The 60,948-nt window shown below is 37.5% G+C and overlaps 2 protein-coding genes across 6 annotated transcripts in view; one reads left to right on the plus strand and one right to left on the minus strand.

The window, feature by feature from the left end:
- The window catches only part of LOC110271033 (uncharacterized), a 25,699-nt gene extending 6,683 nt beyond the window's left edge, over positions 1 to 19,016 (plus strand). Inside the window, exons 1-6 of one of the 5 annotated variants that reach the window (XM_088485352.1) lie at positions 1 to 1,111; positions 15,331 to 15,402; positions 15,875 to 15,946; positions 17,287 to 17,381; positions 17,476 to 17,614; positions 18,032 to 19,011. The exon at positions 1 to 1,111 is cut by the window's left edge and continues 2,315 nt beyond it. In XM_088485352.1, the coding sequence (XP_088341478.1) occupies positions 964 to 1,111; positions 15,331 to 15,402; positions 15,875 to 15,946; positions 17,287 to 17,309 (315 nt within the window). In that variant the 5' untranslated portion in view covers positions 1 to 963 and the 3' untranslated portion in view covers positions 17,310 to 17,381; positions 17,476 to 17,614; positions 18,032 to 19,011. Of the gene's footprint in view, positions 1,112 to 2,300; positions 2,938 to 6,265; positions 12,007 to 15,330; positions 15,403 to 15,874; positions 15,947 to 17,286; positions 17,382 to 17,475; positions 17,615 to 18,031 lie in introns of those variants that run through there. The other 4 variants (XM_088485350.1, XM_088485351.1, XR_015881115.1 and 1 more) reach the window with 4 other exon arrangements.
- A 24,499-nt stretch (positions 19,017 to 43,515) lies between these two features.
- LOC110270615 (uncharacterized) lies at positions 43,516 to 53,970 on the minus strand. Its single transcript, XM_021120168.2, has 3 exons — positions 53,850 to 53,970; positions 44,323 to 44,387; positions 43,516 to 43,881 (listed from the first exon to the last, which is right to left on the minus strand). Exons 1-3 carry the CDS (start codon positions 53,968 to 53,970, stop codon positions 43,516 to 43,518), a joined length of 552 nt encoding a protein of 183 aa, XP_020975827.2.
- Positions 53,971 to 60,948: the final 6,978 nt, after the last annotated feature.

A 60,948-nucleotide genomic window follows, 5' to 3' on the forward strand; every position in this document is an offset into this window, starting at 1 on the left:
ATATAAAATCTTATCTTAAAATAAAATATTAATTTAAAATTGAGTTTACTAAAAGGAAAAATAGCATACACTAAAGATATTACTGTCATTTATAGGAAATACTATAGTATTGGAAACAAAATTTTAAGGTGGTACCGTCGATTTATAATTTTAGTGGAATATAAATTGTGAAAGGTGCTACGGTATGATGATAAATTCATAGGTATCGATACGTTTAAAGTATAGACAAATAACAATAAAACATGTGAAATTTATTTTTCACGTCAGTATTTAATTTTTTCTTTTTTAAATATATAGTATATCACCACTTTTACTAAACCACTCTTTTAATTAAATAAAAATAAAAAATATTTATTTATTTAATTTTATAAAAAGACTTAAACATCTTTCCTTTATTTGATTAGACAAAAATACCCTTTTAAATTAATCAAATTTTAAAATTTAATTAATCTTAATTTTATAGTTTCAAATAATTGAAACAACAAAACAAAAATATATTAAAAAAATAAAAAATCAAAATTATTCTTCATCTGTCTTAAACATATTAAAAAAACAAAAAACCAAAATTGTTCTTCATCTGGGTTCAGAAACCTTCAGTATCATCTTCTTCTCTCCTCTTCCTATCCTCTCTCTCTCTCTTAACCATTTCCAGAAATCTCCTTCTCTGGAATCCGTCCATCGGAAAGTTCTGAAACTTGCCGTCGTTGGAAGATCAAGGTTTCTCCGTCGTTACCTCGGGGTTCGACTCTAGGGTTCATACTTTGGGATCTGATTCGTGGAGAAGGATTCAGCACTTTCCCTCCCCTTTGAAGCACATCAAAACGGCAAAATCCTAGCAATAATTGACTGCATTGAGCTCGGTAGCTAGCCACCCACGGAATTTAAAGAACCTAAAGGAGAAGGAAGGCTAAACCACTCAACTGGGCAAACGCTGCATCTTTCTCCTCTATGAAAGTTCTTTGAATGCCCCTTCGCCCTCCATCGTCGAGCCCTGTCCAGCCGTCGTCGTCCAGCGCCTCTCCCTTTCTGGCAGCCACCGTGTCTTCCTCCACTTCTCCCTGCACTCTGCCACTCTCTGTCTACATCATCAAGAAGGGAGCCTCTGACTCAGGTTGGTTCTTGATTTGTTTTGGTCTGATTTTTCACTGCTTCTATTTGTTTTTCTGTTCTGTTCTTGAGTGAATTCTAGTTTGTTCCTAAGCATTGTAGTACTTGATTTTTGGTTTTTGCAATGTATTTGGATTATTTTAACTAACTGTATTTACAAGAATGTGTAGCACTTTGTTGGATAGGGGATGGTTGTCATTTTTTTAAGTGGTGGTTACTATTGAGATCTGAGAAGGTTGTGGCATTTGGTTGATGTCTTAGTGCCAATAGCTGTCTTGTTATGGTAATATGTTAATAATGGTAATGAATGGTTTTTTAAGAATTAATTTGTGAATAAGGAATGAGGATACGGCAAAGTGTTTGAACTTTGTTTCGGATATGCGGTATTAGCACTTAGTACTGATATTACATAAGATGCTATGCTAATATGTGTTGGAAATATTATCAATTGTTGGAGGTTGTGATTTTCATGAATGTCTTGATGATCACCTATTCACCTTTGGTGAAGAATTAGAGACTGAAATTTCATGTAGTAAACATGTGCATTTTATATAGCTTCATAAACAATTCTGACTTTTTTCGGCACCAAGTGAATTGGCTAAATCATTGGCTAATTTTGTTACCAGGTAATGTCCGAACTTGAAATTCCAATTCATGTACAATTTGGTAAAATCTTATATGGTAAAATCATATTTGTTATATGGTAAAATCGGGGATTAGTAATGGTTGTACGAAGAAACTGTTGGCCACTCCAGAATCTAAACTGAGGCAGCAGTTCAAGAGAAACTATAACTTTGTGCTTGGCCAAGTGAGTTATTGAGATTTCTACTACATGCTTCTTGGTATCTAATTATTGTTGACAGTATATGTATATAAGTAATTGGGGCAATGGGATTTTCATGTTCTTACTTTTTGCATGCTTGTGTCTATGCTTATTTGATCCTTGTAGTTAACTCTACTTATTTGTAAAATGGCTTTATTGTTTTACTTATTGAATGTGAACTTGATGAAATACGTGATGAGCAACCTTTATTTTGTTATTGATGAGCGGATAATTTATACGCTTTTTGGTACTGTTTTTAGTATGTTTTCAATGTAATTTAGTTAGTTTTTATTATATTTCTATTAGTTTTTAAATAAAAATTACAATTCTGGACTTTACTATGAGTTTGTATATTTTTCTATAATTTTAGGTATTTTCTGGATGAAATTGAGGGAGCTGAGCAAAAATCTTATTCAGACTGAAAAAAAACTGCTAATGCTGTTGGATTCTGACCTCCCTGCACTCGAAATGGATTTTCTAGAGCTACAGAACTTCAAATGGCACACTCTCAATTGCGTTGGAAAGTAGACATCCAGGGCTTTCCAGAAATATATAATAGTCCATACTTTGCTCAAGGATAGACGACGTAAACTGGCATTCAACACCAGTTCCATGTTGTAGTCTGGCGTCAAACGCCAGAAACAGGTTACAAATGGGAGTTGAACGCTAGAAACAGGTTACAACCTGGCGTTCAACTCCAGAAACAGCCTAAGCACGTGAGAAGCTTAAGTCTCAGCCCCAGCACACACCAAGTGGGCCCCAGAAGTGGATTTCTGCACCATCTATCATAGTTTAGTCATTTTCTGTAAACCTAGGTTACTAGTTTAGTATTTAAACAACTTTTAGAGGTCTATTTCGCACCTCATGACATTTTAGATCTGAACTTTATATTCTTTGACGGCATGAGTCTCTGAACTCCATTGTTGGGGGTGAGGAGCTCTGCTGTGTTTCGATGAATTAATGCAACTATTTCTGTTTTCTATTCAAACACGCTTGTTTCTATCTAAGATGTTTATTCGCACTTCACTATGATGGATGTGATGATCCATGACACTCGTCATCATCCTTAACCTATGAACGCGTGCTTGACCACCACCTCCGTTCTACCTTCGATTGAATGAATATCTCTTGGATTCCTTAATCAGAATCTTCGTGGTATAAGCTAGAATCCATTGGCAGCATTCTTGAGAATCCGGAAAGTCTAAACCTTGTCTGTGGTATTCCGAGTAGGATTCAGGGATTGAATGACTGTGACGAGCTTCAAACTCACAAGGGCTGTGCGTAGTGACAGACGCAAAAGGATCAATGGATCCTATTCCAGCATGAGTGGGAACTGACAGATGATTAGCCGTGCGGTGACAGCGCACCTGGACCTTTTTCACTGAGAGGACGGATGGTAGCCATTGACAATGGTGATCCACCAACACACAGCTTGCCATAGGAGGAACCTTGCGTGCGTGAAGAAGAAGACAGGGAGAAAGCAGAGATTCAGAAGACAAAGCATCTCCAAAACTGCAACATATTCTCCATTACTGTAGAACAAGTATTTAATCCATGCTCTTTTATTCTTCGCAATTCATACTGATAATTATAATTGATTTCCTGACTAAGATTTACAAGATAACCATAGATTGCTTCAAACCAACAATCTCCGTGGGATCGACCCTTACTCACGTAAGGTATTACTTGGACGACCCAGTGCACTTGCTGGTTAGTGGTACGAGTTGTGAAAAGTGTGATTCACAATTCGTGCACCAAGTTTTTGGCGCCGTTGCCGGGGATTGTTCGATTTTGAACAACTGACGGTTCATCCAGTTGCTTAGATTAGGAAGATTTTGTCTTTTGGGTCAGAGTCTTTTATTATTGTTCTTGTTAAAATTTTAGAATCCTTATTTTCTTTTTCAAAAATTTTTCGAAACTTTATTTTTTATTTTATTTTTATTTTTACTAATAATTGAGTTTTTCTGTTTGTGCTTAGTTTTATATTTTAAGTTTGGTGTCAATTGGATGTTTTTATTTTCTTTTAAATTTTTGAAACTGTGTTCATTGTTCTTTCTTAATCTTCAAGTTGTTCTTGTTTATTTTCCTTGTTTGATCTTTAGTTTTTCTTGTTTTGTGATTTTTCTTGTTTTTCTTGTGCATTTTCGAATTATTAGTATCTAAAAAAATTTTTTATTTATTAAATACCTTGTTAAATCACTTTAAATTTATAGCTCAATTGGCTAGAGCGTGATGCTTATGTTCTTGGTAATTGGCTATCTTCTTTTTTAAAACTTTTTCAAAATTAATTTTTCTTTGAATAAATCTTGTGTCAAACTTTAAGTTTGGTGTTTTCTTTTTGATTTTTCCTTAATTTTCAAAAATTTTGTTTTGGTTTTCTAAAAATTTTAAGTTTGGTGTTCTATCTTCATGTTCTTGTTGTTCTTGTGAGTCTTCAAAGTGTTCTTGAGTCTTCCTTGTATTTTGATCTTAAAATTTTTAAGTTTGGTATTCCTTGGTGTTTCCCTCCAAAATTTTCGAAAATAAGGAGCATTAGATCTAAAAATTTTAAGTTTTGTGTCTTTTTATTGTTTTTCTCTTTCCTCATTGAATTCAAAAATATCTTTTTCCTTTATTTTAATTGATTTTTCGAATTTTACTTTTAAAAATTCAGATTTTATTTTAAAATTTTTTATTTTATCTTATCTTAGTTTTAAAATTTCAAAATTCAAATCTTTATCAAAAATCATATCAAAAATTTTTCAAATGTTCTTAATTAAGTAATTATTTTAGTCTTAAATTTCTTGTTCCTAATTTGCGAATTCTATATTTAATTTCAAACTATTTTATTCTCTTTTCTTTTATTATTTATTCGTTCCCTTTTTACAAAAAAAATAAAAATAAAAATAAAAATATATTCTATTTGCTATTCATATCAATTTCCTTTTCTCCATCATGGATCTAAGTGGAATTGAACAGTCCAAAAGGACTCTGGGGTCATATGCCAACCCCATTACTGCTTCATATGGGAGTAGTATCTGTATACCCTCCATTGGAGTCAGTAGCTTTGAGTTGAATCCTCAACTCATTATCATGGTGCAGCAAAGTTGCCAGTATTTCGGTCTCCCTCAGGAAGAACCTACAGAATTTCTGGCACAGTTTTTACAAATTACTGACACAGTACATGATAAGGAAGTAGATCAGGATGTCTACAGATTATTACTGTTTCCATTTGCTGTAAAAGACCAAGCTAAGAGGTGGTTAAATAACTAACCTAAGGCTACCATAAGGACATGGAAACAGCTGTCAGAAAAATTCCTGAATCAATACTTTCCTCCAAAACGGATGACACAGCTAAGGCTGGACATCCAAGGCTTTAAACAAGGAGATAATGAATCTCTTTATGATGCCTGGGAGAGATACAGAGAGATGCTAAGAAAATGCCCCTTTGAAATATTTTCAGAATGGGTGCAGTTAGACATCTTCTATTATGGGCTTACAAAGAAAGCTCAAATTTCTCTAGATCACTCAGCTGGTGGATCTATACACATGAGAAAGACAATTGAAGAGGCTCAAGAGCTTATTGATACAGTTGCCAGAAATAAGCATTTGTACCTAAATAGTGAATCTTCCATGAAAGAAGAGGCTAAAACAGTAACTGCTGAACTCAGTCCTGCAGAACAAATTACTGAATTTAATCAGCAATTAGATTTTCTAACAAAACAGCTAGCCGAATTCAAGGAGATATTACAAGATACAAGAAGGGCTAATATAAACATGGAAGTACAGTTGAAGCAAACAAAACAGCAGTTATCAAAACAAATAACAAAAGAATGCCAAGCAGTTCAATTAAGAAGTGGAAAAACATTAAATACCTCACTTCAAGGCAGCAGGAAGCCAAAAAATAAACAAACTGCTATTTACGATCCCTCTGCGGACAGTAAGAGCCCAGAGAGGAATAACTCTGGCGTTCAAACGCCAGAAACAAGCAATGATTTGGCGTCAAACGCCCAATGGAAGCTCAGTTCTGGCGTTCAAACGCCAGGAACAAGTAAGGAGTTGGCACCCAACACCACTCCAGCTTCTGACTCTGGCAATCAAATGCTAGTGAGGGATCAGACACACACATGTGCTGATAACAACTCCTCTAAAAAGGCTTCTCCAACCACCTCTGTAGGAAGTAAACCTACAGGAACTAAGGTTGAGGAATACAAAGCCAAGATGCCTTATCCTCAAAAACTCCATAAGGAGGAGTAGGATAAGCAATTTGCTCGCTTTGCAGACTATCTTCGGACTCTTGAAATAAAGATTCCGTTTGCAGAGGCACTTGAGCAAATACCTTCTTATGCCAAGTTCATGAAAGAGATCTTGAGTCATAAGAAGGATTGGAGAGAAACTGAAAGAGTTCTCCTCACTGAAGAATGTAGTGCAGTCATTCTGAAAAGCTTCCCAGAAAAGCTTAAGGATTCCGGGAGCTTTCTGATACCATGCACACTAGAGGGTAATTGCACCAAGACATCTTTATGTGATCTTGGAGCAAGCATCAATCTAATACCTGCATCCACTATCAGAAAGCTTGGTTTAACTGAAGAAGTCAAACCAACCCGGATATGTCTCCAACTTGCTGATGGCTCCATTAAATACCCATTAGGTGTGATTGAAGACATGATTGTCAAGGTTGGGCCATTCGCCTTTCCCACTGACTTTGTGGTGTTGGAAATGGAAGAGCACAAGAGTGCTACTCTCATTTTAGGAAGACCTTTCCTAGCAACTGGAGAAACTCTCATTGATGTCCAAAAGGGGGAAGTAACCCTGAGGGTCAATGAGGATGAGTTCAAGTTAAATGCTGTCAAAGCCATGCAGCATCCAGACACACCCAAAGACTGCATGAAAGTTGATCTTATTGACTCTTTGGTAGAGGAGATCAACATGGCTGAGAGTCTCGAGTCAGAGCTGGAAGACATCTTTAAAGATGTTCAGCCTGATTTGGAGGATTCAGAGGAATCGAAAGAACCTCTGAAACTTCCTCAGGAAGAGGAGAAACCTCCTAAACCCGAGCTCAAACCATTACCACCATCCCTGAAATATGTATTTTTAGGAGAAGGTGACACTTTTCCAGTGATCATAAGCTCTGCTTTAAATCCACTGGAAGAGGAAGCACTACTTCAAGTGCTAAGGACACACAAGACAGCTCTTGGGTGGTCCATAAGTGACCTTAAGGGCATAAGCCCAGCTAGATGCATGCACAAAATCCTATTGGAGGATAATGCTAAGCCAGTGGTTCAACCACAGAGGTGGCTAAATCCAGCCATGAAGGAAGTGGTACAAAAAGAGGTCACCAAATTACTGGAGGCTGTGATTATTTATCCTATTTCTGATAGCCCCTGGGTGAGCCCTGTTCAAGTTGTCCCCAAAAAGGGAGGTATGACAGTGGTTCATAATGAAAAGAATGAACTGGTTCCTACAAGAACAGTTACAGGGTGGCGCATGTGTATTGACTACAGAAGGCTCAATACAGCCACCAGAAAGGATCATTTTCCTTTACCATTCATAGACCAGATGCTAGAGAGACTAGCAGGTCATGAATACTACTACTTTTTGGATGGCTATTCAGGTTATAACCAAATTGCAGTAGATCCTCAGGACAAAGAGAAAACAGCTTTTACATGTCGTTCTGGAGTGTTTGCTTATAGAAGGATGCCTTTTGGTCTGTGTAATGCACATGCAACCTTTCAGAGGTGCATGCTCTCTATCTTCTCTGATATGGTAGAGAAATTTCTGGAAGTCTTCATGGATGACTTTTCAGTATTTGGAGACTCATTCAGCTCCTGTCTTGATCACCTAACACTGGTTCTGAAAAGATGCCAAGAGACTAACCTGGTTTTAAACTGGGAAAAATGTCACTTTATGGTGACTGAAGGGATTGTCCTTGGGCACAAAATTTCGAACAAGGAGATAGAGGTGGATCAAGCTAAGGTGGAAGTAATTGAAAAATTACCACCACCTGCCAATGTTAAGGCAATCAGAAGCTTTCTGGGGCATGCAGGATTCTATAGGAGGTTTATAAAGGATTTTTCAAAAATTGCAAAACCTCTGAGCAATCTGCTAGCTGCTGACACACCATTTGTGTTTGACACAGAGTGTCTGCAGGCGTTTGAAACTCTGAAAGCTAAGCTAGTCACAGCACCAGTTATTTCTGCACCAGACTGGACATTACCATTTGAACTAATGTGTGATGCCAGTGACCATGCCATTGGTGCAGTACTGGGATAGAGGCATAACAAGCTTCTGCATGTCATTTATTATGCTAGCCGCGTTTTAAATGATGCCCAGAAAAATTACACAACCACAGAAAAAGAATTACTTGCAGTGGTTTATGCCATTGGCAAGTTTAGATCATACTTGGTAGGATCAAAAGTGATTGTGTACACTGACCATGCTGCTCTTAAATATCTACTCACAAAGCAAGATTCAAAACCCAGGCTTATAAGATGGGTGTTGCTTTTGCAAGAGTTTGATATAGAAATAAGAGACAGAAAAGGGACAGAGAACCAAGTGGCTGATCATCTGTCCCGGATAGAGCCAATAGAAGGGGCATCCCCCCTCTTTTGAGATCTCTGAAACCTTTCTTGATGAGCATTTATTCACCATTCAGGAAACACCATGGTTTGCAGACATTGAAAACTATAAAGCTGCAAGGTTCATACCCAAGGAGTACAGTAGGCAACAAAAGAAAAAATTAATTACTGATGCAAAGTACTACTTGTGGGATGAACCCTATCTCTTTAAGAGATGTGCAGACGGAATAATCCGTAGGTGTGTACCTAGAGAAGAAGCACAGAAGATCTTATGGCATTGCCATGGATCACAATATGGAGGTCATTTCGGAGGTGAGCGAACAGCCACCAAGGTCCTCCAATGTGGCTTCTACTGGCCTACCCTATATAGAGATTCCTGAGAGTTTGTACGTAACTGTGACAGCTACCAAAGAGCTGGTAATTTGCCTCATGGTTACGCCATGCCTCAACAAGGGATCTTGGAGATTGAGTTGTTTGATGTATGGGGAATTGACTTCATGGGACCTTTCCCACCATCATACTCAAACACTTATATTCTGGTGGCAGTCGATTATGTATCAAAATGGGTAGAGGCCATTGCCACACCCACTAATGATACTAAGACAGTGCTGAAGTTCCTTCAGAAATATATCTTCAGCAGGTTTGGTGTCCCTAGAGTACTAATCAGTGATGGGGGCACTCACTTCTGCAACAAACAACTTTACTCTGCCATGGTCCGGTATGGGATTAGCCACAAGGTGGCCACTCCATATCACCCACAGATAAATGGGCAAGCTGAAGTCTCTAATAGAGAACTAAAAAGAATCCTGGAATGGACTGTAAGTGCCCGTAGAAAGGATTGGGCAAGAAACTTGGATGATGCTCTGTGGGCTTACAGAACAGCATTCAAGACTCCTATAGGGACCTCTCCATACCAGCTTGTGTATGGTAAGACCTGTCATCTGCCCGTGGAAATGGAACATAAGGCCTACTGGGCAACCAGATTCCTGAACTTTGATGCCAAATTAGCCGGAGAAAAAAGATTACTCTAGCTAAATGAGCTAGAGAAATTTAGACTCACTGCTTTCGAAAATGCCAAGCTTTATAAGGAGAAATAAAAAAGGTGGTATGACAGAAAGCTGTCATCAAGAATCTTTGAACCAGGACAAAAGGTTCTGTTGTTTAACTCTAGGCTCAGGCTATTCCCTGGGAAACTGAAATCCCAGTGGAGGGAACCATATGTGATTACAAGTGTATCACCATATGGTTATGTGGAGCTTCAAGACATTGATTCTGATAAGAAGTTCATTATTAATGGACAGAGAATCAAACACTATCTTGAAGGCAATATTGAGCAAGAGTGCTCAAGGCTAAGGCTAGATTAAAAAACTTAGCAAGGTCCAGCTAAAGACAATAAAGAAGCGCTTGCTGGGAGGCAACCCAGCCATTGGGAAAACTTTTTCTGTTATTTTGCCCTATTCTTGATTTTATTTGTTTATATAAAGTTCACTGTTAATAAGGTAAAGAGTCAATTGTAGAGGTTCACAGGGTTACAGAAGGATTCAGCACACAAAACAGAGAAAAAGAGCTCACTGGCAAGAAAACGTCAGTAAGAGGCACAACTGGGCGTTAAACGCCCAAAAGGAGCATCTACTGGGCATTTAACGCCAGTAATGATAGCCATCTGGGCGTTAAACGCCAGAAAGAAGCAGCTTCTGGGTGTTTAACGCCAGATTGATAGCATCCTGGGCGTTCAGAAAAACGCCCAGTGACAAAGGGGTTTCTGGCGTTTAACGCCAGCTAGAAGCAATAGCTGGGCGTTAAACGCCCAGACCAAGCACTAACTGGGCGTTAAACGCCCAAAACATGCAGCAGTTAGGCGTTTAACGCCAGGAATGTGGGGAGTAGGCAATTTCGTTTTCAATTCAATTTTTTTTCCATTTTTTATGTTTCAATTCATAATTTCTTGCACAAACATGTCACAAAGCCTAATTTCTAAAAACCCTAATTTCAAAAAAATCAAATGTATCTTTATTCATAAGCCCTTTTTCAAATCCTTTTCAAAACAAAGCTATCTCTTTTCACTCTAAAATCTTTTCAAATCATCAATATCTTTTTCAAAATTCAGATTTATCTTTTTCAAATATCTTTCATATATTTTCAATTTTAAATCATATCTTTTTCCTATTATACTTATCTTTTACAAATCATATCTTCTATCATATCTCCTTCTAAATTTTTGAACCGACCCTCCCTTTTTCCCTTTAAATCCTCATTCGGCCTCCTCCTCTCCTCCATAAGTTTCGCTTGGCTCTCCCTCTTTCCCTCTCCTTTCTTTTCTTTTGCTTGGGGACAAGCAAACCTCTAAGTTTGGTGTGTTTATCCATGATCACTAAGCCAATACCCACTAAGATCATGGCTCCCAAGGGAAAATAGACCGACTCAAGAGGCAAGAAGGAGAATATTCCAAAACCACTTTGGAATCAAGGGAAGTTCATAACCAAAGAACATTCAGACCATTTTTACAAAATAATGAGTCTAAGATCGGTGATCCTAGAAGTTAAATTCGATCTGAAAGAAGATGAATATCCGGAGATCCAAGAGCAAATTCGAAACAGGAGCTGGGAAGTCCTAGCTAATCCTGAAACAAAGGTGGAAAGAAACATGGTTTAGGAATTCTATGATAATCTATGGCAGACGGACAGGCAGAAAATTGCTGGAACCGCATTCTATGACTATAGAACTCTGGTCAGAGGGAAGGTTGTTCACGCTCACCCTGACAAAATAAGGGAAATCTTCAAGCTGCCTCAACTGTAAGATGACCCAGATTCCTTCAATAGGAGAATGATGAGATCAAACCTGGGATTGGACAAAATCCTAGAGGACATATGCCTCCCTGGAGCCAAGTGGACAACCAACACAAAGGGTGCCCCGAACCAACTCAAGAGAGGAGATCTCAAACCAGTTGCCAGAGGCTGGCTGGACTTCATTGGGCGCTCTATACTGCCCACCAGCAACTGCTCTGAGGTCACCATCAGAAGAGCAGTGATGATTCATTGCATTATGCTAGAAAAAAAGTAGAAGTTCATCAGCTGATTGCTTGTGCGCTCTACAAAATTGCAAACAAGAACTCCAAAGATGCCAAATTGGCTTATCCAAGCTTAGTCTCTCTGCTATGTAAAGATGCTGGAATAAAAATAGGAGTAGATAAGTATATCTCAGTTGAACAACCAATCACCAAAAAGTCTATAGAAGGACTACAAGTGCAGGACGACCCCATCAAGAGAAAAGCAGAGGAGCTCCTCCCGGAAATCCCTTAAATTGAATACTGGGAGTGCCTAGAAGCATCTGTCACCAAGTTGCAAGAAGCTGTGGATCAACTGAAGGAAGAACAGCAAAATCAAAACAGCATGCTATGCAAACTGCTTAAAGAACAAGAAGAGCAGGGGCGTGACATAAAGGAACTGAAGCGCCAGAAGCTGTCTTTTGAAGGGCCAAGGACTCCACAGGCTAAAGAGGCATCTACCTCCCAAAATAAAGGTTGTTGAGTCCTAACTCTGAGATAACCTTTTATCTATGTTAAGAGTATATGAGTATTAGAGTTAGAGTCATTTATTTTTATGTCTTTAATTTCCTGTCTTTTATTATTAAGTGTCTTCTTTTATGCCTAATTTATATTATTTTTATTAAATAATAAATAAAAATTAGAGTCTATGCCTTAAAGTCATGAATATCCTATGAATCCATCACCGTTCTTAAATAAAAAAATGTTTTAATTACAAAAGAACAAGAAGTACATGGTTTCGAATTCATCCTTGAAACTAGTTTAATTATTTTGATGTGGTGACAATACTTTTTATTTTCTGAATGAATGCTTGAACAGTGCATATGTCTTTTGAAGTTGATGTTTATGAATGTTAAATATATTGGCTCTTGAAGAATAAGGAAAAAGGAGAAATGTTATTTGATAATCTGAAAAATCATAAAAATGATTCTTGAAGCAAGAAAAAGCAGTGAATACAAAAGCTTGCAGAAAAAAAAAGAGAAAAGAAAAATGGCAAAAAAAAAGAGAAAAAGAAAAAGAAAAAGCAAGCAGAAAAAGCCAAAAGCTCTTTAAACCAAAAGCCAAGAGCAAAAAGCCAATAGCCCTTAAAACCAAAAGGCAAGGGTAATAAAAAGGATCCAAGGCTTTGAACATCAGTGGATAGGAGGGCCTAAAGGAATAAAATCCTGGCCTAAGCGGCTAAACCAAGCTGTCCCTAACCATGTGCTTGTGGCGTGAAGGTGTCAAGTGAAAACTTGAGACTGAGCGGTTAAAGTCAAGGTCCAAAGCAAAAGAAGAGTGTGCTTAAGAACCCTGGACACCTCTAATTGGGGACTTTAGTTAAGCTGAGTCACAATCTGAAAGGGTTCACCCAGTTATGTGTCTGTGGCATTTATGTATCTGGTGGTAATACTGGAAAACAAAGTGCTTAGGGCCACGGCCAAGACTCATAAAGTAGCTGTGTTCAAGAATCAACATACTAAACTAGGAGAATCAATAACACTATCTAAATTCTGAGTTCCTATAGATGCCAATCATTCTGAACCTCAATGGATAAAGCGAGATGCCAAAACTATTCAAGAGGCAAAAAGTTACAAGTTCCGCTCATCTGATTGGAGCTAAGTTTCATTGATATTTTGGAATTTATAGTATATTCTCTTCTTTTTATCCTATTTGATTTTCAGTTGCTTGGGGACAAGCAACAATTTAAGTTTGGTGTTGTGATGAGCGGATAATTTATACGCTTTTTGGCACTATTTTTAGTATGTTTTCAATGTAATTTAGTTAGTTTTTATTATATTTCTATTAGTTTTTAAATAAAAATCACAATTCTGGACTTTACTATGAGTTTGTGTGTTTTTCTGTAATTTCAGGTATTTTCTGGCTGAAATTGAGGGAGTTGAGCAAAAATCTGATTCAGACTGAAAAAGGACTGCTGATGCTGTTGGATTTTGACCTCCCTGCACTCGAAATGGATTTTCTGGAGCTACAGAACTTCAAATGGCGTGTTCTCAATTGCGTTTGAAAGTAGACATCCAGGGCTTTTCAGAAATATATAATAGTTTATACTTTGCTCAAGGATAGACGACGTAAACTGGCGTTCAACGCCAGTTCCATGTTGCAGTCTAGCGTCAAACGCCAGAAACAGGTTACAAATGGGAGTTGAACGCCAGAAACAGGTTACAACCTGGCGTTCAACTCCAGAAACAGCCTAGGCATGTGAGAAGCTTAAGTCTCAGCCCCAACACATACCAAGTGGGCCCCAGAAGTGGATTTCTGCACCATCTATCATAGTTTAGTCATTTTCTGTAAACCTAGGTTACTAGTTTAGTATTTAAACAACTTTTGGAGGTCTATTTCGCACCTCATGACATTTTAGATCTGAACTTTATACTCTTTGACGGCATGAGTCTCTGAACTCCATTGTTGGGGGTGAGGAGCTCTGCTGTGTTTTGATGAATTAATGCAACTATTTCTGTTTTCTATTCAAACACGCTTGTTTCTATCTAAGATGTTTATTCGCACTTCAATATGATGGATGTGATGATCCGTGACACTCGTCATCATCCTCAACCTATGAACGCGTGCCTGACCACCACCTCCATTCTACCTTCGATTGAATGAATATCTCTTGGATTCCTTAATCAGAATCTTCGTGGTATAAGCTAGAATCCATTGGCAGCATTCTTGAGAATCCGGAAAGTCTAAACCTTGTCTGTGGTATTCCGAGTAGGATTCAGGGATTGAATGACTGTGACGAGCTTCAAACTCACAAGGGCTGGGCGTAGTGACAGACGCAAAAGGATCAATGGATCCTATTCCAGCATGAGTGGGAACCGACAGATAATTAGCCGTGCGGTGACAGTGCACCTGGACCTTTTTCACTGAGAGGACGGATGGTAGCCATTGACAACGGTGATCCACCAACACACAGCTTGCCATAGGAGGAACCTTGCGTGCGTGAAGAAGAAGACAGGGAGAAAGCAGAGATTTAGAAGACAAAGCATCTCCAAAACTGCAACATATTCTCCATTACTGTAGAACAAGTATTTAATCCATGCTCTTTTATTCTTCGCAATTCATACTGATAATTATAATTGATTTCCTGACTAAGATTTACAAGATAACCATAGATTGCTTCAAACCAACAATCTCCGTGGGATCGACCCTTACTCAGGTAAGGTATTACTTGGACGACCCAGTGCACTTGCTGGTTAGTGGTACGAGTTGTGAAAAGTGTGATTCACAATTTGTGCACCAGTTATCAAACAGAATCATTTGACTTCCAAAAATTTTGTATTCTGAAGGCTTCAATGGTCTAGTTTTGAAGTTACAGTAATATTTTGATTTTGATTTTAGCATTGGAGCGTTACTTGTTCCTTGATATTATTTTCGTGTTGACATTTTGTTTGCATTATCTAAATCCCAAGTAACTGTGTCCTACTTTTAAGATCCTATCCCAATTTATTTTTGGGAGAGTTTAGATGTACCCCTGAATTAACTGATTTGTCAGTTGTGTTATTTTCAATACTACTGCCATGAAATGTATTAAGGCCTTTGTTAATTTCTCTTTGGCTTAATTAAATATATCATCCCGTGCTTTTATATATTTCATTAAATTCATTGTATTGGCTAACTTTATATTCATTTTTTTCTTTTAATGGGTAGTTCTCTACGGAAAAATTATACAGTGGAATAGTTCATGGTGTTAAACATGTGCATTTTATATAGCTTCATATGGAAGTATAGTCATTGTTGTTTTAGTCAACACATGGTTCAATGATTAACAGAACAAGATATTTTATTCAATTTGCTTCCAGAGTTGGCGTGTTTGGAGAGTCTTGAGATTTCTTGCAGTAAAGTCACTAATTTTGGCATCAGCTTTCTAAAAGGTACTTTCTGTTTTCTTGTATTATTGTGGTATTTCAGAACAATCATGATTTTTTATTTTATAGGTTCAACCTAGAATTTTCATCTTTTTCCATGGATTTTTCTTTGTTTTCTATTTTTATGTGAATATATGGTTATAATTCTGAATGCAGTTATCAACCAATCAGTTTGTCTTTTCCGGGAAAAGATTTTAGTTATATATCCAATCTTCCTTGTGCTTCATTTCTTTGATGTAGACTTCAGTTGTATAAATCATTCATGGAAAAGTCTCTTTGTTTTTCCGTTTGTCCTTGTAATTTCTGAAGTTGAAATTATTTATGTTAGTCAGTAGGCATGTTGCAGTGTGAACTATAAACAGTACCGATATACAATACTAGCATCTCAGCTTGCCAGTTTGAACAGAATTCTTGAGTTTCATTATTTCATAATTATCTATGCTTCATTAATTTTCGATGATATCCTGGTTCATTTCAGGGTTGCAAAAGCTTTTCTTACTAAACTTGGAAGGATGCCTTGTAATAGCTGCATGCTTGGATTCTCTTGCAGGTTTAATTGCTTGATATACTTTTATGCTTATTATGTTGCTGATCTAGAAAATTGGTCGCTTTATTATATTCCCTAGAAACAATACAACTATACAACTACTAAACCTATAAACCAGCCAACATATTTAAGGATATCCTTCAGTGGTGCCATTGTGAGAATGGTTGAATTCTTGTCTTCTCTCTCTGGAAAACTTAATTTGTACAATTTGTAGAGTTGAAGTTCAACAAAAGCAAGAAAAATTTGCCATAAACAAGAATAAGAAGAGAAAAAGATGATACTTTTATTTGCAAAATAAATAACTTGAGTGGTTTATACACCCTGCTGTTTGTTATCCTCAATTATCAATACAACCTAAGATATTATCATAATGCAAGCTCAAAATTGCTTCACCAAAATTACTAATGAATGAAAGAATGATTAGAGAGAACTCAATAAAGGCAACCTCAAGCAGGAAGATCATTCTAATATTACAATGCACCCTTGAATTGTTCCAATTTGCCCTCGAACTGCAGGAAGATCAAAGAGTTCTAGCAGCAGTCCCACTGCTTCCCTCCTCTCTTCTGCATCTCTTGTTAGAGACTTCACCACTGCCTTTTGATATCTATCATTTGCTAACATAACTACATAAGTGCAAATGCTTTCAATATTGATACTTTGATTTAAAGATTTCTGCTTGCTTCAGCATTATTGCTCTTTGCCTACTTGAAGATTGTTGATCTCCTTGCTTTATTTATATATACATAATGTATTTTGATTAGTTTTCTCCCCAGTTTATTAATTTTGATCCCCTTGTCTGTTTTGATTTTGCATCTGGAATCAGGAGTACATATTTAAATTATTAGTCTCTAAAATTTGAACTATTAGTCTCTAAATTTTGAGTTAGGTAATTTAGTATTTTTAATGATGATGTTTAGGATAAAATAAATTTTTATGATACATATGTAAAATTTTAAAGTTAAAAAATAAAAGAGTTTATTTATTATATTTATGTTTATCACTCTCTCCATTATTTATTCATTTCATATGTTGAACTAAATCCTCCATACTCCATAGTATATTTAGGAGATGAAGGCAAATATATAGACCTTAATGAATAGGCTTAAAATCTCAACCAGGATTGGTATCTAGGAGATAGGTAATGGCAAAGATAGTTTCATGAGATAAATCAAAAGATAAATCATTTTGTCAAGATTACATTGCTTCAGTATATGAATTAATTTAGTACTATATTTTTTATAACTGTTGCATGTTATGTTCGAATAGGATAGAGGTTTCTTAGTGTTGCGGTTGCTGATTGTAGATTTACTTGCACTTTCTAATTATATGCTGTTTATGTGTAGGTTACGGTATTGTACTTTCATGATAAATTTACATGGGTGAAAGGACTCGGTCTCTGCACTATTCTGTTTGGTGTCAGTTTATTCAACTGGTACAAGTAAGTCATCAGTAAACTTGTCTTCCAAAATTCTTTTTCCTTTAATTCTATTATGCTTGTTTATATATTTTTTCGGTCTATTTTTCTATTTTAGATATCTGAAGCTTCAGAAGGGCCATTTTGGTGAAGGCGAGGTGGCAGTGCTTCACACAATAGATTCTGCTGGCAAATATGTTATTCTTGAGGAGATGGATGAGCAGGATATCTGAAACCTTCATAACAACATCTTCAAAGTAAGTCCCTCAGTTGGACTGTTGTTAAGTGATGCATGAAGCTATAATAACTTATTTATCTATAGATATATATAAATTGACTTCCCCTTTTTAATCATAAGATCATTAGTGCTTGTCTTGGTCATCTCAGGGCTTGAATGTTGATGTTATCAACTACTACTGCTATGTGGCAGTCATTAATACTTTGTCAATAGAGAAATGTACCACTTTTATTGTGCACCTTTCTTGTACACCTTTCGTTTTTGATATAAAAGAGGAATTTTTTTTATCTTCTCTCACTTTTTATCAATCACTTTTAATAGGTATATAAGAGAAGTGTATACTAACTACTAAGTAGTGCATATAAGATCTCTCAATTTCTATATTTGTGTAGCTCCTACGACTCGCCTGCTGACCGACTTCATGTCATGTTTTCAGCAGTTACCTCTTGATGCTTCCATTGGATTTGTGATGTGAAGATGCTTTCCAAGTTTATCAGACCGGAGGAAACAAATCGCCCGGTGATGATCAACATTTAAGCCCAATCATTCATCACTTCCATTTTAAAATTTTGTAATTGAATATCTTGTATTCTGTTAGTGTTTCATCGGTAGCACAAATTTTGGTATTCTTGACGTGAATTGTCAAGATATATTTTGTAGATTAAGGCAGCAGGGTGTAGTAGATCAAAGGTTCATTTTTGTTTTAATGTATCGAGTTACATGTTACTATTTTTTGTTCTTATGTAATAAATGTAACTCTCTGATTTTGTTCATCTAATTATGAGTCATGTTCAATCTTTGATGAGCGGATATTTTATACGCTTTTTGGGGTTAATTTCATATAGTTTTTAGTGTGTTTTAGTTAGTTTTTAGTTTATTTTCAGTAGTTTCTAGGCAAAATTCATATTTCTGGACTTTACTATGAGTTTGTGTATTTTTTTGTGATTTCAGGTATTTTCTGGCTGAAATTGAGGGAGCTGAGCAAAAATCTGATTCAGGCTGAAAAAGGACTGCTGATGTTGTTGAATTCTGACCTCCCTGAACTCAAAGTAGATTTTCTGGAGCTACAAAACTCCAAATGGCGCGCTATCAATTGCGTTGGAAAGTAGACATCCAGGGCTTTCCAGCAATATATAATAGTCCATACTTTGCTCAAGGATAAATGATGTAAACTGGCGTTCAATGCCAGTTCCATGTTGCAGTCTGGCGTCTAGCGCCAGAAACAAGTTACAAAGTGGAGTTCAACGCCAGAAACAGGTTACAACCTGGCGTTGAACGCCCAAAACAGCCCAGGCACGTGAGAAGCTTAAGCCTCAGCCCCAGCACACACCAAGTGGGCCCCAGAAGTGGATTTCTACGCTATCTATCATAGTTTACTCATTTTCTGTAAACCTAGGTCACTAGTTTAGTATTTAAACAACTTTTAGAGATTTAATTGGTATCTCATGACATTTTAGATTTGAACTTTGTACCTTTTGAAGGCATGAGTCTCTAAACTCCATTGTTGGGGGTGAGGAGCTCTGCTGTGTCTCGATGAATTAATGCAAGTATTTCTGTTTTCCATTCAAACATGCGTGTTCCTATCTAAGATATCCATTCGCACTTCAATATGAATGTGATGAACGTGACAATCATCATCATTCCTCTACGAACGCGTACCTGACAACCACTTACGTTCCACTATAGAATGAATGAATATCTCTTAGATCTCTTAATCGGAATCTTCGTGGTATAAGCTAGATTGATGGCAGCATTCAAGAGAATCCGGAAAGTCTAAACCTTGTTTGTGGTATTCCGAGTAGGATTCATGGATTGAATGACTGTGACGAGCTTCAAACTCGCGAGTGCTGGGCGTAGTGACAGACGCAAAAGGATAGTAAATCCTATTCCGGTACGATTGAGAACCTGCAGATGATTAGCCGTGCGGTGACAGCGCATCTGGACCCTTTTCACTGGAAGGATGGGTGGTAGCCATTGACAACGGTGATCCACCAACACACAGCTTGCCATAGGAGGACGTGCGTGCGTGAATCAGAAAACAGAGGAAAGTAGAATTTCAGAAGAGAAAGCATCTCCAAAACTCCAACATATTCTCCATCATTGCATACAAGTATAATTTGTGTTCTGCCCTTTTATTCCTTGCAATCAAATTTGATAAGTGAATTATTTTATTGTTCTCCTGACTAAGAGTTACAAGATAACCATAGATTGCTTCAAGCCAACAATCTCCGTGGGATCGACCCTTACTCACGTAAGGTATTACTTGGACGACCCAGTGCACTTGCTGGTTAGTGGTACGAGTTGTAAAAAGTGTGATTTACAATTCGTGCACCAAGTTTTTGGTACCGTTGTCGAGGATTGTTTGAGTTTGGACAACTGACGATTTATTTTGTTGCTTAGATTAGGAAAAATTTTTCCTTTTGGTTTAGAGTCTTTTATTATATATACCCTGTTAAAACACTTTAAATTTATAGCTCAATTAGCTAGAGCGTGGTGCTTATGTTCTTAGTAATTAGCTATCCTATTTTTAAAATCTTTTTCAGAAATAATTTTTCTTTGAATAAATCTTGTGCCAAACTTTAAGTTTGGTGTTTTCTTGTTGATTTTTCTTTGTTTTTCGAAAATTTTAGTTTGGTTTTCCAAAAATTTTAAGTTTGGAGTTCTTTCTTCATGTTCTTGTGTTCTTGTGAGTCTTCAAAGTGTTCTTGAGTTTCCTTGTGTCTTGATCTTAAAATTTTTAAGTTTGGTGTTCCTTGGTGTTTTCCCTCCAAAATTTTCGAAAACAAGGAGTATTAGATCTAAAAATTTTAAATTTTGTACTATCTTATTGTTTTTCTCTCTCCTCTTTAAATCCAAAAATATCTTTTCTCTCTATTTTAAAGCAAATTTTTGAAATTTACCTTTAAAATTCAGATTTTTATTTCAAAATTTAAAACCTTTTTCAAAAATCATCATATCCTTTTCAAAACTTCCTAACCACTTTCTCTCTCCTCATTTTTTTTGAAAATCTTCACCTATTTTTATTTATTTTATTTTAATTTATTTTGTTTTCGAAATAAATAAATAATTAAATAAATAAAAATATTTTCTTCTATTTTACATCATCTCCCTTTCTCCATCATGGACCTAAGCGGAAATGAACAGTCCAGGAGGACTCTGGGGTCATATGCTAACCCCTCTACTGCTTCATATGGGAGTAGTATCTGCATACCCTCCATTGGAGTCAGTAGCTTTGAGTTGAATCCTCAGCTCATTATCATGGTGCAGCAAAGTTGCCAGTATTCCGGTCTTCCACAGGAAGAACCTACAGAGTTTCTGGAACAGTTTTTACAGATTGCTGACACAGTATATGATAAGGAAATAGATCAGGATGTCTATAGATTATTACTATTTCCATTTGCTGTAAAAGACCAAGCTAAAAGGTGATTAAATAACCAACCTAAGGCTAGCATAAGGACATGGAAACAGCTGACAGAAAAATTCCTGAACCAATACTTTCCTCCAAAACGGATGACACAGCTAAGGCTAGACATCCAAGGCTTTAAACAAGGAGATAATGAATCTCTTTATGATGCCTGGGAGAGATACAGAGAGATGCTACGAAAATGCCCCTCTGAAATGTTTTCAGAGTGGGTTCAGTTAGACATCTTCTACTATGGACTTGCAGAAAGAGCTCAGATGTCTCTAGATTACTCAACTGGTGGATCTATCCACATGAGAAAGATAATTGAAGAAGCTCAAGAGCTCATTGAAACAGTTGCCAGAAATCAGCATCTGTACCTAAGCAGTGACCCTTCCATGAAAGAAGAGGTTAAAACAGTAACTGCTGAACTCAGTCCTGTAAAACAAGCTGCTGAATTCAATCAGCAATTGGACCTTCTAACAAAGCAGTTAGTCGAATTCAAGGATAGACTACAAGAGACAAGGATGGCTAACATAAATATGGAAGAACAATTGAAGCAAACAAAGCAGCAGCTGTCAAAATAAATAACAGAAGAATGCCAGGCAATTCAATTAAGAAGTGGGAAGACAGTAAATACCCCACATCAAGGCAGCAAGAAGCCAAGAAATGAGCAAACCACCCAAAATCCACCTGAGGACAGTAAGAGCCCAGGGAAAAATAATTATGGCACTAAAACGCCAGAAATTGGGTGGAAGGCTGGCGCTGAACGCCCAGACCATGCTCAGGACTGGCGTTCAACGCCAGAAACAAGCAAGGATCTGGCGTTGAACGCCCAAAAGAAGCACAGTTCTGGCGTTCAGACACCAGGAACAGATGAGGAGCTGGCGTCTAACGTCACTCCAGCTTCTAACTCTGGCACTCAATTGCCAGTGAGGGATCAGACACACACAAGTGCTGATGACAACCCATCTAAAAAGGCTTCTTCAACTACTTTTGTAGGAAATAAACCTACAGCAACTAAGGTTGAGGAATATAGAGCCAAGATACCTTATCCTCAAAAACTCCGCCAAGAGGAGCAGGATAAGCAATTTGCTCGCTTTGCAGATTATCTCAGGACTCTTGAAATAAAGATTCCATTTGCAGAGGCACTTGAGCAAATACCTTCTTATGCCAAGTTCATGAAAGAGATCTTGAGTCATAAGAAGGATTGGAGAGAAACTGAAAGAGTTTTCCTCACTGAAGAATGCAGTGCAGTCATTCTGAAAAGCTTTCCTGAAAAGCTTAAAGACCCTGGGAGTTTTCTGATACCATGCACATTAGAAGGTAATTGCACCAAGACAGATTTATGTGATCTTGGGGCAAGCATCAACCTAATACCTGCATCCACTATCAGAAAGCTTGGTTTAACTGAAGAAGTTAAACCAACCCGGATATGTCTCCAACTTGCTGATGGCTCCATTAAATACCCATCAGGCGTGATTGAAGACATGATTGTCAGAGTTGGGCCATTCACCTTTCCCACTGACTTTGTAGTGCTGGAAATAGAGGAGCACAAGAGTGCTACTCTCATTCTAGGAAGACCCTTCCTAGCAACTGGACGAACTCTCATTGATGTCCAACAGGGGGAAATAACCCTGAGAGTCAATGATGATGAGTTTAAGTTGAATGCTGTCAAAGCCATGCAGCATCCAGACACATCAAAAGACTGCATGAAAGTTGATCTTATTGACTCGTTGGTAGAAGAGATCAACATGGCTGTGAGTCTCGAATCAGAGTTGGAAGACATCTTTAAAGATGTTCAGCCTGATTTGGAGGATTCAGAGGAAATGAAAGAGCCTCTGAAATTTCCTCTGAAAGAGGAAAAACCTCATAAACCCGAGCTCAAACCATTACCATCATAAGCTCTGCTTTAAATCCACAGGAAGAGGAAGTACTTATTCAAGTGCTAAGGACACACAAGACAGCTCTTGGGTGGTCCATAGGTGACCTTAAGGGCATAAGTCCAGCTAGATGCATGCACAAAATCATATTGGAGGATAATGCTAAACTAGTGGTTCAACCACAGAGGCGGCTAAATCCAGCCATGAAGGAAGTGGTGCAGAAAGAGGTCACCAAATTACTGGAGGCTGGGATTATTTATCCTATTTCTGACAGCCCCTGGGTGAGCCCTGTCCAAGTTGTCCCCAAAATGGGAGGCATGACAGTGGTTCATAATGAAAAGAATGAACTGGTTCCTACAAGAACAGTTACAGGGTGGCGCATGTGTATTGACTACAGAAGGCTCAATACAGCCACCAGAAAGGATCATTTTCCTTTACCATTCATAGACCAGATGCTGGAAAGACTGGCAGGTCATGATTATTACTGCTTTTTGGATGGCTACTCAGGCTATAACCAGATTACAGTAGATCTCCAGGATCAAGAGAAAACAGCATTCACATGTCCATCTGGAGTGTTTGCTTATAGAAGGATGCCATTTGGGCTGTGTAATGCGCCTACAACCTTCCAGAGATGCATGCTCTCTATTTTCTCTGATATGGTGGAAAATTTTCTGGAAGTCTTCATGGATGACTTCTCAGTATATGGAGACTCATTCAGCTCCTGTCTTGATCACCTGAAACTAGTTCTGAAAAGATGCCAAGAGACCAACCTGGTTTTAAACTGGGAAAAATATCAGTTTACGGTGACTGAAGGGATTGTCCTTGGGCATAAAATTTCAAACAAGGGAATAGAGGTGGATCAAGCAAAAATAGAGGTAATTAAAAAATTACCACCACCTGCCAATGTTAAGGCAATCAGAAGCTTTCTGGGGCATGCAGGATTCTATAGGAGGTTTATAAAGGATTTTTCAAAAATCGCAAAACCTCTGAGCAATCTGCTAGCTGCTGACACACTATTTGTGTTTGACACAGAGTGTCTGCAGGCGTTTGAAACGCTGAAAGCCAAGCTAATCACAGCACCAGTTATTTCTGCACCAGACTGGATATTACCATTTGAGCTAATGTGTGATGCCAGTGATCACGCCATTGGTGCAGTACTGGGGCAGAGGCATGACAAGCTTCTGCATGTCATTTATTATGCTAGCCGTGTTTTGAATGATGCCCAGAAAAATTACACAACCACAGAAAAAGAATTGCTTGCAGTGGTTTATGCCATTGACAAGTTTAGAACATACTTAATAGGATCAAAAGTGATTGTGTACACAGATCATGCTGCTCTTAAATATCTACTCACAAAGCAGGATTCAAAACCCAAACTCATAAGATGGGTGTTGCTTCTGCAAGAGTTTGATATAGAAATAAGAGACAGAAAAGGGACAGAGAACCAAGTGGCTGACCATCTGTCCCGGATAGAGCCAATAGAAGGGACGTCATTCCCCTCTCTTGAAATCTCTGAGACCTTTCCTGATGAGCATTTGTTTGCCATTCAGGAAACACCATGGTTTGCAGACATTGCAAATTACAAAGCTGCAAGGTTCATTCCCAAGGAGTACAGCAGGCAACAAAAGAAAAAATTAATTACTGATGCAAAGTACTACTTGTGGGATGAACCCTATCTCTTTAAGAGATGTGCAGATGGCATAATCCGTAGGTGTGTGCCTAAAGAAGAAGTACAAATGATCTTATGGCATTGCCATGGGTCACAATATGGAGGTCATTTCGGAGGTGAGCGAACAGCCACCAAGGTCTTCCAATGTGGCTTCTACTGGCCTACACTCTACAGAGATTCCCGAGAGTTTGTACGTAACTGTGACAGTTGCCAGAGAGCTGGTAATTTGCCTCACAGTTACGCCATGCCTCAACAAGGAATCTTGGAGATTGAGTTGTTTGATGTATGGGGTATTGATTTCATGGGACCTTTCCCATCATCATACTCAAACACTTATATTCTGGTGGCAGTCGACTATGTATCAAAATGGGTTGAGGCCATTGCCACACCCACCAATGATACTAAAACAGTGCTGAAGTTCCTCCAGAAACATATATTCAGCAGGTTTGGTGTTCCCAGGGTACTAATCAGTGATGGGGGCACTCACTTCTGCAACAAACAGCTTTACTCTGCCCTGGTCCGGTATGGGATTCGCCACATGGTGGCGACTCCATATCATTCACAGACAAATGGGCAAGCTGAAGTCTCTAACAGAGAACTAAAAAGAATCCTGGAACGGACTGTAAGTACCCGTAGAAAGTATTGGGTACGAAGCTTGGATGATGCTCTGTGGGCATACAGAACAGCATTCAAGACTCCTATAAGGACCTCTCCATACCAACTTGTATATGGTAAGGCATGTCACCGGACCGTGGAACTGGAACATAAAGCCTACTGGGCAACCAGATTCCTGAATTTTGATGCCAAATTAGCTGGAGAAAAAATATTATTTCAGCTAAATGAGCTAGAGGAATTCAGATTCACTGCTTCCGAAAATGCCAAGCTTTATAAAGAGAAATAAAAAAAGTGGCATGACAGAAAGCTGTCATCTAGAATCTTTGAACCAGGACAGAAGGTTCTATTGTTTAACTCTAGACTCAGGCTATTTCCCGGGAAACTGAAGTCCCGGTGGAGGGGACCATATGTGATTACAAGTGTATCACCATATGGTTATGTGGAGCTTCAAGATATTAATTCTGATAAGAAGTTCATTGTTAATGGACAGAGAATCAAGCACTATCTTGAAGGCAATGTTGAGCAAGAGTGCTCAAGGCTGAGGCTAGATTAAAAACTCAGCAAGGTCCAACTAAAGACAATAAAGAAGCGCTTGCTAGGAGGCAACCCAGCCATGGGGCATCACTTCCTCTAAGAATTTTGCCCTATTCTTGATTTTATTTGTTTATATAAAGTTCACTGATACTAAGGTAAAGAGTCAATTGTATAAGTTCACAGGGTTACAGAAGGATTCTGCATACAAAACAGAGAAAAAGAGCTCACTGGCAAGAAAACGCCAGTAATAGTCTGTTTTGGGCATTCAACGCCCAAAAGAAGCATCCACTGGGCATTGAACGCCAGTAAGGATAGCTATCTGGGCGTTAAACGCCAGAAAGAAGCTCCTTCTGGGCGTTTAACGCCAGATTTACAGCGTCCTGGGCATTCAGAAAAACGCCCAGTGACAAAGGAGTTCCTAGCGTTCAACGCCAGAAAGAAGCAACAGCTGGGCGTTGAACGCCCAGGAGAAGCAGCAGTTGGGCGTTGAACGCCCAAAACATGCAGCGTTTGGGCGTTCAAATGCCAGGTTGGTGGGGAGGAGGCAAATTCGTTTTTTCTTCATATTTTTCATTTTAATCTTAATTTTCATGTTTCAATTCATGATTTCTTGCATAAACATGTTATAAACCCTGATTTCTAAAATCCCTAATTTCTAAAAACCCTTCTTTAAAAATATGAAATGTAACTTAATCCATAAGCACAAATCCTTTTTTTCAATCCAATTCAACTCTTTTTCAAAATTTTCAAAACAAATCTATCTCTCTTCATTCAAAAATCTTTTCAACTAATCAATATCTTTTTCAAATCTCTATATTATCTTTTTCAAAAATCCAATTTTATCTTTTTCAAATATCTTTCATATCTTTTCAATTTTAAATTATATCTTTTCTTATCATACTTATTTTTTAAAATCATATCTTCTATCTTATCTTTCTCCTTATTTTCAAAAACCCCCTCCCTTTTAAAAACCCATTCGGCCTCCTTCCTCTCATCCACCATCCTACACTAGCTCTCCTTCTATCCCTCTCCTTTCTTTTCTTTTGCTTGAGGACAAGCAAACCTCTAAGTTTGGTGTGTTTATCCGTGATCACTAAACCATACCCACTAAGATCATGGCTCCTAAAGGAAAACAACCCACTCCAAGAGGCAAGAAAGAGAGTGTTCCAAAACCACTTTGGAATCATGGGAAGTTCTTAACTAAAGAACATTCAGACCATTATTAAAAAATAATGGGTCTAAGATCAGTGATCCCGGAAGTTAAATTCGATCTGAAAGAAGACGAATATCCGGAGATCCAGGAACAAATAAAGAAAGAACAGAAGGAACAAAGTAGCATTCTTTGTTATTTGCTTAGAGAACAGGAGGAGCAAGGGCGTGATTTAAGGGAATTGAAGCGCCAGAAATGATCTCTTGAAGGACCAAGCACCCCGCAGATTAGAGGAACATCCACTTCCCAGAACAAAGGTTGTTAAATTCCAATCTTAGCCTTAACTCTGTGATAACTGTTTTTATTTTTACCTTAGGAGTCATATAGTAGTAATTAGTATCTATATCTTTGATTTTATCTCCAATTAAGCTATAATTTAATTTTATCATCATCATTAAACATGAATAAAATAGAAGAATTTCTTTAGAATAAGAGGCAATATTTTTCGAGTTTTTAATAAGATAAATTCTAATTATCTACATGTGGTGGCAATGCTTTCTGTCTTCTGAATGAATGCTTGAACAGTGCATATGTCTTTTGAATTTGATGTTTAAGACTGTTAAATATGTTGGCTCTTGAAAGAATGATGAACATGAGACATGTTATTGATAATCTGAAAAATCATAAAAATGATTCTTGAAGCAAGAAAAAGCAGTGAATACAAAAGCTTGCAGAAAAAAAAACAAAAAAAAAATAGAGAAAGAAAAAGAAAAAGCAAGCAAAAAAAGCCAAAGCTCTTAAAACCAAAAGGCAAGGGTAATAAAAAGGACCCCAAGGCTTTGAGCATCAGTGGATAGGAGGGCCTAAAGGAATAAAATCCTGGCCTAAGCGGCAAAACCAAGCTGTCCCTAACCATGTGCTTGTGGCGTGAAGGTGTCAAGTGAAAACTTGAGACTGAGCGGTTAAAGTCAAGGTCCAAAGCAAAAAGAAGAGTGTGCTTAAGAACCCTGGACACCTCTAATTGGGGACTTTAGCAAAGCTGAGTCACAATCTGAAAAGGTTCACCCAATTATGTGTCTGTGGCATTTTTGTATCCGGTGGTAATACTGGAAAACAAAGTGCTTAGGGCCACGGCCAAGACTCATAAAGTAGCTGTGTTCAAGAATTAACATACTGAACTAGGAGAATCAATATCACTATCTGAATTCTGAGTTCCTATAGATGCCAATCACTCTGAGCTTCAATGGATAAAGTGAGATGCCAAAACTGTTCAGAAGCAAAAAGCTACTAGTCCCGCTCATCTAATTAGAATCTGAGCTTCACTCAAAAACTCTGAGATATTATTGCTTCTTAAATTATTTGTATTCTATTTTATTTATCTAGTTGCTTGAGGACAAGCAACAGTTTAAGTTTGGTGTTGTGATGAGCGGATATTTTATACGCTTTTTGGGGTTAATTTCATATAGTTTTTAGTGTGTTTTAGTTAGTTTTTAGTTTATTTTCAGTATTTTCTAGGCAAAATTTATATTTCTGGACTTTACTATGAGTTTGTGTATTTTTTTGTGATTTCAGGTATTTTCTGGCTGAAATTGAGGGAGCTGAGCAAAAATCTGATTCAAGCTGAAAAAGGATTGCTGATGCTGTTGAATTCTGACCTCCCTGCACTCAAAGTGGATTTTCTGGAGCTACAGAACTCCAAATGGTGTGCTTCCAATTGCGTTGGAAAGTAGACATCCAGGGATTTCCAGCAATATATAATAGTTCATACTTTGCTCAAGGATAGATGACGTAAATTGGCGTTCAACGCCAGTTCCATGTTCCAGTCTGGCGTCCAGCGCCAGAAACAAGTTACAAAGTGGAGTTCAACGCCAGAAACAGGTTACAACCTGGCGTTGAACGCCCAAAACAGCCCAGACACGTGAGAAGCTTAAGTCTCAGCCCCAGCACACACCAAGTGGGCCCCAGAAGTGGATTTCTGCGCTATCTATCATAGTTTACTCATTTTCTGTAAACCTAGGTCACTAGTTTAGTAAGTAAACAACTTTTAGAGATTTAATTGGTATCTCATGACATTTTAGATCTGAACTTTGTACTTTTTGATGGCATGAGTCTCTAAACTCCATTGTTGGGGGTGAGTAGCTCTGCTGTGTCTCGATGAATTAATGCAAGTATTTCTGTTTTCCATTCAAACATGCGTGTTCCTATCTAAGATATCCATTCGCACTTCAATATGAATGTGATGAACGTGACAATCATCATCATTCCTCCACGAACGCGTGCCTGACAACCACTTACGTTCCACTATAGAATGAATGAATATCTCTTAGATCTCTTAATCGAAATCTTCGTGGTATAAGCTAGATTGATGGCAGCATTCAAGAGAATCCGGAAAGTCTAAACCTTGTCTGTGGTATTCCGAGTAGGATTCAGGGATTGAATGACTGTGACGAGCTTCAAACTCGCGAGTGCTGGGCGTAGTGAAAGACGTAAAAGGATAGTAAATCCTATTCCGATACGATTGAGAACCTGCAGATGATTAGCCGTGCGGTGACAGCGCATCTGGACCATTTTCACTGGAAGGATGGATGGTAGCCATTGACAATGGTGATCCACCAACACACAGCTTGCCATAGGAGGACGTGAGTGCGTGAATCAGAAAACAGAGGAAAGCAGAATTTCAGAAGACAAAGCATCTCCAAAACTCCAACATATTCTCCATCATTGCATACGAGTATAATTTGTGTTCTGGCCTTTTATTCCTTGCAATCAAATTTGATAAGTGAATTATTTTATTGTTCTCTTGACTAAGAGTTACAAGATAACCATAGATTGCTTCAAGCCAACAATCTCCGTGGGATCGACCCTTACTCACGTAAGGTATTACTTGGACGACCCAGTGCACTTGCTGGTTAGTGGTACGAGTTGTAAAAAGTGTGATTTACAATTCGTGCACCAATCTTATAAAAGGGCAGTATAGATTCTGAAAAAAACTCAATGGCCTCAATGCTTCTCTAAGTCATTCTGTTCCATACTACATGGTATATGCAGATTGGCGTGAAGATTTATTTTAATCAGCTCATGAATTCAATAAACTATGCATAAAACAGTGTAGTTTGGACACCAAATAAACCTTTTAAATTTGAGTAAGAAATTTTCAGATTCTACAGTTTATATCTTAATATATTGAAGAAGAAGAAAATAAATTCATAATCATAACCTTTTTCTTCATATGTGGAACTGATATAAGAATAATCCAATGTATATACATGTAAGCAGAAGAACAACATCTCATTGCATGTATAACATTGTAGTTTGGAGCTTACAGTCACCATCTCCTCGCAATTTTCTTACTACCCGAAAAGTAAAAAGTTTCTCCATTGCCAATCAAGCATGCATTCAAAGGTTGACTTTCCTCCACCGCCACTCTCTTTTCTCTTTAAACTATTTCCCAGATTCCTTTCCTTGTATTTATCTTCCTCATCCTCATCAAACATAGCCTTCTTCGATGAATTATCAGAATCATTAACAATGGAGTAATTCATAGTAAAAACAGTAAGATTCACAGATTAATTAACACTTATTCAACAATTATTTAACCCATAACAAGTTCACAAATTAACTAGAAGCTAGAAGCCCTAGAATAGAGCAGAGCAGATCCTGAGCAAGAGGGGGACAAGTGCACGACCGAAGGGATGATAGGTGGAACAGAGATAGCGCCGGCGACGATGGAACAGAGTTACGCGGTGGAAAAAGGAGGCAAGCCCAGCGACGATGGAACGAAGCTGCACGACGGTGCTTTCAAAGCTAAAACAGTAGCTGCACGATGGTGGAACAGAGCTGCACGATAACGACAGTGGCTTTGAAGCTCGTTTCGGCGACGGCGGCGGGAGATGGACGGAGGTGAGGGAGTGAGATCGATGACTGAGAGAGAAAGGAGGAGCTCGAGGGTGATGGGAGGGATGGGTTCGCGTTTAGCCGTTGTGTGGAGCTAAGGTTGCTGGGTTAGGTAATTGGCTAGCGCATCCCAGCAAAACGATGGCATTTTGCAAAATTTAAAAAACCGGCCGGGTCACAGTTCGGTTCAACCGACCGGTTACTGGCCGGTTCACCCGTTCAATTCCGATTTTCAAATTTTCTGGTTTTTCTGTTTTGCCCGACTCGCTTTGCTGTGCGGTTCACAGTTCAACCAGTTCGACCGACCGGTTCGAATCAATTTTCAGAACATTGCTGAAGAGTGAAGAGTGAAGGCTAGGGTTCTTCTGGCGACAAACGCAACATTTTGGGCCAAAACTAAAAAGCCGGTCGGGTCACGGTTCGGTTCGACCGACCGATTTTTGACCGGTTCACTGGTTTGATCACGTTTTTCAAAATCTGCATTTTTGTCCATTGTCCAAACCGCTTTTCCCCTCGATTTACGATTTGACCGGTTCGACCAGTCGGTTCGAACCGTGCTCAGAACTTTGCATTTTTCCCTTTTCAAAAAACCGGCCAGGTCACGGTTCGGTTCGACCGACCAGTTCCTGGCCGGTTCGACGGTTTAATTATGGTTTTTGAAATTGGGGGTTTTAACATTTGTTCGAGTTGTTTTTGGTAGAGGTTCATGGTTTAACCGGTTCAACTAGTCGGTCCGAACCAATTTTCAGAAGATAGATTATAACCATTCTCTTATGTTGTTTTTATTTTAAAATGCTTAATATATTTTAGTATCAAATTTTCAATTAAGCTTACAACACATCAGTGGTTCAAGGAATCACAATGCTAGAGTGAAAATTAAGCTTCACCTAAATTCAACTGTAATTGAACGAAAGACAGAAACATTAATTTGCAAAAAGAGTCCACCAAAAATATAGTGCATAATAATTTTTTAAGTAAAAGAGATGAAACTAACAACTCTTAATAGTTAATATAAACTAAATATGACTACATGACAATTACGATTTTTTAATTTTTGTTTGACTCCTTTTGTTTATACTTATTATAATTCCTGGTAGCAGAGTCAATGACATTATGCAGCATCAAGATGTGGGGCCTTAGAATCAAATCCAACACAAGTCGCATCCTATTACCATCATTAACCTGAAAAATATAAATATTTTAGGTTACCAACAAAACCATACACATTAGCAATTGAAGTACTATTTTTTTAGCAAAAGAAAATTATATTTATTGTATAACTATACGTCTTCCTGTAGTTTGTCATCCAGGTTGCCACCCATACCCCACAATCATTACTGTGTTAAATAAGACGCGGTTAGCTTATGCAGATAAAAATTTGAAATAGGAAAACACAAATACAGATATTCCTTACGAGCCATGAGCTTGTTCTCCTGTTTCTAGCATATCCACAAATACAAAATCAAGTATCCTTGGCCTGAACGAAGTGTTGTATTTATAGAACAAGTAATACTTGAGCATATCTTCCAGATATTTTGCCTATTCATATAGGAAAAAAATTAAATAAAGGACGATATTTGAAACCTATAAAAGATGTCATAAAAATGAAAATGGGGAAAGTTAATTTACTAGCTTTACTATACTCGATATCTTTTGCTCTTTATCTGAAGCAATCGGTAGGGAGTCTAGCAGAATTGTTTGATGATTGCACAAATCAAAAACAACCAGATACCAATGTGTGTTGTTCTCGTTGACATGTAAAAAAATCTAGTACCAACTTTTACGTCTTAGAATATTACTAGATACAATTTTTTTTAAAAAAAATAAATAAAAGGCATAGATCAGTTCATAAAGATAAATGCCATTAAATAATAAAAAAATTAAAAATACAATAAATCATATACCTTTTTTAGACCTTCATCAACTTTTTTCATAAATTCTTTTTGATAATATTTCAACAGAACTTCAATTTTGGTATCACATTGCAGTATGAATTGCTGAATTTAATAGTTAAGGGATAAGTCAGTAAGACCAATTAAGTAATAAGATAAAATAAATAAAAACGGTAACAAGCCTGAAAAAGACATTGCGTACCGAAAACACAGCTGGCAAATACCAGTGTGTTTGACATCCTATTTCTTTCTCCTACATGGTTAGCATAGTAGCCACCAAATCCAACACCTATGTGGTAAATAATAAATTTATTAGGAATTAAAAGTATGCAAGAGATAGCAGTTTAATTATGCACTTACATCCCCATGCACCCACTCCTTGGTAATTAATGACTTGAAATTTTCACGAGTTCCGCTAAATTTGTTTGTTGTCGCCAATACCTCATCACTACAAATACGAATCACATTAATATTGTACTTTTTTTAAATTTTTAGTAGATAGATAATGAGGTATTTAACCTTCTTTTATTTGGTGCAAACACATAGTTTGCCATTTTAATATCTAAGTCATCCAAATCCATGTATGAAGGAGGCTTAAATAAAATCGGGATCCACTGCAAAATAAAAAAAATTGGTGAGATCACTAAGTTATGTAACTGTAGATGATTGATGTGAATGCCTGTGATATGAGAACTTACAGATGACCATTCAATTCTCTATTTATTGTGCTCAATTTTTTTCTGGTTTAGAGTAGGCATGCTAATAGAATATCCATTTGGTGTACTCTTTTTTAAGAGTGCCTTTTGCTCCTCAGTTAGAGATTTGTGTGAGGTCCCTGGTGGAGTTTTTTTATTTTTTGAAAAGTTGTCTTTAATGGTGGCAGCATTCACACCAACCTTATTTTCAGACAAATATGAAATTCATACGATTCTTCTCTTGGCCATAGATATCTTCTTATCGCGTACACTTGTTTGTTTTGATACCTTTTTATTTGTACCAGAGTCAGGCTGATGATGTTGTGGAGACTTTAGCAGTTTAAGAATTTCATCTGTATCTCTTGGATTAGTAGATTGAAAAGGATATAAGAGAGTAGGAGGCTAAAAATTTGTGACAGTTGGACCTACAATAAATGATGGTGGAAATATGTTGTATAGTGATGGATGCATGGTTGTCGGATATTGGTTAGAATATGCTGCAGCAGTATAAAAACCGTGGTACATAGAATAGAAAAATTGGGGTATGTGAGGTATATGGTTGAAGTACGGATAATATAAGAGTTGGTTATTAATAGCGTTAATGCTAACCTCTCTTGTGTCTCTTTTGTTCTTGCTACCTGGAGGTGATTCGGATGATTCTCGCTTACCCATGTCAAACACTCAAGCATATATGTAACACAATTAGAATTATAATGTAAATATAATTTGCTAATGACATTTTAAAATATGTCTTTATATATAGTTCAAATTTTAATTTGTTCCTACTTTATTTTTGAAAAACTATCTTTTAAAAAGATTTTCTTATTTTATATTCATATCATATCATATAATTATAAAGTATGTGCATTGTTAGTGGCTATAATTTAAAAAAATTTACTATTTAAAGTAGATATTATTTTTATAACTTAATATTAATCTTCGTAACAATAATTTTATAATTTTTAATAATAAATATATTACCTTTTAAAGTTACATATTATGTACAAATTATTATTTTTATTTAGATATTTATCATCGTATATATTGTTATTCAAATTTACGTGTAAGAAAAACATCATTTTTATAATAAATAAATATTTTATTTAAAGTTATATATAATTGCAAATTTATTTTAAATATCTAAAAATTATTTACGGTCAAGTTTAAATGAAATATATAATTTATTTAAAAAAAATATGTGTGATTCATTTTGATTATAACATTAATAAGATTGTCACTAATTGATAGAATTTATATTTAATATAGATTCACTCTAAATTTATATATAATAGCAGGTCTCTTTTATTATTGTTATATATTCTTTCTAAAACACTTAAAATTATAAGCTAATTATAATGGTCAAAATACGTAGAAATAATCGAGTTACTTTTGTGGAGGCAAGTTCTATGCCTAACATGAAGAATTATCAAGAACCAACAAAAAATTTGAACAGGTATATAATAATTATTATTTTTACTTATCTTATTTTATGAATTTGTTCTTAATATTTTTCTGTGATTCTTTGATTTAAAAATATGTGTATATAGTATTATTCTATCATATAAAAAATATATAAAGTTATTGTTCTATAATTCTCAACATACATGATATGAGTATTCTTTTTGACAAAAATAAATAAATGAATAAATAAAAGCAAAAAGGATTTAGGTATTGCTCAAACACTCCCTTCTCACTCTCCACGGTCATGACGCTGGGTAGCAATAATCTGAATGTTAAACTAAATCCAAACTCCACAATGGAGTTTCACACGCAAAATCCTGTTAATGGTCTGTTCCTCTTCGGCTCTTCCCTCTTGGTGCTTCCTTACACATTCATCATCGTAGTCTTCTGGCTTCGTTGTCGCTGCGTCGCCGTCACAGGTGCAGGCAACCGGTTTTCCTTCTTGATTCTAGGTCAGTGGATCAAGGAACTGAAAGCCGAGCTTGCTTTACTCTGTGTCACCAAGGTCACTAGTCTTTTCTAGGTTTACTTTGCTGGATTGCTTTCTTTCTGAATTGATTTTGGTGGTTTATGGATTCTGGCCTATTTCTTGTTCTTTGAAAAGGGGTTTTTGCTTTTGGGTCGGTTGAGTGTGTGTGGTCTTTTGCTCTGTTTTATCTTTATCTGAAGGTGAATCTTGGGTGCTGCCATTCTTTGATTGCTTTCTATGTATTCTTTTTCTCTTCATGTTATTCGATTTAATACTTTGGATGTCTCTTTGGGGTGCTTTATTGTTTCTAAAGTTTTAGTTTTTATTGGAATTTACATGCCAATTAGAGTAATCTGTAAGTTTTAGTTTTTATTTTCTATATTTTTACATCTGTACTTATTTTTTTCTTTATCGTTACAGTGAACAGTTGAAACAAGTGACTTTGGATTCATTAGCCAATTCAAGTGGTCAATTGACTCAACTAGTTCAATCTATTGTTCAACATTTGAAAAATAATGTCAGCTCCCCCTCTATAGTGTTTAAGGTCTTTGCTTCCGAATCTAATACTCTTACTCAACAAGGTAGTGCGTCGAGTAATTCATTGTTGCTATACTCTATTGAGAAGGCAAAAACGGATTTGTCTATTGCTAAAAAAAACAGAAAAAAACTCACTTGCTCCAAAAACTGTTCTTGGATTAGAGCTGCCTATTGTGAGTACTATGTAATAAGTAATTTAGTTTTGTTGTTGTTGTTGTTGTTGTTGTTGTTGTTGTTGTTGTTGTTGTTGTTGTTGTTGTTGTTGTTGTTGTTGTTGTTGTTGTTGTTGTTGTTGTTGTTATTATTATAGTAATAATTATTTTTTTTATATTTAGTGGGTGCACGTATCTTTTAAACCAATAGCTTTGATGGATATGGATGATATTGAGCTTGCAATTGCAGCATACTTGTATGGTGATCTATTGGTAGATAAGTAAGTAAATTTAATAGGCATATTGTTTTTTAACGGCGTTGTGATTTTTTTTAGCTATTTTTATTTACGTTAATTTATCTTTGGCAGCGATGAGGAGGATATAGTGTTTTCAGATCATACAGCTCACAGAGATGTATTCAGGAGTTTGATGCCAGACAAGCCAATTGCTTCTCTTGTGCTAGACTTAGTAGTAGATACGATGAAGATATAGTTGACCAGAGAAAGTGATTATTGATTTTTATCTACAGTTTTTGCGGTAAGCATATCAGAGAAATAACACTAAAATAATGCTGGTATTTATTATTTTTATTGCGCATATAAACAAGTGGCAAAAATAATACAGTTGTCAGAGAAGACAAAAATGGATCCCAGCTGTCTGCCGTCTTGCATCACAGATGTTTATTTGGGCAAAGTCGACTCATTAAAAAGAGTAAGAATTGTTGCATACATCATATAACATAACTTAATGCTTGTTATTCAAGAAGTTTATATCATTTTTAAATTCAAATTAGCAAATATGGGTATGAAAAATTTAATAACTAAAATGGCTTTCTCTTGATTAGGAGTTTATCCCTGTATCTGAGACTATTGACGAAGGTCATCAACACTGGTACCTCGTAGTGATCGATCGTGTTAAAGGACAAATCATTTTGCTTGACCCGTTGCCCATTGAGAAACAGTTCAAGCGAAAGAGGACAGCCTTGAAATTAGTAATCATATTTTATTTTATTTTTTTGTTAATTATCTAGATATATGACTAAAAAACCGAATTCTGACATAGACTTAAACAGGCCATTTTTTTAGACGAAGAATTAGAAGATCGTTCATTCTATGACTTTGAGACTATTCCGAATCTGAATTCTTCACAATTTGAATTAGAAGAACCGGGGGGCCTTTGATGGATAAGATTTGCTCGATGGTCTAGATTTTCCTCCTAAAGAAAGGAATTACTTCGTTGTAAGCATAACTCCAAACCAACAAACAACTCTCGCATCAAATTAAGATATGGTTTTGTCACAAGTACAAACCCAAAATAAGAATTAACCGAAGTATTTAGACTCCGGGTTGTCTCCCTAGGAATTGTAATGAAGTGTATGCGTATTGGCTATGAAGGGGTAAAAGGGGGTTTGGTTGATAATCGGGGCAATAAAATAAATGGCAAGGAAAGTAAATTAAACAAGCAATTAAAGAGGCAAGATAAAGGACTCTAGGCTAAGACTAAGTAATTGAGATCACTATCCTTGTCAACAATTCAAACATTGATAATCATGCGGAACCGAGCTCATTAGGTCTACTCACTAAAGCCTTAAGCACGTAATGTCTACTCCTAGGCTTGGAGTACGTTAAATGGCTTGATCAACATCAATCCATAAGTTCCAACCTAGCTGCTAATTAACTTAGTAGTAGGCTATAGTCAATGGTTATCAAATTCATCCCCAAGGGTTCTAGAATTACCAATTCAATGAAGCTCAAGGACTCAAGGTCACTCAATCCCCTTAACCTAGGCCAAGGGTCAAGAGAGCTACTCAAAAACTATAGGAAGCATTATATCAAATACCTAATATGCAATGAAAGTAAACATCACAAAATGTTAAAATTAAGGAGACCCATAACTTCATAAGCGAGAAATCAATAATAGCAAGCAAGATCAACATGAAAGAAACATCAACGTCAATTTGCATTAATTGTAAACCAAATCCAACATGAGTTCATCATCACAAAAGAAAGCAAAATGAGAAATTATCATTTCAACTAAGAAAATTAAGATGTAGAATTGAGAAATTATAAAAGAAACAAGATGAAATCAAGTAATTAAACATGGATCTATGACAATTTAACATAATCCTAACCTAATTCTAGAGAGAAGATGGAGCTTCTCTCTCTAGAAAACAAACTAAAGGCTCATGTTAACTCACTAATTGCTCTCCCTTTGCTTGGACTTCAATTCTGCATGAAATACACTCAGAAACAAGTTGGATTTGGGCCTGTGCAGCTCAGAAATCGCCCCCAGCGTTTTGCCTTTAAGTGGGTCACGTGCTAGTATCGGCGCGTACGCGCCATGTGCGCGTGCGCGTCGATTGGCTTTTTCTTCATCCGCGCGGACGCGGCATGTACGCGTGCACGTCTCTATGAAAAATTACTTCTGCGCGTGCGCGCCTCGTACGCGTGTGCGCCTATTGATGCATTCCCAATCTTTTATTTCATCATGCATTCTCCACTTTGTATGCTTTTCTCCTCATTTCTTCCATCCAATACTTGCCTTATGAACCTGCAATCACTCAACAAACACATCAAGGCATAGAATAGAATTAAAGTGAATCAAAATCACCAATTTAAGGGCCTAAAAAGCATGTTTTTACACTTAGGCATAATTCAAGGGAGAATTATAAAACCATGCTATTTCATTGAATAAATGTGGGAAAAAGGTGATAAAATCCCCTAAAATAAGCACAAGATAAACCACAAAATCGGGGTTTATCAGCCTTCCCACCTTCGAACATGGATCGTAAGATAATATTAGTAGTAGTTATTTCTATGAAAGTTATGCATTATATAGTACTCTAATATATCTTTCTCGATATTTAGGAATGATGCGGGTGTGTGGGTTGCAAGTTGGATGATAGCTTGTTTTGAAGATGATCATTTTAATATAAAGGTAATATTATACATTATTTTTTATTCTCATTCTTTCTTTGATATTTAGGTAGTTAAGCATTATGTGTAAATGTTAATGTTTTATTAGGTTGATGATGGGAATCGAATGAAGATTGCAGTCTCACTCGTGTTGAAGAATCATAACATGATCGCATATAGGGTCAAAAGAAAGGCCTCTGAAAATCTTAGAAAGCTGTATAATAATCACCATCTTGATTATTATGAATTCCCGGAAGATTAGATTTATAACATTCCCTTTTTGTTATTTTTTTGTGAGCATATAAACCTTCCCGTGACATACCCAGTTTATATTTTGTTTACGTTTGTGTTCGTATTTGTTTGCCGGATTATTTAATGCCTCCATTTGACTAGAGATATAAGTATTATGATTTTTAAAGGTGGGTCTTCTTGATCATCATTATTACTTCTATGTTTTATGATTTTTCTGCTAGTGGTGCTTATTATTATGCCATTTTGATATTATGATTGATTTGATCATAGTTAGATGGATTCATAATCAATACATGTTACCTAATATTAGTATCTTTAATATATGAATTGAGCTCTGTTGGGATTTGAAGTGAAGATTTTTCCTATTACTTTTATTTTATCTTATTTATTTATTAGCTCTTTGGGATATTTCTTTGTATTTTGATCTTTCCCTCTTGATGCGGGAGTTCTAGTGCAACTCTGATTTTTCCTTTTTTCTGGGATTTGAAGTGGAATTGGGAGTTCGAGTGATTTGGATTACACCTGAGAGAAGGGGCTGGTTGATGCAGCTTTTGGTTAAATAATTAAAAGTTCATTTATGCTCAATTTTGAAGATGTTGTCTGATCAGAGAAAAAAGGTAAACTTACTCGGCTCATATGTGTATTTAGATTCACATGTATGTATCTTAATATGTTTTGGATTGGTTTTGACTTTAGAAAAGTCAAATAATGCGATTGATGTGAATGTGATGCTATTGATATGTTTCTTTTCATGGAGTTTTGCATTGATGCATTACTTTAGTGTTTGTGAAATTTAGGGCATGGATTGGATCTATGTGTAGTTCGAACTAGCGCTGCTTGAGCATTTCCTTTGGATGGTAAATGACTGGTTTTGTTTATCAGTTTATAAGAGTTTGATGAAGCTAATCTGGTTTAAATTCTACTGATATAATTCAACTTATGAAATGCCTTTTATTCTGTAGCCTAAACCCCTGAAGAATTTGAATGGAATCATTTTGAGGTAAGAAATGATAAAGGTTGCGTGTTACAACTTTACAAGTCCTGAGTAAAGGGTCAGTGTCATTGAGGCATTAGAGATTGGACCCTCCTTAGGTTCTTCACTTATCATGGTAATGGTATCATTGACATGTTTAATCTTAAATGAGGTCCTAAAACCTGAAGAAGGGGATAGGAAATAAGGGCCAAGTGAGTTTTGTAATTTACAAGTGATCAAAAGAATTCTTTTTATTATTAGGAGAATATAACTCAGATCTCAATAAAAGTTTTAAACATTTCTCTGTACATTTAATTGTTTGTCATATTTACGTAATTGAAGTGTAACTCATACTATGTTTATTAGGTACCGGCATTGCAAAGATTCATGCAAAATCGGCGGTCACATCAACAAGACTTTCACATTACCACATCTACTATTCTTGCGTCGACCTTGCACATCACAAGATTGAACACAAAAAACCAAGGAGTAACTATCACAGATTCAAATTCAGGGGCAGGGTTCAGGCCGGGGTTTGATCCATCGGTGCCTCAGAACAGTGCAGGAGTTACTGAGCCTCCAGGACGACCAGAAAACAATCAAGATAGCGTAGCCAACCCCGTGCAAATTCCTGGGCAAGCTGACATTCGACAAGCAGAAGGCGGTCCGAACCCCGGCCTGTACTGTAGCATCTTCCATGATAAGTATGTCATTTACCTGGGATTGTATAGGAACTCGTTTGTTTATTGTTTTAAACTATTTGTGGATTACATCGTCCCTGGTGGTGGTTTTCTTAAACCCTGTGTCTGTTGGTTTTCAGGTGCAAGCCTTCTTTGCTGCAGTGAAGGCATTGTCACGGAAAGAAGTGCATTATGGTTTTTATGCAACATCATAGCAGGTACTGTGGGCTCGTTAATTTTGGTGGTGCTGAATGAATAATCGAAGTCTGTTGTTAAGAACTTTATAGCCTCTTATAAGTTGTTCTTACCATACTTCACTATCTGTTAATAATTATTTTGTAGCCTTTTCCTTTCTTGTATGCTAGTTTTTCATGCAAGTTAAGGGGTTTATCTACTGGCAGGTGATTGCGGCTGGTGATCTTTGTGCTATTTGTCAAGAGAAGATGCATGCTCCAATATTACTTCGTTGTAAACACATCTTCTGTGAAGATTGTGTATCAGAGTGGTGAGACTTGCTTTGTTGTTATATATATTGGTCTGCATAGTAATCTGAAATTATTTTGTTATTTATTTTGAATTGGCACTTGGTTACCTGTATGTATGAGTTTTTTTATTTTCAAATGTAGCAGTAGTTTGCTTCATCTTTATCGATTTTAACTTAGAAGTTTCATGTTATGCTTTTTAATTTTTAGCATAGAGTTATTTGGTCCTAGATTTTGCTTTTATAGAGTATACCCGGCTCTTTAGGTAGTAGAATGCGCAATAATAGCCGTTGATGAGAAAATTGCAGATATATTTATCTATCATACAGGATTCTGTATGTTTCAAATTTTTAAATTATTTTATTTTCAAAGGTAGCTGACCACCTCTAATGGGATAAGACTTTGTTGTTGTTTGTTATTTTCAAATCAGTGGCTATGATTGTTGAATGTGAACGTTAGAGAAGCCAAATTCAATGATCTTACAGTGCTTCAATATCTCTTGCTACTTTCATTTTTATTCCTTTCTATTTTCTTGCTCTCTTATTTTACCAGGTTTGAGAAGGAAAGGACTTGCCCATTGTGCAGGGCTTTGGTAAAACCAGCAGACTTGAGGTCATTTGGTGATGGTTCTACTAGTTTATTCTTCCAGTTATTCTAAGATATTAGAAACACAAGCCAGGATGTTTTTCTGCTATGAAGCTTTTTACATTTTTGAAAGAAGCAACCTTGATATATATACACCAACAACACATGTAAACGGAGGCATTCGTGGTTACACTTTGAGAACGTCGAATGCGGAGGAGTCACATTGAACTGGTCGCATCATGTTCATATAATGTACTAGTAAGAGGTTAAGTGTATCTTCTAATGACCTTGTAAGCTAGAGGAAGTTCATTGTAAGTCTATAACTCTTCATTAAGAAATGAAGGTCTTTTTCTGCAGTTTCTGCCATATATAGTGTAAAAGTGACAAATATTTCCGAATGTGGTTTATGAAACACACCCGCAAGGAGTGTTGCTTCACTTCACACAATCTTTGTGTAGTTTTATGTTTTTATTTTATTGCATTTGATCTGATAGTTTCCTTTTCTATATATTATGATAACTTAGTAGGCGGTAGTTTTAATTAAGAACTATGTGAAGATGCTTTTAATTATAGGTTATTCTGAATTTATTAGATGAATATTTTGTTTCTCTTTATTTGTAAGAAGGGAGAATAAGGATAATCAACATCATTTCACTTGTGATATTGCTTCTTTAATTTGTTATAGATTAGTTATAAATAACTAAAGTTATGATCAAACAATATACAGTGGTTTCATAATCCTGGTTGTCACTTGAAATAGGTATGTAGCTCAAAAAATGGTCTAACTATGAAATAGGTTCTCCATCTCACTAGACCAAAATAAATACTGATGATGGTAAAGATTAATTTTCAGAGAATGGTCAAAAAGGAAAATTCAGTCACTATTACTTAAATACTTCATACGAGGCATGAGCTGAGTTAGTTCTAGGTCTTTCTAAAGTACAGTGATGATTGTTGAAAAGTATATAAAGGACATGAAATGAGATCATTTTCGTAAATGCCTATATGGTATCGTTATATGAAACATTTACAAGTATATATGAACTTGTGTTATCTACTTGTACTGGTTAATATTATTTTACTAGTAGAGAATTTTAATTACTTCTAAGATGAGGCAATAAGATGAAGTCATTTCAAAGCTTGATTGTGCATCTTCTGATGCAAAAGAAAGGAATGAATTGATTTAGACTTGCTACTGATACTTTGTAACATTCTGATTCTGAGGCCACTGTACCATATAATATAGGATTTTTGTTCAGAAAATTCACCATCCAAAATCTCTGGCTGGTTTTGTTGTTATTTAACTTATTAATCTTCTTATGATAATTTGACTTCTATTAATGCATTGAATCAGAATACCAATACTTCCCTAATATAAAGATCAGAAAAAAGTGCAATTTCAATTACAAGACTTTACAAAAAGAAAGAAAAAGAATAACTTTGTATAGATCAATATCAGTCAATACAATCAAAAATCATGAACATAAGTCACACAAAAATAAATAAATAAATAAATAAATGTGTAGTTTCTTGAAATATCACCCAGCCTCTTCCTCATAGTGGTAAAAAATAGAAACAAATTAATAAATGCTACAAAAAAGAAAAACATGCATTTTCCTTGATTCTAAACAAGAAGAACCCCATCTAAACTAAATGCTATTGTTTGAAGGAGAACAGATATATCACTTTGGAGAAGCTGAGACCCTAGGAAGAGGAGCCTCATTTTCTGATGCACTCTTACTATCTTTTTCTATCACAGTTAACATCTCATTTGGGAGAATAGGTGAACTTTCTGATTTCCGAATAACCACTCGAAGAGGTGATTCTGATGGTGATGGGTTGAAAGACGTTATCCGGGACACCCCACTCGAGCTGTCATAAACCTCTGGGACTTCGGCGATGCCATCATCCAGGTACACTACATCCTGTATTGTCAGCTGATGGTACTCCACAATCTCCCTTAGAAAACGGTTTTCCCTAGCATATACCTCATTCTCACCTGCCAAGCGAGCCTTCAAGGCAAGAAGCGTCTCCAGTTGAAACCGAATCTGTACAAGTTACAAAAACATAGCCATATAGGATCTAAAGTTTCATATTTAAATGATCATATTCTTGTTAAAAACACAATGAGTTCTTGGGATATATGCATAACACAGGGTAGTTAGTATATATGCATATAATAAACAATTCTATAGTATGCTTGAAGCAAAAGAAAGCTCTTGCCTTCAACCACTAAATGTGTACCACTTCAACTATCTTTCAATGCTGTATATGATAGGCAATAATGGTGTAAAAGCTAGAAGGGATGAAAAAAATAATCTTCAGCAAAAATGAGGTTATAAACTTATGAGACTCAGACATATAACTCATGTTTAGATAAAATAATACATGAAATTGGAAGATGCTTTCAAATTTTGTTATACCTGTATGAGTGCTTCATAGGTGTTGTCATATCAAATTTGAAATAGGGAACAACAAATAACCAATACCATATCATCATCTTCACGGTTCTGTCCCTTAGTGGTAGTGGTACTTGGACGACCCAGTGCACTTGCTGGTTAGTTGTGCGAAGTTGTGAAGTTATGCTTGGACCATGGTATTGTGCACCAGTTATTGGCGCCATTGCCAGGGAGAGAACGAACAAATAATTTTACAACCTCAGAGTAACAATTTCGCATACCAAAACACAAAGTGGCAAAGAAGCAAAAGGATAAGGAAAATGAGTTAAGTAAATGTGCATTAAGAATTGTATAGGAGTTAAAAGTCCAAAAAGGAAAATTTACAATCCAAAATGTAATAGAAGGCATGTTAATTAGGAAAAATTATCAGTATGCCATGGTTAGAAGGTTAAAAGAAAGTGAAAAACAGAAGAGAGAATATGAAATGTTAGGTTGGTTAGAATTGAAAAAGAGTTTAAGAAGTTAAAATTAGTGAGTTAGTAAAATGTGGGTTAATGTAAGTGGCATATTGATAAGTTTCTAAGTAACAAGCATTCACAAGTAAAGGCTACAGGTAACTCATAACCAAACAAGGAAAACAGGTTGATGATGATTCAAATAGATATAGAAATAGCAAAAATTGGAATCAAACATCAAAAATGCAAATTATGAACCAGGAAATAAAAAAGAATAAGAAAGCTTGCCCTGGTATTCATGAATTGTTTTGGTTAAATCTAAGGAAAGCACAGTTGAAAATGCCAAAATCAAGACATGAACGGAAATATTTTACAGAGATTTGGGCAGCATTCCGGCTAAAATTGGATTGTCCCGGAAAATAAACAACAACAGAATAGTTCATATGAATCAAAAATACAGCTGCAATTATATATAAGGAATAAGAACATGAAAAATTAGAGTAAAGAGCAGCATGAAACAAGAAATTACAACATATGAACAAAACTAACATCACAGCAATAGCAGAATTGCGAAAAAATGTAACAAGAAACACGAACAGCGCAATTAAACAGACCTAAATCCACTAACCACATCCTAGGCTACCTAACAACCTAGAATCCACTACAACATGCATATCTAACTAGCCTAATGACGAACATAAACAGAAAAATATAAATTAACTACGAATTGATAGAAGGGTGGCATTCGTCGGAACCTGATAGGCATAAGAAAGAGAGTGGGGGCAGAGAGGTGGCTGGGGATGACGGCGGTGGCGTCCGACGCGGCGGCGGTGGTGTTCGGTGCGGCGGCGGTGGCTGCTGTTCGGAGGAAGGGAGGGAAAGGTAGGAGAAATGGGGGTAGGGGGTAATAGGGGAAGGAAGGGGGGCGTGTGGGTGGCGATGGGCAGTGGTGACGGGGCGGCGGCGGTGGGTGGTGGTCGCGGAGGGGGGGTAGTGGCGTTGGAGGGGAAAGAAGAAGGAAGAAGAAGAAAGAAGGGGGAAGGGGGAAGGGGGTGGGTAGCGGCGGCGTCTGGGTGGTCGGCGGCGTGATGGTGGTTCGGTGGTGGTGGCTGGGTGGTGGTGGTGTGATTGGAGAAGAAGAGAGGGAAGAGAAGGGTTTGGGGGGGGGGGGTGGGGCGTGACTGGTAGGGTTCGCGTGACTGGGGAGGGTTATAAATTTGAATCCACGCGATCGCGTGGAGCACGCGGTCGCGTGGTTGGGCTGAAATGGTGGTTGACGCGATCGCGTCAGTGGCGCGATCGCATGGAAGGCAAAAAGAGTGAATGACGCGATCGCCTGGGACATGCGATTGCGTCGCTGAAATTTGTGCGAAACGCACAATTCCAGCGTCGTTTCAGCGCAACTCTCTGTCTCCTTTGGGGTGTTTGTGCAATCCATGCGACGCTCACGCTATCACGTGGGATTGAGGTTGTGCAAGTGACGCGATCGCGTGATTGACGCGATCGCGTGGGTCATTTGTGCAAAACGCACAATGGCCGCACGATTCCAGCCTAACTTTCTGGATGTTGGATCTTTACGCCGATCTCCAGGGCACACGGCCGCGTGAATGACGCGGTCGCGCGGGAAGTGTTTTTCGTAACTTGACGCGATCGCATGAATGATGCGGTCGCGTCGCGCACCCTTTTTTTATGCAGTATGCAGGATGCAAATATGAATGCGATGCAAAACTCCAGGTTCAATATAATAAAATAAAATAAAACTTGAAAGCAAATAAAACTAAATAAAAATTGAAGAAGGAACGATCATACCATGGTGGGTTGTCTCCCACCTAGCACTTTTAGTTAAAGTCCTTAAGTTGGACGTTGGAAGAGCTTCCTGTTATGGCGGCTTATGCTTAAATTCATCCATAAATCTCCACCAATGCTTGGAATGCCAATAGCCCCTGGGGTCCCAAACTAGGCATGTGAAGCTTCTGAGCAGCTTCAAACAGATTGTCAGGCTCCCAGGGTGACGAATATCAGCATAGATTCCAGGATCTCAAACTTTGCTTTTAAATCCGCCTTCGTCTTGATCTATACTTTTCCATCCGGGCGGTTTAGAAATTAGATTCTCACCGGAATAACCAAATGCTTTCCGAGATCCATTTGATTGAATATGAAACCAATCCTTACACTTCGAGTTGAAGCGTGGAACCTTAGTGAACCTTGTGCACCAGCTCTAAGTACGAGCCATGTCCCACTTACTCTTAAAGCCGCAGAGAGCTCTAAGCTGGCCATCTGTTTCAAGCAAACCATATTCAAGTGGAAAAATACAGTTAAAGGTTAAGGATTGTACCCACTTGAAGCTTGTATTGGGTGGTAATGGCCTTGGGATAGGTGGTTCCAGTGGTTCTGTGAGTTCTACTCCCTTGTGCTCTTCTGTGAATTTCTCCACTGCTTTGTAAGATTCTTCAAATGTATCCATGTCCTGATCAAAGCCATCTATATCTTCATCATCACTTAAGTCATAAACTGGAGGTTGAGAGAAATCTACCTCCGTATCATCTTCGTATTCACTCGGGGAAGATTCTTCGATCTCAGAGAATTCGCTTGCGGATGCAAGCTCATTACTAGGAGAACTTGACTTGTGACTATCATCATCAAGGAAATTTGCTTCTTGGGTTATTCTGTCTAGTTCTTCATGAAATACCTGCCTTGGGGACTGTGCACAATCCTCCTTAGCATCAATTGTAACGTCCTTGACAAAATTTTCCATAATTCTGGATTCCCATGGAAGTTCAGCATCTCCTAAGTCTTCAACCAACTCTTCTTCTTCAATAATGATAGCTTCCTCTACTTGTTCCAGTACGAAACCATGCTCTGTCTTGTCTACTGGAGTTTCTAGTATTTCCTTCATGCTACGCTCTTCGTTAGATTGTCCACATGGGGCTGTAGGAGGTCCTTGAATGTTTGAACGTCTAGAAGATAATTGACTTACTGCTTGCTCCAGTTGATGAAGGGTTGTTTGAAGTCGATTTACTGTTTCCTTGAGGCAATCCTCTGATTCTCGGGGTGATAGATTTGGATATGGTACAGGGGGAAGTGGTGGTGTTTGGGAGTGATTGGATTGGAACTGGGGTAAATGAGGATCATACGGTGGTGAATGGTGAAAAGGAGCTTGTGAGTGTGGTGGTTCGAAGTTGTGTTGATAGGATAGTCTATAAGCACAGGGTGGGGCTTGTTGGTAATTACAAGGTTGTCCACCACGTCTATTTGCTTGGTATGCATTGTAGAATGGTCTTTGTCCATGATATCTTGGAGGGTGTTGTTGCCTAAAGGGTTGATCAGATCCTCTTGGCTCCATCCATCTCTGACCATGATGCATGTTCCTGTTATAACTTCCATTCCTTTCAATAACATTAGAACCAAACTCAAAGCGGAAGGGGTGAGAATTCATAGTAGCTAAAAAGAAATAAATAGGGGAAAAATAAAGACAAATAAACAAATAAAAGAAAAATATTTACAATAACCAATAATAAGGCACACGATTGCAGTTCCCCGACAATGGCGCCATTTTGACGTTGGAATTTTATGGTGGTAAAGAATTTTATAAAAATAGTCGCGTTGTAGATATAGTCTCTAAACCAATAGAAATCCCTTCGTACAAACGTTTGGTTGTCACAAGTAACAAATCCCTAAATAAATTGATAACCGAAGTATTCAAACCTCGGGTCGTCTTCTCAAGGAACTGCAGGGAAGTATGTTCTTATTATTGGTTATGGAGATTGTAAATTGGGGTTTTGAGAATGAGGAGTGAATAGTTTAATTAGCAATTAAAGTAAATGAAGAACAAGGAATTTAAATGGTGAGTAAAATAAATAAATGACTGTAAATAAACTCTTGGCAAGGTATGAAAAATTGGAGGTCCTATCCTAGTTATCCTTATCAATGATGATGAGAATTGAATCTTAATTCCACTTTGTTAACCTTTACTAAGATAAAGGAAGGTCAAGGGATTAATTGGTTTGATCTTCGGATCCTATTTATTTCCTAAGAAAAGATTGGGATTATTGAAGTTCAGTTTAATTAACAAAGATAACAATTATCATTCATGTTTGAGTTTGATAACTCCTGAGTTACTGATTTCTTAACCAAGACCAAAAGGAGAAAACTAAATCTACTAGAATAAAAATGTCTTCAGTTTTGGGAATAATAGTAACTAGTAAATAAAGTAAAGCAATCATAAACTGAAATACCTCAAATAACATTAATTCAAAATAATAATCTGTAACATGGAAGAATTCATAAATCAAATAGCAACATCAAATAATCAACTAAAGTAATGGAATGAATAAAAAGTGAAAGGGGAGCTTAAAGTAAAGAAACATTGAACCTGGGATCGAGAGTCACTCCTAAAACTAAGAGAAATCCTAAATCCTAATCCTAAGAGAGAAGAGAGAGGAGAGAACCTCTCTCTAAACTAAATCTAAATCATGAAAACTAACTAAAGTGGAGACTCTCCCTGAATGGATGCATTCTCCCACTTCATAACCTCTAGTCTATGCCTTTTGGACTTGGATTTGGGCCAAAAAGGGATTCAGAATTCGCTGGGAGTATTTTCTACAATTTCTGGTGCGTGGCCTCTGTCACGCGTCCGCGTGGGTCACGCGGTCGCGTCATTCGGAGTTTTCCTTGGCACGCAGTCGCGTCAGTCATGCGACCGTGTCATATGTGTTTCGCTCGAGGCGCGCGATAGCGTCAGTCACGCGTTCGTGTCGCGGTCTCTTCGCACTGGCATGCGGCCGCGTCGTCTATGCGATCGCGTGGCTCCCAGTTTCTTTACAAACTCCGTTTTATGCTTTCCTTCCATTTTTGTATGTTTCCTTTCCATCCTTTGAGTCATTCCTGCCTTAGAAGATCTGAAACTACTCAACACACTAATCACGGCATCGAATGGAAATAAAGGTAATTTAAATAATTAATTTTAAAGCATAGGAAACATGTTTTTCACATACATCACATAATATGGAAGGGAAAGTAAAACCATGCAGTTAATATGAATAAGTGGATGAAGGATTGAATAAATCACTCAGATTAAGCACAAAATATATCATAAAATATGGGTTTATCAGTTGTCCCCTAAATTATGAGATTCATGTTGTTGATATGACAGCTTCGACTGTGAAGGGAAGTCCCAATCATGGCAAACAAAGGAAAACACAATTGATTCCAATTCAACTAGACATAGATTTAGAGTCTCAGTTATATGGTTCATGTTATTTACATTGAGTTTAGGAATCAATTAGAGTGGCAGAGTCTCCATTCTTGAAGATATAGACAGAGAGTGGCAGAGTGTAGGGTGATGGGTGAAAAATTAGATTTCCAAGAGTGAGGTCAATCCCACAGGGATTGATGGATCAAGCAACTTTATGAGTGATCAATTTAGTCAAGCAGACAGTGATGAATTGAATGAGAATTGAAGCAGCAGAATGTAAATGACAAGAAATTTAAAGTGCAAAAAGTAAATCTGACAGAATCTTAAAGAGCAAGAAATGTAAATTGCATCAATTGTAAAGGGAATTGGGTGCTGGAAAATTAAATGAAGCAATAAATCAGAACTTAGAGTAATTGCAGAAAATTAAACTTTCATGAAAGTAAATTGGAAGCAATAGGAACAGAAAGGTAAAATTGCAGAAAATGAAATTATAGCAGAGGATTGCAGAAGATAAAGTTGCATAAACTGAATTCAATATAACTTAAATGTAAAAGTGTATCAACTATACTAAGCTCTCTGGAGTCTCTAATCCTCCAGCCTAAGCCTTCTATTCTATTCCTACTCCTACTATGCGTTCTTCCTTTCTCAAATGAAACTGATGCCTTTATATAGGCTTCCTAAACTACTAAATGAAATTTAGATTGAAAACAAATTACAATCTAATGCAAAATTTCTATTCTAGATGATCCTTGTGCCTTTGAGTGATGTCAATTGGACTCTGCTTGCGTTGGGGCTTCAATGGGCTTGAATTGGAATTAACTGAGCCAGAGTTGCAGCTTCCAGGAGAGTGTAGCGTTCATTTAGAGAACAGAGCGTTCGGGCACCCACGCGTACACGTCCCTCACGCTTGCACGTGCTTTTGCATTTTCGCCCATCGCACGTACGCGTCACCCACGCGTACGCGTCCCTTTCAGCGTTCTCTTAATGAGCACTACGTTGGCTTAGTGAGCGCTACCCCACGCGTGCGCGTCATGTACGCATGCGCGTGGGTAGCAAAATCCCAATTTCATGCTTCATGTCCAGCCACGTGTGCGCATGCTTTGTCCTGGATGCACCATCAACGCGTGCGCGTCAAGCATGTGTGCGCGTCGTTTGCAAAACTTTGCCTCCAAATTTTAATCTGCCCGAAAACGCTGAGTAATCAAACGTAGCGCTCTCTTTTGAAACGAGCACCAAACACTTCCACGCATACGCATCATGCACGCGTACGCGTGGATCTTCGAATTTTTCCCCTGACGCATAGGCGTCTTGTGTGCGTGCGCGTCGCTTACTGAGCGTGGCGTTCTTTCTTTGAGCGCAACGTTACTCTGCTCTGCCCTTCTTCCTCTTCATTTTTCACCTGAAATCAACCAAACATATATATCAAAGCCTTGGCATGATCATCAAATCTTGCATCTTTCATATTATCAACTAAATCTTGCATGAAATCTAATGAAAATGCATAAAATTACCAATGTTTGATTGAATCAAGACAAGCATGAAATTCTCACTCAAACACTTATTTGTTGCCTAAAAATGCATGAAAACCAAATAAAAACTAATGAAATAGGCTTGTGAAACTAGCCTAAGATGACTTGTCATTACAACACCAAACTTAATTCTTGTTTGTCCCCAAGCAAGCAGTAAAGCATAAGGAAAATTAATGGAAGCAGAGAAGTGTATAAGCCCTTTATTGGAGGACATTGAATACTGATTAATGGGGTTTTCATGCATGGTATCTTATAGACTTTTATTCTGTGACTGAGACACCAACATTCCTTTGGATCCTTACTTGAATTACATAAAAAATGAGACTTGTTATTGCTTGGTCCTTAGTTTTTTTCTTGTTCTCTTTCTTCGCTAAGATTTATTATTTGCTGAGGTTTAATGCTATGTGGTAAGGTAGCTTTTTAGAGTAAGCTTTCAGCCAGCATTCCCGCCCCAGTTTGTTCAAGATGCTAGGTGTTGAAACACCCCTATGTGCTTACTTGCTCAAGCCTCTCCTTAGCACACACACATCATAGGCATTTAGCTCTGGTTTGTTCTTTGGAAATTGATGCCCAGCACCTCTTTGGGTTACTAAATGCTTTGTCTCAAAGTAGCTCTTGATGGTGGACTTTCGGTTGGCAATCCCGGGTTAGTTAACCCAAGTTGCCGGGTGATGAAGCACCCCTTAAAACCTAGTTATCCAAGCTTATCTTTGTACAAGAACATCACAGGCATTTATCCAAATTTCAAGCCATTGGTGCCCAGCCTTGTTTATTTCTTTTTGTTTCTTTCTCTTACATTTTCTTTCTTTTATTTTGGACCTTTTTCATTTGTCAAATCTCATGAAATACAACTCAAGTTCATATCACAAAGTTATGCCAACATTCAGCCTTATTTATAAATCAACTAATGAACCAGCACATATCACCACATAACCTCATTCTGTCTCATATCATATCAGACTTTTACTCTTTCTCTATTTCACAGTTATTTTTCTTTTATTCAAGCATGAGGAACAAAGCATATAATTCAAATAAGATGAAAGTGAATCAAGCACTTAGACTAGCAAGCCATAACAGCATAAAAACAAACAGACAGTAAATAAATCTAATAGGACACAAATCAATAGGGGACATTTGCACTTTCAATTAGCATATTTAAGCTAAAGTCAGTCAGAGAACAATACAACCTCTTGGAATCCATTTGTTTCCTCTGTGTCATCATCATTGTTGGGTTCCATATCCTTCCTTTGTTCATCTACATGATGATGTATCTTTCCTTCCAAGAGATTGAATGACTTTCTACAATAGATATTGAAAGTTGCTTGTTCCCCAAGCACTTGAGAAACAGTTAGCATGCATGTATGCTTGTAATTCTCTGAACCTAAGTTGGTGTGGGAACACCAAACTTAGTTTCCTGCCTACTTCTATATGCAGAAGAATAAATATATGCATAAAACATCAAGTACTTTTTATTAGGAAAGTAAACTATGAACTAGAAAACAACTATGAACTAGAAAATAGATATATACTAGAAAACAAACAAAAAACTAAAAACATAACAATTATTAAGTAGTTTCTCTGATTGTTTGGATCCCATACTAATCATGCTGAGGGTGCAATGTGTTCTTAATGAAATTCTTGGTGGAACACCAAACTTAGCATCCAACATTCACCCCTTAATTATGTTGCACACTAAACTTAGCTCTTTGCAATACAGAGAAATCTACTTAACTCCTTTATTGAAATAACTAAGAAAGGAAAAAAAAAACTACTGACCTGTAGCTGATGACTTTCTTCCTCTTCTTCCAGTTTGTTAAGAGGAATGACCTCAATGGTAAAGAGGAGCCAGTCAGTGCCCCCTTTCTTGGCCTCTTCCCAGTAAGCTTCCTTTTGTTAGTTGCTTGATTGAGCTTTCTTGCTGGTGTTTCAGGGGTAGGATTGCTTGTGGTTGACCCCCCTTCTTCCTTGATATGTTTACTGGTAGCTGGGTGACAATCCTCTCTTCGGTGTTGTTGTTGGTTACCTTCACTTCTTTGATTTCAAGACATGGTTGCTGTGTGATTATTAGAGTTTTATCTTCATCAAGAGCCTTTTGAATTGATGATTCAATGAGCCCTTCATCTATGTAATTCTCTGCTTCACTTGAGTTTGGACTTCCTTGATTGTCTTCCTCACTTTCTTGTTCCTCCACTTCCTCCTTTGCACTTAACATCTGATTTAATAGCACTTTTATGGAGGAGGTTTGTTGATATTCCCAAGATTTTTTCATCTCCTCTTCATATCTTTTAATCACGGATTCAAGTGCTAAGACTCTTTAGTTCAGGGAAGTTTGTGAGGATTGTGAGTTTTCATGTTGCTTTGTCATCTCAAGTGGCTTCTGTAGATCTGTAGTCTCAGGTTCAAATACCTCCAAAACCTCCTCCTCTATTGAAATTTCACTTGATACAGTAGCCTCTTCATCTTGCTCTTCCACTTCCTCCTTCACATCCGCCAATTGGTCTTCATCTCCCTTGCTTATCACTTCTTTGTTTCTCCTTGCTTGCTCCAAATATCCATCCATCTTATTGTAGAGGGTGTCTTATTTTTCCAAGAGTCTATGGATGTTTGTAGGTATTGTTCAAATGCTAGCTCAAGGGATGAAGGTTGAGAGTAATTTTGTGGGCATGGATTTATTGTGGTGATTTTTTGAGGGGCATGGAATGAATTTTGTGGTTGGTATGGGTCATGGAGGAAACTTTGTGTTGAGGCATCATCAAGTAATGAAGAATTTTCACATGAGAAATTGGGAGGTGAGGTTGGACAATTTTCCATGAATGAATTGAAGGTTTGCTCAAGTGATGATAGCTCTTGATAAGTGGAGTATGAACTGTCAAATACTCTCTGGTTTTGATCCTACCATCTACAATGTGAATCATTATAGAATTGATCATTTTGTGGCTCTGGGGAGCAATCTTCCATGTATGTATCGACAGCAAAATCAAGTGATAATGTCTTTGAATGATTAGAATATGCAGCATTGAAATTTCCTTCCCAGCCATAGTTTGTGTCAGTGTCATAACAGTATGAGTCACTTTGTGGTTCTGGGAGGAAATTCATTTCACTTGATTGTTCGCATTCTTGTTGATATGCCCAGACGCCATGAGGATAATGATATAAATCATTTTGTGGTTCTGGATAATATCTCATGTGATTTGCTTAATCAATTTGTGATTCTGGAGCATATCCCCATTGATTGGGTTGCTCAAAATCTGTTAATTCTTGGTGATACTCCCATCCACCATTAGGATACTAATATGAATTATTTTATGGTGTTGGGTAATATCCCATGAAATTTCCTTGCTCATCTTTTGGTTTTGAAGCATATCTCCATTGATTGGAGTGCTCAGAATCCGTAATTTCTTGGTGATATTCCCAACCATCATTAGAATAGTCAATTGGTGATGGTGGGTAATATTCCATAAAATTTGTTTGATCATAAGATGAGTTTAACTCCATTTGAATTTTGTAAAACACATCACCAATGAAAATTGAAATTCATGTCACAGAGAAGAATTTCTTAGTGAGGCAATAACTCAAAGACCTTGGTATCAGCCCAAAACAGAAAATTAAAAGAACAAAAACAAAGAAAATTCTTAATCAAGACTTCTCACCCACTTAATCATTGTCGATCTATATCAATCCCCAGCAACGGCGCCAAAAACTTGATGAGTGAAAAATTAGATTTCCACAAAAACTCACCGGCAAGTGTGCCGGTCGCATCAAGTAGTAATAACTCACAAGAGTAAGGTAGATCCCACAGGGATTGATGGATCAAGAAACTTTATGAGTGATCAGTTTAGTCAAGCAGACAGTGATGAATTGAATGAGAATTTAAGCAGCAGAATGTAAATGACAAGAAATTTAAAGTGCAGAAAGTAAATATGACAGAATCTTAAAGAGCAAGAAATGTAAATTGCATCAATTGTAAAGGGAATTGGGTGCTGGAAAATTAAATAAAGCAATAAATCAGAACTTAGAGCAATTGCAGAAAAGTAAACTTGCATGAAAGTAAATTGGAAGTAATAGGAACAGAAAGGTAAAATTGCAGAAAAGAAAATTGTAGCAGAGGATTGCAGAAGATGAAATTGCATAAACCGAATTCAATATAACTGGAATGTAAAAGTGTATCAACTATACTAAGCTCTCTGGAGTCTCTAATCCTCCAAGAGAGATCTGGAGTCTATAATCCTCCAGCCTGAGCCTTCTATTCTAATCCTACTCCTACTGTGCGTTCTTCCTTTCTCAAATGAAACCGATGCCTTTATTTAGGCTTCCTAAACTACTAAATGAAATTTAGATTGAAAACAAATACAATCTAATGCAAAATTCCTATTCTAGATGATCCTTGTACCTTTGAGTGATGTCAATTGGACTCTGCTTGCTTTGGGGCTTCAATGGACTTGAATTGTAATTAATTGAGGCAGAGTTGCAGCTTCCAGGAGAGCGTAGCGTTCATTTAGAGAACGGAGTGTTCGGGCACCCAGGCGTACGCGTCCCTCACGCTTGCGCGTGCTTTTGCATTTTCACCCATCGACGCGTACGCGTCACCCATGCGTACGCGTCCCTTTCAGCGTTCTCTTATTGAGTGCTACGTTGGCTTAGTGAGCGCTACCCCATGCGTGTGCGTCATGTACACGTACGCGTTGGTAGCAAAATTCCAATTTCATGCTTCAGCGCCAGCTACACATGCGCGTGCTTCATCCTGGATGCACCATCGACGCGTGCGCGTCAAGCACGCGTGCGCATCGTTTGCGAAACTTTGCCTCCAAATTTTAATCTGCCTGAAAACGCAGACTAATCAAACGTAGCGCTCTCTTTTGAAACGAGCGCCAAACACTTCCATGCGTACGCGTCATGCACGCGTACGTGATGAGATATTTTGGTGAGAAACATAAATCTCTCCCAAAACACCCAAAACTAACCGGCAAGTGCACCGGGTCGCATCAAGTAATAATAACTCACGGGAGTGAGGTCGATCCCACAGGGATTGAAGGATTGAGCAATTTTAGTTTAGTGGTTGATTTAGTCAAGCGAATCGAGTGTTGGTTGAGTGATTTGTGACTTGCAGAATGTAAATTGCATGAAATTAAAGAGAGCAGGAAATTAAATTGCTGAATCTTAAAGAACAAGAAATTAAATGGTAGAAACTTAGAGTGCAAGAAATGTAAATTGCGGAATCTTAAAGTGCAAGGAATGTAAATTGCTTGAAATGTAAAGGGGATTGGGATGTGGATTTGCAGAATTTAATCAAGGAAAAGTTAAATTGCATTAAACAGAAGAGTAAAAGGGAATTGGAATTGAACCGGAAATGAAGCAGAAAGGTAAATGAACGTAAGAAGCAGTAAACAGGGAATTAAAATGGAAATTTAGATCTCAGGACCCAGAGACTAGAAAACCAAGTCTAGATCTCAATGCCTTCCTAGATCCAACAAGAACAATAGCAAGGAAATTGTAAATTGCAAAGAAAAGAGATGAAGAACAATGAACCGGAAATGCTATTCAATTAACAGTAAAGAAACAGAGAGATCCAAGATTGAGATTGAAACAGAATTTCTTCAATTCTCTAATCCAAGATCCAAGACAAACGTAAAATGAAATTGAAAGCAATGAAAACAAGAAATTAAAGTTCACTCAAGTCAAAAGCTCTCCGAAAACTATTATGAAAATTCTAAAAGGAAAGCTCTCCTAATAACTTGAATTCTATCCTATTTATACACTTTCCAAAATGATTTTCAAGCCTTGAGTTGGGCCTTTGTTCTTGGTGGAATTGGGTTGAAAGAGGCCTTGGTTGATTGCTCTTGAAGTTTGAAGAAGAACCGAAGTGAACCAATTGAACCGGTTTTGAAGTTAGCCATAGTTGGTCCCAACGTTAGGGCCAAAGTTAGGGGTCTAACTTTGACCCCAACTTTTCATAGCAGCAAGCATGATTTCTCTGGTTTGGACGTTGGTGCCAATGTTAGGGGTCTAACTTTGACCCTAACGTTGGCCTTGCTTAGTGCTAGTGGCGCCAACGTTAGCCTCCAAGTTAGGGGGCTAACGTTGGCGCAAACGTTGGTGCCCCTCCCTTTGTGATTCATGTGCCAACGTTAGCCTCCAAGTTAGGGGGCTAACGTTGGCGCAAACGTTGGCTTGCCCAGGGATGAATTTCAAGCTCCAACGTTAGCCTCCAAGTTAGGGGGCTAACGTTGGCGCAAACGTTGGCTTGCCCAGGGATGAATTTCAAGCTCCAACGTTAGCCTCCAAGTTAGGGGGCTAACGTTGGAGCTAACGTTGGCCTCTTCCTTGCAATGTCATGTGCCAACGTTAGCCTCCAAGTTAGGGGGCTAACGTTGGCTCAAACGTGGGGAGCCCAGGGAGTGATTTTCATGCCCAACGTTAGCCTCCAAGTTAGGGGGCTAACGTTGGGGCTAACTTCATGCCTCCAAGTTCAATTTCAACTCCCATTCTTCACTTCTAGCCATTCCTTCTTGCTTCAACCTTTCTCCAAGCTTTCTTCACCTATCATTAATCAACCAAACTAATCAAAGCTATGCTCAAAATCATGAGATATTTAATCTTTCATAATATGCAACAAATATAGCCTAAAACCTCATGAAATGGCATGAATTCATATATGGTTGGTTCAATCAAGGGAAACATGAAAATCTATTCAATTAGCTTGCTTGTAGCTCAAGAAAGTGCATAATTCTAATGAAAACTAAAGAAAAAGACTAGTTAAAATGGGCTAAGATGACTTGTCATCACAACACCAAACTTAAAGCTTGCTTGTCCCCAAGCAAGAAATGAATTATTAAGAAGAAAGAATGAAATGGAAGAGGAAGTTCATGCTAGCAGAGTATTATTGATAGTTCATGGGGTTTTATGTGGATATGCAAATACTCACTTCTTATTGACTCCTAGGCCTAGAAAGTCTCCTTCAAGCTTCAAGTGACATACTGCTATGACCTCTCATTATTCCTTTATCCTTGGCTATTACTTTATTCAAAAGCTTTATTTGAGTGTCATGTGTAGCAAGTTCATTTTCTTTTCTTTATACTTGACACATTATTCACCATAGACACTTGGCTCACATTCCTTCTTAAAACATTGATGCCCAGCATCTCTTTGGGCTACTAAATGTCTTGTAGTTAGGTTGCTCTTGATAGTGGACTTTCAGCTGATGATCCCGGGTTAGTTAACCCAAGTTACCAAGTGTTGAGGCACTCCTAAGAGCTTACTAATCCAAGCAGATCCTAGTACAAAGACATCACAGGCATATATTTTAAGGTTCAAGCTATTGGTGTCCAGCTTTGTTTCTTTTTGTTTTTCTTTTGTTTTGCCACTTTTTGGCTATCTTTTTCTTCTTTCCTTCTTTTTGTTTTTCTTTTTAACCAAGGAATTTAATTCAATTGAGATTCATAGACAGCAGCCACTCTTTACTTAGAAAGGGATATCCTAGCTCTTTATTCACTAAAAGTGAGCTATTATACAATCACACACATACCACCACTTACTTTTATTCTACTTCTAACTAACAGAGACTATTTCACTTCACATTCAAACTGTTCTTTTTATTGAATTAAAAGATGCAGGGGATAACATATGCTTCTTGTTAGGTGAAAATGAACACATAAGCCAACATAAAAACTAGCCTACTTATTTTAAAAGAAACAAACATAAATGATGCACAGACTACTACACTAACAGTTACTGTTAAAATGGGCATATTCACACTTCCAATTTAGAGCAATTCAATGCTAATGGAGTTAAGTGACAATACAACCTCTTGGTGGCTTCTTCTTCTTTCTCTCAGCTAATGGTGTGTAGTCCTCCCAAGAGAGTGATTGACTTTCTGCAGTGTTAATGGAAGTTGCTTGTTTCTCAAGCCCTTAGATGACTGGTTAGTGTGCAAGACTTTCTTGTAGGCGTTTGAACTTACTTTGGTGTGTGAACACCAAACTTAGTCTCTTGCCATGTTTCTTATGCATAACCATATGTGAAAGCCTAAGTCTTTGCTAAAGGTAATAAAACTAGAAACAGACAATGCTTAAATGATTTATCAGATTGCTTGGAGCTAGAAAGTGAGAATGTGCTTTTAAGTGAGATTTTGGTGGAACACCAAACTTAGAATTCTTTATTTTCCCTTAATTTGTTTTGGTGTGAAACACCAAACTTAGCTCCTTGCAATACACACCAATCATTTAACCTTTTTATTGAAATAACTATGAAAAGAAAACTACCTCAGGTTGGGTTGCCTCCCAACAAGCGCTCTTTTATTGTCACTAGCTTGACACTGAGGCTTTCTTTTATGGTGGTTGGTGCTTGTAGGGCCTCAATTTGTCTCCTCTGACCGTGATCCTCTTCTTTGTTTTCTGGTGTTCTATTTCAGCATGCTCTAATGATAGTATGTTGCTGACAGTGTAGTAATCCTCGGTTTGTTGATTTGCCCCCAGCTGTTGATATATCAGTTGCACTTTGTCACCTTTGGAAAGCCCCTCTGTTGGAATCTTTCTATTCTTCCAGCCCCTTTTTGCTTTGTTTCTGCGTTTCATCTTTCCTTTTGTTGATCTTTCTTTTCTAGCCATAGGCTTTCCTTGGGGACTTCTCTTTTCAGTGGCTAATACTCTAACATCCTCTTGGACTTTTTCATCAGTCTGCACAATCCTTAGCATTGGGATGTTGCTGTGACTTTCCTGGTTATTTTTCATATAGTCTTTCTTTTCCTTGCTAAATTGTGCCTCTGGCAACACCTTCAGAGTGATGCTCTGGTCCTGCATCCTGAGAGTTAATTCCCCTTCCTCTACGTCTATGATAGCTCTAGCAGTGGCTAAGAATGGCCTTCCCAGTATAACAGAGTTTCCATCATCATCGTTTGATTCTAGAACCACAAAATCAGCAGGGTATATAAAACTGTCCACCTTGACCAAAAGATTTTCAATTACACCCCTGGGATATACCATTGACTTGTCTACCAGCTCCAGAGACATTTGTGTTGGTTTGACCTCCTCTATATGCAGCTTTTTCACCAAGGAGGATGATATTAAGTTAATACTTGCTCCGAGATCACACATTGCTTTAGTGATTGTCAATTTCCCAATGGTGCAAGGCAACAGGAAGCTTCCTGGGTCCTCAAGCTTGGGAGGAAGTCCCTTTTGAATCAAGGCCCTGCATTCCTCAGCAATCATTATGGTTTCTTTCTCATCCCAGCTTCTTTTCTTGTTGATAAGATCCTTCAGAAACTTGGAATATAGAGGCATCTGTTCAAGTGCTTCAGCTAAGGGAATATTGATTTCCAGCTTCTTAAAAGTCTCAAGGAATTTGTGAAAATGCTGGTCTTTAACCTCTTTGTTGAACCTCTGAGGATATGGCAGTGGAGGTGTGATGCTTTTTCCTATTTGCTGCTGTCCCTGAGCTACTTCCTTTGAGCTATGTGGTTGGTTGTTCTTCTCTTTGAGTTTCTCAGTGTCTTTGTTTGGCATCACATCTTGCTCCTTAGCCTCATCTGGCTTTGTTTGATTCT

The sequence above is a fragment of the Arachis ipaensis genome, chromosome B4 (genome assembly GCF_059453495.1).
Source record: "Arachis ipaensis isolate K30076 ecotype BB chromosome B4, ASM5945349v1, whole genome shotgun sequence".
Classification (NCBI taxonomy): domain Eukaryota; kingdom Viridiplantae; phylum Streptophyta; class Magnoliopsida; order Fabales; family Fabaceae; genus Arachis; species Arachis ipaensis.

Excerpts from the sequence above, each read along its gene's own strand:
- LOC110270615 (XM_021120168.2), bottom strand. The coding sequence starts at position 53,970 with ATGGATGGATATTTGGAGCAAGCAAGGAGAAACAAAGAAGTGATAAGC. Across the intron at positions 44,388-53,849 it reads TGAAGAGGCTACTGTATCAA|CAAGTGCACTGGGTCGTCCA; the intron begins GTGAAATTTCAA and ends ACAACTAACCAG. Across the intron at positions 43,882-44,322 it reads ACCGTGAAGATGATGATATG|ATTCGGTTTCAACTGGAGAC; the intron begins GTATTGGTTATT and ends TAACTTGTACAG.